This window comes from Muntiacus reevesi, chromosome 2, assembly GCF_963930625.1.
Source record: "Muntiacus reevesi chromosome 2, mMunRee1.1, whole genome shotgun sequence".
Lineage (NCBI taxonomy): Eukaryota > Metazoa > Chordata > Mammalia > Artiodactyla > Cervidae > Muntiacus > Muntiacus reevesi.
Window position 1 is genome coordinate 42,794,072 of NC_089250.1, and position 71,696 is coordinate 42,865,767.

Here is a 71,696-nt window from a genome sequence, read left to right on the forward strand (position 1 = left end):
CAGGGTCTACTGGGCAACTGTCTTAGCTTTTACTTCCCCCAAAAGTAAAACATTTGGTTCTACCTTACTAAAATTTTTCATGTTCAAGTTTGAATATATCCTAGATATCATCCACTTATAGGTAAGCACCAAAATCTTTAGATGGAAAAAGTAATTCTCTCATGTCATGGAGTCTCCCTTTCTTAGTGGGAAACTAACTCCAATAATTTACTTGTGGACTACAGTTTGCATAACTTTCAGTCTTTTAAAAAAATAACTTTCAGACATAACTTCCAGTCTTTTAAAAAAATTTTATTGGTGTATCTGCTCTTCAGTTGTTCAGTCATGTCTGACTCTTTTTGACCCCACAAACTCTAGCTCACAAGGCACCTCTATTCATGGAATTGGGGTATAGTTGATTTAAAATGTGTTAGTTTCAGGTGATCTAGTGATCTTTTCAAGAAAATTCGAGATATCAAGAGAACATTTCACACAAAGATGAGCTCAATAAAGGACAGAAATGGTATAGACCTAACAGAAACAGGAGATATTAAGAAGAGGTGGCAAGAATACACAGAAGAACTGTACAAAAAAGATCTTCATGACCCAGGTAACCATGATGGTGTGATCACTCACCTAGAGCCAGACATCCTGGAATGTGAAGTCAAGTGGGCCTTAGGAAGCATCACTGAGAACAAAGCTAGTGGAGGTGATGGAATTCCAGTTGAGCTATTTCAAATGCTAAAAGATGATGCTGTGAAAGTGCTGCACTCAATATGCCAGCAAATTTGGAAAACTCAAATCTTGCTGTTTCTAAAACAGCAAAGTAGCCACAGGACTGGAAAAGGTCAGTTCTCATTCCAATCCCAAAGAAAGGCAATGCCAAAGAATGTTCACACTACCGTACAATTGCACTCATCTCACATGCTAGCAAAGTAATGCTCAAAATTCTCCAAGCCAGGCTTTAGCAGTACATGAACCACAAACTTCCAGATGTTCAAGCTGGATTTAGAAAAGGCAGAGTAACCAGAGATCAAATTGCCAACATCCATTGGATCATTAAAAAAGCAAGAGAGTTCCAGAAAAATATCTACTTCTGCTTTATTGACTATGCCAGAATTGGTCCAAACCTGCCTGGAAAACTCGCTGAGAAAACTTCAACTGAGCTGCGTGGATCTTTATCTTATTCATTCCCCAACAGCTCTGAAGGTTAGTGAGATTTCTTTTACTTTGGTTATTAATGTCATTAGGAGTGAAATAAAAAGACATAGCTTGTGAAAGTGGGACGAATCATACGTAATACTTGACATTCTCTTTGCTTTTTCTTTTTTCTGCACCTATCCCCATTGCAGCTCACTGTTCCAGTCCCAGACTGAAGGGTTAGTTGTTGTTCAGTTGCTGAGTCATGTCCAACTCTTTACGACCCCATGGATAGCAGCACGCCAGGCTTCCCTGTCCTTCGCTGTCTCCAAGAGTTTGCTCAAGCTCATGTCCACTGAGTCAGTGATGTCACCCAACTATCTCATCCCCCATCATCCCCTTCTCTTGCCCTCAATCTTTCCCAGGATCAAGGTCTTTTCCAATGAGTCGGCTTTTTGCATCTGGTGCCCGAAGTATTGAATGGGTTTATTGCTTTCAATGTCTCTGCCTCGATCTTGTGGACAAATGTCTAAATTTTCTAGGCCCTGTGCTCTTGAATTTTGACCTTGTGCCCACTAGTGTCTGGGGAACATCCTGATGTGGAAACCAGGGAAGGCACAGAACGTGTAATGAGGATGAGACTCAGCCCTGAGATGCTGACAAATCCCTTTCTCATATGACAACCTCCAGGTGGAGAGCAGGGACGGAAGAGATTTATCCCACAAGGATCGGGACCAAGGAGCCCATTTGGCCATGGCACCACTCTGAGCTCTCATTATGATGGGGTCTTGTGTATCTCAAGTTGTCCTTACACAAGCAATATTTATTAAATCTTCAGGGGTTAAAAGCATTTCTAGAAGTGTACTTTTCAATGTACTACATTTCCCTCTTCCTTTCAAGAACAAGGCTAGATTGTTTCATTAGTCTCAAGGTCTAAAGGCTCCAAACAGCTTGGCTGAAGCCAGACACAGCCTGATATAACCTCCTCTTCTTTCCTGTGTTCCAGCCTGGGGAGGACCCAATCCCAGAGGACACCCATGGAAACATCGCTTTTGACACAGTGGATCTATGTACCACGTGGGAGGTGAGTGCAACTCCAAAGAGGCCATGTTTTTGCACATTGAGGAAGAAAGGACTCACAAGGAACTGGGGAGAGGTGGACGGGGTCCAGTTCTGCCCCTTGTGCAGACGTGGACAAGACCATGAATGTCCCTGTACCTCAGTTTCACATTCCATCTGTGTAGATTCAGTAAGTAGTTACTGAGTGCCTGTGATGTACTTAGCCCTGGGTACTTCCACATACTCAGGCTATACCTGTGGACAAGACTAAGATCTCTGGCCCCATAGTGTGGTAGGTTCTACTGGGCAGGGGAGGGATGCAGTGATATAGGAAAGTGAAGCTGATTCAGAGAACCAAGAATGCCAGGATGGTTTGGGGGCACAGATAGGCAATTAAAAACAGAATGGACATGGGACAGTGCTCCCAATGCAGGGGCCCTAGGTTCAATCTGATCAGGGAACTAGATCCTGTATGCTGCAATTAAGAATTCACAGGAAGTATTAGTTTCTCAGTCATGTCTGACTCTTTGCAACTCCATGGACTATAGCCCTCCAGGCTCCTCTGTCCATGGAATTCTCCAGGCAAGAACACAGGAATGGATAGCCATTCCCTTCTCCAGGGGATTTATCCAACCCAGTCATGGAACCTGGTCTCCCACATTTCAGGCAGATTCATTACCATCTTAGGCAGTAGTGAAGCCCCAAGAATACCAGAGTAGGTTGCCATTCCTTTCTCCAGGGGAATCTTCCTGACCCAGGAATTGAACCTGGGTCTTCTGCATAGCTGGCATATTCTTTATGATCTGAGCCACCAGGGAAGCCAAGAGTTCGCATGTAATTGCCAAAGATCCCACATGCTACAACTAAGAACTGGCACAGCCAATAGATAAATTGAATAATTTGTTTAGAAAAAGAAAAACAGAAGGGACATTGCAGTCCTCTTTGAGAAGGTGGCATTTGACCAAAGACTTTCAGGAGATGAAATTTATTAAGCAATCATCTAGAGGAAGACTGATGTAGGCAGGCATAAAGAAAATCAAAGCAAAGATTTTAAGGTAGGAGAAAGTCTGTGTGTGCGTGCTAAGTCACTTCAGTTGTATCCGACACTGTGACCCTATGGACTGTAGCCTGCCAAGCTCCTCTGTCATGGGATTCTCCAGGCAAGAATCCTGAAGTGGGTTGCTGTGCCCTTTTCCAGGGAATCTTCCTAACCCAGGGATCGAACCCAGTTCTCTTGCATGTCTTGCATTGGCAGGTTTACTACTTTACTTTACTACTAATGCCACCTGGGAAGCCCAGGAGAAAGCTCACCATGCTGAAAAAACATCAAGGAACTGGTGGGGCCAGAGTCCAATGAGTTTGATGTCAATCATAGGAAAGGAGGTCAAAGAGAAAATGGGAAGCCAGTGGTCTGCGAGGCGAGCATGGCAGCTTCCTGTTTCCCAGCCTACGCCTGGCTCAAGCTCCTTTCTCCCAGCACTTGTTCTGCTAGTGTTTTACCAGATTTTTCTAGGTGATCAGCTAAAGATCATACTGGTTCTCTTAACCCTGCCTGGGCTGCTTTCATCCTTTTCTTTTTCTATCCTCTTAGCCAATTAAAAAACTATTTTAAAAAATAGTTCTCATTCTCCTATTTCTCATCCTCCTCCTATTGGCCAACTCCTGTCTTATTTATTGCAGTCTGCATCTTGTATTCTCCCTCACCCAGCGCCACTCATGCTATCATTTAGTATGCTTCTCTAGCCAGTTACCCCTCATCATCCCTCCCACCCCAGACCCCGGAGAAGTGTAAGGACGCAGGGCTGACCAAGTCCATCAGGGTGCCCAACTTTAACCACAAGCAGCTGGAGAAGATCCTGAACAAGCCGGGGCTCAAGTATAAGCCCGTCTTCATCCAGGTAATCCCCTCATCAATCTGCCCCCGATCTCTTCTCCCTCCTCACCAGCTTACTCTTCCCTCATTTGAACAAAGTCACCAAATGGCACTTCCCTCTTTTCCACTGACCTTGTGACATCAGCTGCTCCAAGAGAACAGAGTGTATTTTAAGTTACTGAAGATATTGCTAAAGATGGTGTCCATTTATTTTTATTTTTTTTATTTGTTTCTGTTCCCATGTCATTTTACAAGAAACATCGAGGAGTCAGGTTGAAGTATAATCTACTAGGTGTTACGGTAGTTGGCCCTAGAAATTCAGAGCTAGCAAATGATTGATCTTTCTCATAAAAGGTCAGAAATATTGGGACACTCATGCATCAGAGAGAACGGGTAATTCATCTTTTAATGGCTCTTTTGAGTTCTTTGTCATGAGATAACCACTGGGATTCTTTTTTGAAGTTTTTCTTTTATCTTGGAGAACAGTCAATGAACAATGCTGTTTGTTTCAAGAGTACAGCAAAGTGATTCAGTTACACATATACATGTATCTAGTCCATTTAGGATTATTTTATCAACTGTTGTTGTTTTTCAGTGGCTCAGTCATGCCTGACTCTTTGTGACCCCATGGACTGCAACACACCCAACTTCCTTGTCCTTTGCTATCTCCTGGAGTTTCCTCAAAATCATGCTCATTGAGTCTGTGATGCCATCCAACCATCTCATCCTCTGTCACCCCCTTTTCCTCCTGCTCTCCATCTTTCCCAGCATCAGGGTCTTTTCCAAGGAGTCAGTTCTTCCCATCAGGTGGCCAAAGGATTGGAGCTTCAGCTTCAGCATCAGTCCTTGCTGATGTTTTTCCCAATTAAGTTGCTACATAATGTCGAACAGATTTTCCCTGTGCCACAGAGTAATTACTTGTTGGTTATTCATTTTAAATATAGTAGTGGGTACATGGTATGAAATCACTCCCAAATGATATGAATGTACTTAATGCCTTTGAACTGTAGACTTAAAAATGGGTAAAATGGTAAAAGTATGTAATGAAGCTTTTACTCCCATAAAAAATTAAAAGTTAAAAAAAGTTAGTAGTCTATTTGTTAAGATAAACTCACATTAATGAGCAACACATACACTTCCTTATCTTGGAGAATAGGGAAGGAAATCATGAGTGTAAAAATATTAATAACTGGCATCACTTCTTCCTGGCAGAGGACCTACATTTCTACATGATCTCATCTCCTTCTAGACATCTCATGTCTAAAGGCAATCCATATATTAGATATTAGTAAGGCTTAGTGTTTTCTTCCTTGTAGGTAAAAATAAAAACAGTAGTTCTAAAAATGTTTACTTTTTGTCCTTTGGGAGATTTACCTCCACTTTGGAGATTACCAATTTGAGAAAGGAAAGAAAATTGGCTGCTAAGGGTTCTTTCTTGGGGAGGGAAGGAGGGATGAATAGATAAAGCACAAGGCATTTTTAGGCAGGAAAACTATTGGGTCTTGTGCACCATGGTCACAGCTGTGGATGACAGTCATGTGCTGGCCCTTGTTGCTGGTATTTCTAAATAATTCCGACACTGTGAATATAGCTGTGTGTGTTCCTTGTACATTTGGGGATGGTGATCCTGCTGATCCCACATGCTAGTACTTCTGCTTGGCAATTTACAGGTGGAATGTCACCCTTACCTCAACCAGAGCAAACTGCTAGAGTTCTGTAACTCCAAGGACATTCTCCTCGTTGCCTACCCTCCCTTGGGGTCTGACTTAAGGAAGAAATGGTAATGATTTCTATAAAGGTATTCTGATTCTAGATGCTGTGTCTTCTGGAGCCATCTCTCAACTGTCTGGGGGAAATTAAAGATACTTAGCAGGAATGATCCATCTTTACAAATCCTTTACCTAGCCTACATTTTGAGGACTCAATAAAGTATTATTGAATAAAAAGTAATTATTACATGAGTGCTAAGTCACTTCAGTCGTGTCTGATTTTTTGCGACTCTATGGACTATAGCCCAGCAGGCTCATCTCTCTGTGGGATTCTCCAGGGAAAAATACTGGAGTGGGTTGCTATTTCCTCCTCCAGGGGATCTTGCTGACCCAGGGATCGAACCTGCATCTCTTATGTCTCCTGCATTGCCAGGTGGATTCTTTACCACTAATGCCACCTGGGAAGCACAAATTATTATTACTAATTAAAATGATCATCCAATTCAAAAGTTTTGGCTTTAAAGACTAACAAAGTTTCCAAGTCATTATTCTGACACAGTAGTTGAGTGATATGAGACAAATAGCAATTTCTGTAAGTTTTAATTTCTTAATCTCTTGAAGAGGAATATAGATGTGTACCTTTTAGTACTTGAGTACAAAACAGAGACAGTCAAGTGCATCTTTTGAAATAACAAATTCTTATAAAATTCTTGACTATTTGTTACAATGGTGGTCATTGGGTCTGACTTGGAACAACAGTTTTGCCTTCTTGACTTAGTCCATATTTTGCTAAGTTTCTAAAAAATGTTTAAAAGATGAAAAAAAAAAAAAACCCTGATTTTCCCTTCTCACCTCACTTTCTCTTGTCTTTCTTCTTTGACTTCACCAAAAAAGGCAATGGAGTTATTGAGACAGCCAGAATGTCATGAGAAAGATTCCAGTGGATTAACCACCCCTCGCCTGATTAAACTAACCCAGGTAGAAAGGATGTGCAACCTCAGAAACAGAGCATCTCTGTCTCCTTCCCAGGGTGAAAAAGGAAAATCCGGTTCTCCTGCAGGATCTGGTACTCAATGCCATTGCTGAAAAGCACCAGTGAACTCCAGCCCAGGTAGCCCTGTGCTACCAGCTGCAGCGGGGTGTGGTGGCTCTGGCCAAGAGCTTCAATGAGAAGAGGATCAAGGAGAACTTCTAGGTACCTGTAGGATTGTGGGCAGCAAGAGGCTGACAGAGACACATTGTCTGTCCCCAGGGATGGGTTGTTTGGGAGGTTCCCAATGTGTATTTGGGTAGAGTTTATCTCCCTATGTTCTCTATGGGTATATTTTCTGTATTTAACTCTCCTGTCCTCCAAACCTACAAGACAGGAAGCACAGTGTTTGGAAAGAACAGTCTACAGAGGGTTTGAGTCAAGTTTAAGTCTCAACGCTCATTTTTACTCCACAGTATGGCCCTGAATAAATCATCTCTTGATTTCTTCAGCTGAAAAAAATGAAGGAGTTTGTGGACATGAGATCTGAGCTCAGAAATCTCTATGATTCCTTGGCTATAACCACAGTCACCCAAAGTCTCTGAGGGTGAACTGAATCACCAATCTCAACTCTCTGAATGGACAAATTTCTGTGACTTTCGCCAGGGATGAACCCCAAGTTCATGAAAACTACACAAGTTCCTACATAAATGTGTGTGTCTGTATCTGCATGCAGGGGACGTGTAGGGGTGGGTGGCAGTGCTTGCCTTTGGGAAACTGAATTGGTGGTCTCATATTTCTGATAGGTTTTTGAATTCCAGTTGACCCCAGAGGACATGGGATGTCTGGATGGCCTAAGTAGAAACATACGCTATTTTGACCATGGCGAGTAAGTAGCTGGTTCCACTGTAGATGCTATAGGAGTAGGGTAAGGAGGGAATTCCATTTATTCTAGTCCACAAAGGACAGAGTCCTCTGTTGCCTCTTCTTTTAGGGAAGCGGATGGAAAACCTCTCTTTACTTCAAGCCCTCATTACCCTTGTTGCTCCACGCACCTCAGTCCGTATTCTTCCTGAATTCCAGAATCGATCAACACATTGACATCCTTTGCACGTACTTTCAGGTCTCCTCACTCTTCTTTATCTTAGTCCTTGGTCTAAAACCTGGCTTCTGTGAAGTATTTTATTATGTCAGATATGTGATTTTTACTGGAATAAAATTAAAGCATTTAAATTTGAATGGCAGAGATAAAGGAGAAGAAACTGGACCAACTTTTGTATAGATAATATTTTTCTAGTGGAAATAAAATAGCATGCAGATTTTCAAAAAAATAAAAATAAACAATAAAACCTGGCTACATCCTGCTGTCTGCCTGCGCCATCAGTTTCCTCCTTCCCAGGAGAATATATATACATGTATAACTGACTCACTTTGCTATACACCTGAAACTAACACAGCATTGTTAATCAACTATACTCCAATATAATATAAAACTTAAATTGAATAAAATAAAGATACTGCTAATATCTAGGAAAAAAACAAAGGTCTGATCAGGAAGCCCTCTTCTTGGCATCTGGTGGCCTGCCTTCTCAATTGGAGCAAAGGCCAAAGTCCTCACAGTGCCTACAGAGGCAGCAGCACCGGCCCCCCATGTCTCTGCCTCCACCTCGGCCCCTCTGACTCAGTGCAGCCCAGCGGCCTCTTGGCTGCCCCACGTGTCAGGCCCATCTCAGGGCCTCTGCCCGAGCTGTTCTCTCTACCCAGAATGCTCTTCCTCCAGATAGCCGGATGTTCCCTCTTTCACCAATGTCAGTCTTAACTCAGATGGCACCGCCGGGACACCTTCTCTGTCATTTCATCTAAAAAGGCGGCCCAGCCCAGCACAACACTTCCTCCCTCTGATCCTGCTCTGTCTCTCTCTTGGCACATCTCCCTCGTTAACATAGCACATGGTTTGCTAACCTATGCTGTGTACTTTCTGCTTCTCATAGAACAGTAGAGTCTTAGGGAAGGAATTTTAAGAAACTATTCTCTCCCTGAGTAATTAGTGAATATTGGTTGAATGAATAACAAAATAGTAGGGTAGAATAACAGACAATGAAGAAGCAGGCAGTAATTTTTAGCAATTAATACGTCATTTTAATCAATAATAATTATCCAGTGATTTAGCACCACCTATTTTGTTTTTAGTTTACTTTTTATTTATTTTTTTCCCATTTGTTTTTATTAGTTGGAGGCTAATTACTTTACAATATTGTAGTGGTTTTTGCCATACATTGACATGAATCAGTCATGGAGTTACATGTATTCCCCATCCCGATCCCCCCCCCCCCCCACCTCCCTCTCCACCCCATCCCTCTGGGTCTTCCCAGTGCACCAGGCCTGAGCACTTGTCTCATGCATCCAACCTGGGCTGATGATCTGTTTCACACTTGATAATATACATGTTTCAATGCTGTTCTCTCAGATCATCCCACCCTCGCCTTCTCCCACAGAGTCCAAAAGTCTGTTCTGTACATCTGTGTCTCTTTTTCTGTTTTGCATATAGGGTTATAATTACCATCTTTCTAAATTCCATATATATGTGTTAGTATACTGTATTGGTCTTTATCTTTCTGGCTTACTTCACTCTGTATAATGGGCTCCAGTTTCATCCATCTCACTAGAACTGATTCAAATGAATTCTTTTTAATGGCTGAGTAATATTCCATGCTATATATGTACCACAGCTTCCTTATTCATTCATCTGCTGATGGGCATCTAGGTTGCTTCCATGTCCTGGCTATTATAAACAGTAGCACCACCTATCTCAAAAATGATGACTTTATATTTACAAAGAGAGTTCACCTTCTTTGCCAAAATGGAAACCCTTGTTAAAGTGGCTTATATTATAATCACCCTATCTATTTCTAGATCTAATATATAATTTTTCACCCAGTGAAGTCACAGGTAAAATATTTCTTAGTGCTTGGAAGAAACTGAACAACAGTACTGTTCTTGTCACCTTCCTCACCATCGCCTTGAAATATTTGTTAACTTCAGGTATTAAGCCATAATAGCACTGGTTTAAAAGAGGAAGAACTCATGTCTGCCCTCTTGGGAGTTTATAATATCGACACAAATTGTTTATCTCCTTACGCTGTAGAATAACAAACTTACAAAAATGTAATATATTAGTTTATTTTTGTGCATGTGCCCAAGTGCATGTAAGCATATTTATTTTCTACAATGTGTTGATTACACTGCAATGCAATTGTACATAGTGGTTATAAAACTGGCTGGGCTTGTACTTGTCCAAAAGGAAAATTACATCAATTCTCTTGCTTCAGTTTAGTTCAGTTCATTTGCTCAGTCATGTCTGACTCTTTGTGATCCCATGGACTGCAGCATGCCAGGCCTCCCTGTGCATCACCAACTCCCAGAGCTTACTCAAATTCATGTCCATTGAGTCAGTGATGCCATCCAACCATCTCATCCTCTGTCGGCCCCTTCTTCTCCCGCCTTCAATCTTTCCCAACATCAGGGTCTTTCCAAATGTCAGTTCTTCGCATCAGATGGCCAAAATATTGGCGTTTCAACTTCAGCATCAGTCCTTCCAATGAATATTCAGGACTGATTTCCTTTAGGATTGACTGGTTGGATCTCCTTGCAGTCCAAGGGACTCTCAAGAGTCTTCTCCAATGCCACAGTTCAAAAGCATCAATTCTTCAGCACTCAGCTTTCTTTATAGTCCAACTCACACATCCATACATGACTACTGGAAAAACCATAGCTTCGACTAGACAGACCTTTGTTGGCAAAGTAATGTCTCGGGTTTTTAATGTGCTATCTAGGTTGGTCATAACTTTCATTCCAATGAGTAAGCATCTTCTAATGTCATGGCTGCAGTCACCACCTTCAGTGATTCTAGAGCCCCCAAAAATAAAGTCTGTCATTGTTTCCACTGTTTCCCCATCTATTTGCCATTAAGTGATGAGACCAGATGCCATGATCTGTTTTTGAATGTTGAGCTTTAAGCCAACATTTTCACTCTCCTCTTTCATTTTCATCAAGAGGTTGTTTAGTTCTTCTTCTCTTTCTGCCATAAGAGGGGTGTCATCTGCATATCTGAGGTTATCAATATTTCTCCCAGCAATCTTTATTCCAGCTTGTGCTTCATCCAGCCCAGCATTTCTCATGACGTATTCTGCATATAAGTTAAATAAGCAGGGTGACAATATACAGCCTTAATGTACTCCTTTCCCAATGTGGAACCAGTCTGTTGTTCCATGTCCAGTTCTAACCTTTGCTTCCTGACCTGCATACAGATTTCTCAAGAGGCAGGTCAGGTTTTCTGGTATACCCATCTCTTTCAGAATTTTCCACAGTTTATTGTGATCCACACAGTCAAAGGCTTTTGCCTAGTCAATAAAAGCAGAAATAGATGTTTTTCTGGAACTCTCTTGCTTTTTCAATGATCCAGCAGATGTTGCCAATTTGATCTCTGGTTCTTCTGCCTTTTCTAAATCCACCTTGAACATCTGGAATTTCATCGTTCACGTACTGCTGAAGCCTGGCTTGGAGAATTTTGAACACTAATTTGCCAGCGTGTGAGATGAGGTGCAATTTTGCGGTAATTTGAGCATTCTTTGGCATTGCCTTTCTTTGGGTTTAGAATGAAATCTGACCTTTTCCAGTCCTGTGGCCACTACTGAGTTTTCCAAATTTGCTGGTTTATTGAGTGCAGCACTTTCACAGCATCATCTTTTAGGATTTGAAACAGCTCAACTGGAATCCCATCACCTCCACTAGCTTTGTTTGCAGTGATGCTTCCTAAGGTTCACTTGACTTTGCATTCCAGGATGTCTGGCTCTAGGTGAGTGATCACACCATAGTGATTATCTGGGTCGTGAAGATCTTTTCTGTATATTCTTCTGTGTATTCTTGCCACCTCTTCTTAATATCTTCTGTTTCTCTTAGGTCCATACCATTTCTGTCCTTTATTGTGCCCATCTTTGCATTAAATATTTCCTTGGTATCTCTAATTTTCTTGAAGAGATCTCTAGTCTTTCCCATTCTATTGCTTTCCTCTGTCTTTGCACTGATCATTGAAGATGCCTTTCTTCTCTCTCCTTGCTATTCTTTGGAACTCTGCCTTCAAATCGGTGTATCTTTCCTTTTCTCCTTTGCTTTTTGCTTCTCTTCTTTTCACAGATATTTGTAAGGCCTCCTCAGACAGCCATTTTGCTTTTTCACATTCCTTTTTCTTGGAGATGACCTTGATTTGTGTCTCCTGTACAATATCATGAACCTCCATCCATAGTTCTTCAGGCACTCTATCAGATCCAACCCCTTACACCTATTTGTCACTTCCACTGTATAATCATAAGGGATTTGATTTAGGTCACACCTGAATGGTCTAGTGGTTTTTCCCTACTTTCTTCAATTTAAATCTGAATTTGGCAATAAGGAGTTCATGATCTCTTGCTTAAGCCAGTTTAAAAGAAACCTCTCTACCCAGACCAGAAACAGGTACTTGACTAAAACTTTCTCTTTAGCTCTTAGATTTGCTCATCATCCAGATTACCCATTTCATGAGGAATATTAACAACTGTGTCTGTGGTTGCTCCAGAGTTCTTGCATTGGGGTTGATGATCAAAGCACATCTCAAGGGTGAGAAGGTGCCTACTTTATTAGATATCACTTAGCATGGTCAGTCATGATACTAGAGTAGGAAATAAAAATCTCTAAACCCAGTCTTTTCCCCCCAAAGTAAATAAAGACACAATTCAAACAATCCAACATACCACTTGTTTAGCATTTTCATCTTTTCCCCCCTGTGTAACTGAGATTGAAATGCTGATATCCCTGGAAGTGATCATAGAGGATGGAGCCCTCAGAAAAAGCTTACCATAGTATATTTTCCAAATTTTCCAGGTGTGGCTTTTCACCTGTCTATAGTTCTTATGTGTTTTTTCCTCTTCCATTCAGTGAATTTCCCACAGTATGCAATTTTATGAGACCTTTTAAAGGGATCTAAAGCTTAATGAACACACAATACCACCATTGTCTAGATTTCCGTTAAAAATTACTCATTATTCCCAAAACAAGGAAGGCATCAAATTGAATTTAAAAAGACAAGCTACTGATGCCTACACCAAGACAACTGAGATATTAGAATGATTTTAGAGTATCCATCATGAAAACGTTTCAATAAGCCATTACAAATGTACTCGGGACAAATGAAAAAGTAGAAAGTTTCAACCAGGAAACAGAGTGTCCTAGCAAAGAAACAGAAGACATAAAGAAAAACCAAATGAAAACTTTAGAAGTGAAAAATATAGTAGTGAGAATTAAAAACTTGTGGATGAACTCAATAGACCTGAAGGAACAGAATAAATAGTGTTCTGGAAGATAAAGCAATATAAATTACTCAAAGGGAATCAGAAAAAGTAGCTTAAAAAAAAAAAGGAACAGTGCCTTGGGGACCAGAGGAGCAATAACAAAAGATGTAACATTCATGTGATTAGAGTGGGGGAAACAGGGAGATGTTCGTCAAAAGGGTATCAGCGTTTAGTCATGAGATGAGTAAGTTCTGATGATCTATTGTACCCCAAGGTGACTGTAGTTAATAATACTGTATGCGTAATTGAATTTGCTTATGGATCCAAGGGTTCCCAACAAAACAAAAACAAACAAGCAAGTAATGCAGATTTGATGGATGTTAATTAGCTTGATTGTATGTGGGGACCATTTCACAATGTATATGCATAGCAGACCATCATTATATGTAAAATTTCAATTGTCAATTAAACATCAATAAATCTGAAAAAAAAAGTGATGAATCTCATTAAATGTCCTTTCATGGAATCAAGCAATAGAATTGACAATGAGGAGAATACTTTGAGTTTATAACTATTCTAATTTTAAAAATTGAGTTTTATATTTATTGTGCTAGTGTCTACTATCTACTAGAGTAAATCTCAAGCCTTCTCAGCACTCAGAAGGGAACTATGTTAGGCAATGGGAGTTAACTCATGTAATTTCACAGTGTGCCTGGATAGCAGATCAGAATCCGTCTGCAATGTAGGAGACCAGGGTTCCATCCTTGGGTCAGGAAGATCCCCTGGAGAAGGGAATGGCTATTGCTTCAGTATTTTTGCCTGGAGAATTCCATGGCATGTAGCCTGGCGGGCTACAGTCCATGTGGTTGCAAAGAATCGGACACAACTGAACGACTAACACTTTCACTTCATAGCAGATCACCATGCCATGCACTTAAAATACACCGTTTGTTGATTATACCTCAAGAAAGCTGGAGAACCAGAGGAGGGACTGGGGCAGAAGTGGGGAGGACAGTTATAAAAGGGATGCCCGTGATGATGGCAAAGTCCTGTGTCCTGACTGTGGTCATGACTCATGAAATAAATGTGTGAAAAAATTGCACAGAACTAAATGCACATGCGTTGCTAAGTTACTTCAGTCATATCTGACTTTTTATGACCCCATGGACTGTAGCCTGTCAGGCTCCTCTGTCCATGGGGACTCTCCAGCAAGACTACTGGAGCGAGTTGCCATGCCCTTCCTCCAGGGGATTTTCCTCACCCAGGGATCGAATCTGAGTCTTCTGCATTGCAGGTGGAGTCTTTACCCCTGAGTCACAGGTCAAGCCCAACTAAATGCACACCCAGCACAAATCTAGGAAAATATGAACATGGTCAGTAGGTTGCATGGATGTTGATATTCTGGTTGTGACACACAGCTGTTGGTTTTGCAAGACAGTAGTGTTGGAGGAATAGAGCGGACACAAGCTTGCTCTGTATTCTTTTTGAACCGCAAGTGAATCCATGATCATCTCAAACTAAAAGTTTACTTTAAGGACTGCACCGGTGGGCCAGTGATTAAGACTGTGTTCTCCTACTGCAGGGGGGACAGGTTTGATCCCCAGTCAGGGAACCAAGATCTCACATGCCAAAAAAGAAAAAAAAAAAAAAGAAAACGTTTACTTTAAAAAGAGCCACTGAAAACTTGGCATCAGCTCCACATGTTCTCCTTTTTGCAATCCTTTCTAGTCAGAAGAATTTTAATGTGGCTCTAGCTTTGGGCCCTCCCTACTTACTGTGGAATCCAAAAATAAAATTCTGCCCAGAGCATAGGCTGGAGGAAATGGGAATAAAAACAGTCTGGGCCATGAAAACCAGGAGGTGAATGAATACACACCCTCTTCTATGGAAATGAACTTTGGAAACTGGATGCCAGTCCTGAGAGTTGGCACTGCTATCACCAAAACCATCACCAACTCAGTGGACATGGGTTTGGGTGGACTCCGGGAGTTGGTGATGCACAGGGAGGCCTGGTGCGCTGCGGCTCATGAGGTCGCAAAGTCTCGGACATGACTGAGCGACTGAACTGAACTGAACTGAACACCAAACCAGGGGGCTTCCCTGGTGGCTCAGTTGGTAAAGAATCCACCTGCAATGCGGGAGACCTGGGTTTGCTTCCTGGGTCAGGAATATCCGCTGGAAAAGGGATCGGCTACCTACTCCAGTATTCTTGGGCTTCCCTGGTGCCTCCAACAGTAAAGAATCCGCCTGCAATGCAGGAGACCTGTGTTCAATCACCAGGTTGGGAAGATCCCCTGGAGAAGGGAAAGGCTAACCACTCCAGTATGCTGGCCTGGGAAATTCCATGGACAGTATAGTCCATGGGGTCACAAAGAGTCAGACATGACTGAGCAACTTTCACTTTCACTTTGTCACCAAAACAAGATTACTGAGGGGGTTGGGAGGCGGAGTTAAAAAAGAGGGAATGAGACCAGGAGAAAAACAGTCCTTCCTTTCTGGGAAGTGTGTTTAAATTCAAATTTTAATTTTTTCCCACAATCGCAAATGATTAAGCATAAATATAAATCTTCTATAGCAACATACTCTAACTTGAGAATTTGGAGGGGAACCCCTCTTTTTTCCTAAAGTTCAATGCTTAAAGGCTCAAATGCTACCAATTAATATGCACCTTTTTAATGATTTTAAAATATAAGACCAAATTGCTTCCAGGAGCATCTACATAAATTTATAATCCTACCCAAAGTTACTGAAAGTGCTATTTTTTTCAAAATACTTCAAGTGTTTTGGAGGTTGATTTTTTTTTTTGGGGGGGAGGGGGGACAAACTGGAAAATCACTGTCAATTCAGTTTTTATTTCTATTATAATTAATTTGCTCCCTGGTTTCTGGACATTCAAATCCTAGCTTCAACCTTCACAACCACGTAATCTTTGGGAATTATTCAGCCACCTTGTGCCTGTCTTCTTAAGAGGATTCAGCATGTTCTGCAAATTAAATGCCTAGTGGGCTTCCCAGGTGGCTCTAGTGGTAAAGAATCTGCCTACAGTGCAGGAGAGGCAGGAGACCGGGGTTCGATCCCCGTGTTGAGAAGATCTGGAGGAGGGCATGCAACCCACTCCAGTATTCTTGCCTGGAGAATCCCATGGACAGAGGAGCCTGGCGAGCTCGTCCATAGGGTCACAAAGAGTCAGACACATCCACACAGCACAACGTGGTGAGTAATCAATAACTGTCACTGTGCTCCTCCAATATCACCCTTTTAAACTGGGAATTTATCATTTCCTTACTTATAAGAACTGCAGTTCGGTTTTATTACTTTTGTCTTATGTTTTAGACAGGTTGGAAATCATTTTTCCCAGGCTGTGGAAACCTGTCCCCTATGGCAGCACGTTAGCATCAGTGAGGGATGGGACAGTGGCAGGCTGCTGAGCACACCATTTTGTTGTGTGTTGTGTAAGGATTTTGTTTTAAAACCATTTGTGGGTATTGGCAGGGAACAGAGGATCAGAGACAAAGCAAGAAGAGCCAGGGACTGACAATGGCTGAAGCTGAGTGATGGGGGTGGAGGTTCCTTATACTGTAGACATTCCAACATTTCCATGACATAATTTTTTCTTTTAATGGGAAGGCAAATTATTCATGAGTCATTGAATATCCTTGTTTGAGGGTGTAGACCGCCCAGCGCTCTTGTGAGAACCCAGCACACTGTGGGCTCCTCGGATTCTAAAACCTGAATGGGTCTTGGTGGAAAGCGATCAACGCTCTCATGAAGCCTCCACCTTCAGGCACAGACCATATTCGGTTCTTGGGACTTCTCAGGGAACCCACCCAGATCAAGCTGAGTCCCCTGCCCTATCCAGGGCTGCCCTGCGTCAGCAAGGATTCATCTGGGCTGAGCAGGGTCGTTAGAACTCTGTTCTGAAGGGATAGTCCTTGTGATTTTCAGTACTGAAAAAGAGAAAAACAGATCAAAGATAGAAGCAGAGAACGGTTATTATTTTTAAGAGAAACGTTGAAAAAATACACTTAACATATTGTTTAAACTCCTGAGTGTACGGACACAGTCTTATAATTTACCTCCAAAGTGGCCTGTCCTTAGACAGGAGAGAATTATGAGGTTAACTTAACCCCAAAGGTGGTAAAGCCCTGTGCAGGGAGCAGTCACACAATCTGGACCTTGTTCCCCCTCCTTGAGAAGGAGGGTAAAGGAGCCATATTTACATGGGGAACGTGGCCAAACGGAGATTCCTGTCCAGGCCGAGGAGGTCAGTCATATCCTCTTCTGATAATTCAAAATCAAACACCTGGAAACCAGAAGGAAACAGTCACTGGGAACTTAGTCTGGTAGATCTTCAGCTGAGCTACCTCAGCTGCAAAGCACAGATGGGGATCCACGGGTGGGGATCAGACTTCCTGTGACACTGGACCAAAACCAGGCGGACTCAGCCTCTGCTGCTTAGGAATCCCTGGGAAGACAGGTATGCCCTGCGTGCAGCCCACAGGGTAAGGAATGTCCCAGAATAGAAATTTTCCCAACATGCAAACCAAAACAACAACACAAGATGAAAAAAAACAAGACACCATTACAATAACAAAACCAATAAAACCCCCCAAGAAACACAGACCAAAAACATTTCTTCCATACACCCACTTGGTGAGGGAGACCTGGTTCCTGGAGGCATTGATGCTCACTGTGTAGTTTTTCTTTCTGGTCCTGCGAAAGCAGTATTCTAAGCAGCTCTCCCTTCTTCCTATCCCTAACACACGTGCGAACTATGACCCCTGCCTGCATTAAGAGCCCACTCAGGGACAGCCAACCCTGAGCCCACAGCTGAGGACTGGGGCCGGGGGAGGGGCAGAGACTGGCCTAGCCTCTACCTGCGTAGAAATCAGAGACTTAGTGGCAACCAAAGCAGAAATCAGAGACTCAGTGGCAACCAAAGCAGAAATCAGAGACTCAGTGGCAACCAAAGTTCTGCCTGGAGAGAAAGCTGGAGCCCCGACACATCAGGGCCAGGGCAGTCTGGGTGCAGTGGCTGGCACTGGAGTGAGGGTCAGCCTCGAAAGAACTCTGGCTGCAGCCCTGCCTGCCCACCCCCACCGCCTGTTCCATCCAGTCCAGTTCCAATAGCTCCAGGCTGGGAAGGGTCTGTCTCTACTCCAGAGGCCTCACCCTGACACCCCTGGGTGTTAAAGCCACAGGGGGTGCAGCTGCTGGCTCTCAACATCAGCACATCCCTTCCCCAAGCTAAGAGGTGACCCCAAAGCCTCCGATACCATGTGATTCAAAAGGAGGAAGCACTTTCCTGGAAGTTCTCGAGAATCCGCTTTGGGTTGACAGATTTGGGAATCACTCTTACGTTCCTCTGGATCTGAAATCGGATCAAAATCTGCAGAGAAAGAAAAGTCCAACATAAGACACAGGGCATTACCGGGGTCAGAGCTCAGCACTTTCCCCGACGGTCGTGCTTTATCATGCAGTGAAAGTCCAGAAGCCCGCAGTGGGAGCATTTGCTTTCATTCTGAGTTATTCAGAAAATCAACTGGGATTCTCTGAGCAGTTCTAGCGGGAGAAGCTCAGAGGACCTGTATGCACCTTAAGGAGAAATCACTGTCATGCCCCATCCCCAAATGATGAGACAGTGGAGCCAGGACGTGGTGACCCCCGCCTACCTGGGCTGTGGACTTCCTGTGCTTCTGAGCGATCGTCTGGATCGTAGGGTCCTCCATCAGGTGCATTCCCCCACTGGAGAGCAGAGTACAGGGAAGAGGCCATGAGGGCAAATGAACATGCTTCCTTCTTTAGGAAAACCTCACGCTTCCTCCAAACACATAATCTAGACATATTTTTGTCATAATACTTGCTCATCATAGGAAACTTAAATGATGCAGAGAAGCTGCCACTCAAATCCTCCCACTCAGACAAACCACTGCTAATGTTTCAGGGGAGGCAACTAGACACACAGCTTTTCCCATACACTTGGTGCTTTTTCTCAAGAACCAGGTGATAGTGTTGGAGGCCACGGGGCAGTGGGTCTCCGTGCTTTGGCCCCTCTGACCTCTTAGCTTGGGTACAGCCATTCCCTGCTTGGGCCTCAACTCAGGGCCCCTGGAGCATCCCTACCTGCAGCCACCGAGGGGCAGGTAAGCCGTCACAGACACGTTTCTTGATTGGCAGAAACTGATCAAGTTCTTCTGAGTGAGATATGGGTGGCACTCGATCTACAAGATGACAGCTCATCAGGAAAACGGTCCACCCGAAAGGGGCCCACATTCCTTCTCGGATCCTGTCACTGCTGAGCTAGGACCCACTTCTAGTGTCTCCACTGGGAAGTGGAAAAGCCTGGACTGTGGTCCCCGACACACCAGCCCACTGGGAAGACCTACATCAGGAGCACTTAAACCTTGCCTGCTCTCCCAGGCCATCCTCATCACTTTAGGTAAAAACCTTGGCCTTCCATCTGCTCTGTGCACACAGAGAAGAATGGCAACCCATGGTCACAGCCGGGTGTGGAGCCCACAAGGCACAAGGCTGAGTGAAGGACCAGGACACAGACACCACGTGCGGGAAGCAGCACGGTGTCCATACCAAGTGCTAACACTCCACAGTGCTGCTGGAAACCAGAAGAGCGGCTGCCCTTCCTGGGGAGAGGGCACTGAAAGGAGCATCTGGGGGCTTCCGGCAGGCCATGGGGCTGGTCATGTTGGTTTACTGGTCCGCATGCTGGCCAGAGCCAGGCTCAGCTTATGAGATGGTCTCAAGCTCTGTTCTTACATGAGCACTTTTTTTGTATGGACTTAACACTTTAACAAAAAGTTTAAAATAAAGTACTGCATCTTTTCATGTGTTTGTTAGCCATCTGTATGTCTTCTTTGGAGAAATGTCTGTTCAGTTCTTTGGCCCATTTTTTGATTGGGTCATTTATTTTTCTGGAATTGAGCTTCAGGAGTTGCTTGTATATTTTTGAGATTAATCCTTTGTCTGTTTCTTCATTTGCCAGAGGAGTCGGGTGGAGGGGGGGGGGTGGGAGGGGGGATCGGGATGGGGAATACGTATAACTCTATGGCTGATTCATGTTAATGTATGACAAAACCCACTGAAATGTTGTGAAGTAATTGGCCTCCAACTAATAAAATAAAAAAAAATAAATAAAAAAATAAAATGTAAAAAAATAAATAAATAAATAAAGTACTGCAAGAATGCACTTTCTACTTGCAGTGCCAGCCTGTCTAGAGAACTCAACACTCCTGCTGGCACTAGTCATTTCTCTGCATTAACCTCTTGGCAGTCTGTGACCTGGGCTGAAGGTCGTCCATTCGTCCCCGGCTTTCAGACTGCAACATGCCAGGCTGGAGAGCAGGGGGGTTCCTGTGCTTTCCCGTGAAGCCCACTCACCTTGGAGCATCACCACCAAAGGGTGGGGGCCGCTGGGACCGCTCCATTTTTTAACGCACCTGGTGACGCACCCACAGCTACACACAGGAGCCAAGCTCAGCTCAGGCCCTCGCTCTGGGGGCACCACCTCACCAGACCAGACTTTCAGGGATCTTCTGCCCCCTCACCCACCGCCTGCCTGAGTGCTCCCAGTTTGCGATGCTGACAGCCCTGGGGAAGACACCTACACCTCTCGATCCACCCTTTCTTCCCTGGCCCCTGCAGCCTCCTGGAAGTAATGGTTGAAAAGCTGATCCACAGCCTCTGAGCTGACCCCACGCTCACCTGGTTGGTCACCGGCTTGAACCTCAGGTTGGGTTTATTCAGAATTCTCTCGAGCTGCTCATGGTTGAAGTTTGACACCCCAATGGCTCTCACCAGGCCTGCAGCCACCAGGTTCTCCATGGCCTAGAGGGTAGAAAGAACCATGGGGCGTCCGGGCTGGGCCGGCCCCATGGGTGACCCGCACAGGGTCCGAATAATGGCCCCACCTGCTGTTCGACAGTATGACCCTCAAGGCTTCTCCAGCGCTTCCGTGCTCTAGGTCTGCTCCCTGTTGCACCACTAGGAGCTGGGGGCCGTGGGCACACCACGGAACCTCAGGGAGCCTCAGTTTCCTCACCCGCACACTGGGGACCACCCCGTCCAGGTCACGGCGCTGGTTAAGGGCCGTGTGAGCAGATGCATACAGAGATCTTCACTGAGGGCTGGTGTCGAGCAAACGCAGCAGGACGGGCCGCTGTTACCCTGAGTCCCTGTCACCTGGTGTCGTCTGCAGGGCGTCCACGCCGGCCTCACCTGCTCGCCCCTCCACCTGGATCATAAGCTGCTTCTGCACCGCAGCCTGTGCTCAGCTCCTGCCTCAGTGCCAGTTAACATCTTCAGGGGCAAGGGCAGAACAGCTTTGCTGTTCACTGACCAGGAGCCGAGCCGCCCTTGGCTTCAAAGTAATGCGGCGGCCTGCTGCCAGGCATGGGCGGCCGTGAGTCTGAGCGGCCACAGCCGGTGACCAGGGTCCCTGTGTCCTTGTGACTCCCTGAAGCAGCAACAGCTGCCCAGACACTCACTTGGGCCACACAAACAGCTCAGGGTTCGAGCCGGATCCTTGAGAACAGGCCACGCAGTGGACAGACGGGCCAGGTGAGCTCGGTTTCACTGATTTGGTTGTTTGATGAACGGGGAGGGGAGGCTGGCCTGGCTTGTCATGCCTCCTCATCTGTGCCCCCTCCCCGCTCTGCCCGGATGACCCCACACCCCACGCCTGCACCCCTCACCCCACACGAAGAGCTCGCACTTTGTCTCCCTGAAATCTGCAAGTTACGGTGTGAACCTCCTCTTCTGGTCTCCACCCCCCCTGCCCGTGTAGGGGTCACAGGCACCTGCCAGCCTGGCTGGACACCCTGCAGGCAGGAGCCCTCCGCAGGCAGGAGCCCTCCTCCCAGGCCGGCCGCCCACTGCCCAGTGCCCCACACCCACCGCCCCGACTGGCACGCTCCCGCCTTGCTTCCGCCTCGGCACTTTTCATCTGGACTCTGGTTTGAAATAAGCTACCCCTTCCTCCACTTCTTCCTGCCTGCCCTGAGATGTTCCCTGCCGCCAAAGTTATGGTTCCGAAATGTTGACAAAGCACTAACGGGAACTATAGGATGGCAGTGTGGTCGCCGCCAGGACACAGAGAAGCAGGTTTTCAAATTTTCCTTCTTTCTGTATGTTTTACACTTTCTATATTTTCTGAAAAGACCATGCGATCTTTTTTTTTTACTCAAAACATTCTGAATTAGTCTGAATTAGTTATCCCTAAAGTAAGTGCTTCAGAAAGATGATCGACCCGCGCTGAGGTCCTCAGTCAGGTGCTCGTCCTCAGTTCATGCTGCGAACCAGGGGCCTCTGAACAGGCAGCTGCAGGCCTCACGGTTCCCTCCAGAGACAGTTGGCAGAGCTGGCTTACCTCCCACGTGTCCAGGAAGTCCGTGTTACTAGGGATGATCATGCCGTTGTGGTCCATGGGCAAGTCTGCCTCTCCGGACTGCGAGAGCCAGAAGGAAAGGTGCTCACTGGGGGCTCATGGTGACCCCCGGGGAGGGCAGGGAGGAAGGGAGGGAAGAACACTGGACCAGATTGCAGGAAGCCTGGGCTCCGCTCCAACACACAGCTAACCTCCAGTACTCTGAACGTCACTGCCCACCGCTCACCCAACGGGGAAGTAAGACCTGGAATCCATGACAGCAGACAGAAAACTGTTTGGCAATTTCAGGCAAAAAAAAAGTGGAGTCTTTCATGTCATAAGGGCCCCATCTCCCAAGTCCACTGGTAGGATCGTCCCTCTTTTCTTAGAATCCCCATCATGGTGAGAGATAATGAATCGAGAACTAGTACAAGGGTGCCGGGAGGTGCAGAGCAGAGAAAGATGGCTACAATACTGAAGTGGGTTGCCACCTCCTCCTCCAGGGGATCTTCCTGATCCAGGGATGGAACCGACATGTCCTGTGTCTCCTGCACTGGGAGGTGGATTCTTTACCACTAGTGTCACCTGGGAAGTGCCAGAGGATGGCAGGAAATTTTTAAAAACCTAAAGCCAGCCATCAGCACAGCCTCAGGGGTTGGTCTGCAAGCTCTCCACCCAACCGGGTTTTGCCACCTGAGGCAGGTCAAAAGGGAGCCTGTGTATGAAACGAAATGACTGGCTGAGAGGTGGATTTGTAGGGCACTAGAGCCTAGGTGCTCTGAGGTCCTCCAGCCTATGCCTCCCCAGAGCTGAGTCCTGGGGGAACCATGTGCTCACTCCACTGCCTGCTGAATAATGTCAGGGCACCGCTGGGAAGGGAGGTGTGGCCTACGGGGGTCTCGCCGTCTTGTACCTTGAAGCCCATGGGCCAGTGCATGAGGTAGAGGTCCAAGTAGTCCAGGTTCAAGGCCTTCAGACTCCGGGTGCAGGCTGCTTTCACCAGGGGCTTCTTATGGCAGGTGCACCAGAGCTGCAGGGGGAGGGAGGAAGCACAGACACGATGGCCACAGAGCCCGTGGGAGCTGTGAGCACACACCTGCCCGCTGACCCAGGATCTTCAAGATGCATGACGTCCAGGACCCCTTGGCAGTAAATACAACGGGGCAGGGACACGTCCTTCGGGCACCCCAGGATCCTCCATGGCTGCCCTTGTTCAGGCTGTCAACGTCTCCCGTCTCCTGTAACACAGCGGCTACAATCTCCTCGACACCACACCAGCCTCGTTTCTATACAACACAGTTCCCTATGTGACAACTTTCAACCGTGCTCCTTTCTAAGTGGAAAAGAGTGAACTTCTAAGATGAAATCCTGACTTCTTCCACAGTCCGGCCTGTCCACTTCCCCAACCTGGCAGCTCTCTGCTGCCCAACAGTTTTCCATCTGGGAATCTCAGCCAAGATTCTTAGGGGGTCCCTGCACCTGTGGTGTCCTGTGCCCCGTGCCTTTGCTCATGTCACTCTGTCCCTGATCCCCCTGACCTGCAATGCTCCCAGCCTGTGCACGGAGCTCCATAAGTCCTGTCCCGTGGGTTCAAGTACAGATGGAGTTATCAGCTCCTACAAAGGAGACTGGAAAACCCTACCCATGCTGTGCCCACTGTCAGTGGCCCTCTCTCTCTACACGGGAAGTCCTACCTTGCTGACAATAAACAGGTTCTCCCGTCTCACCACGCCCTCCTTGATCTTGGACTGGACTCCCACTCCGACCTCATTCTCGTTGTGGTACACGTACGCACAGTCCACGTGGCGGTAGCCCACGTCTATCGCCACTTTTACAGCCTCTGTTACCTCCCCTGGAACCGCCTGCAAGACAAGAAGTCAGCCACCTGGACTCAGGACAGCCCGGCCCCAACAACCCCTGTTCACTCTAGAACACAGAGTCACCAAGCCATAAAAAGTGAATTTACTGGGTTGGTACTCGTATTCATCCATCCTAAAATGAGGAACGTCAGCGTCAGAAAGGATTTACAGATAATCTAATTTCCTTTACTTATTTGGGGAAAATGGTTTAGGTATGTTCAGTGCCTGCAAATGACTGAGATAGAGGCTGTGCTACTGGAATGAAGGTGCGCGTAAATAAATTTAGGATGAATAATGGTGACAGGTGTGATGCAAGGAGGTGCAGACTCACCCACTACCCACAAAGGCCATCAGCCCAAGTGTAAAGGCAGACAGGTGGATGCAAAGACAATCCACCACACACAGCATTGCCAGAAGCCAAAGGAATGCAATGGATGCTATCAGCAATGTGCAAGTTCAGAAAAGAAATGCTCTCTCTAAAGGGGGCTGCTTGAGCAGGCAAGGGGCCTGGGGCGGGGAAGAGGCTCACATGACCACTAAACCCCACATCCCCAAGGGGTCTCGGCTCACAAGGGGCTTTCTGCCTTGAACATCACATCACCCTGTGAGATGCATCTGTCATAATGATCTTCATTGAATGAGAACACATTCAGAGCGGATGAGAGCTAATGAACCAAGCATCCACTTCAGAGTTGGGAGGACCACCAAGAAATCAGAAAGAAGAGAAAATGAATATAATAATGAACATCAAATACTAACTGATAGAGAAGACCAACAATGCCTGTGGTTGGTTTTTTGAAAAATCTTAATAGACTATTTTTTTTCTCCTGTTGGTTCTTTTTCTATTTTTTGGCCACACAGCGCAGCATATGGGATCTCAGTGCTCCAACCAGGGACTGAGCCAGGACTCCCAGCAGTAGGAGTGTGGAGACCTAACCACTGGACCTCAAGGGGATTCCCTAAAGTAGACAAACTTTGGACAAGACTGGGGAGACCAAGTTTTTTTTTTAATGACATGAAAGAAAAGCAGTACATACAGATAAAAAATACATATTTAAAAACCTAAGGAACTATTATCAATGACTAGAAGCCAACAATTTGGAAAAGTGAAATGAAATGGAAAAATTCCTAGAAAAACTTAAGAATAAATAAAGCTCAAGTGTTCTATTTTTTTAAATAAAGCAATTAAACACAATACACAGAGTTTTACAAAATTTTCCAGTTAGAATTCATACCAATTAAAAACAAAGTTCTGACAAGAGGAAACACTTTCAACCTATTTTATTCGACCACAATAAATTGAACTATTAATACATCCCTGACCTCTACCAGTTGGTAAGTGGATAGAAGAAATAATTTAAATAATATTTGGATGAGTAAGAATCATAAGTAATGATTCTAATTCCTGTGTGTGCCCACTGGTGTCTGACTCTTTTGCGACCCCCATAGACCGTAACCTGCCAGTCTCCTCTGTCCATGGGATACCCTAGGCAAAAATACTGGAGTGTGTTGCCATTTCCTATTCCAGGTGATCTTCCTGACCCGAGGATAGAACCCCTGTCTCATGTCTCCTGCATTGGCAGGCAGATTCTTTACCACCAGCACCAGCAACCAATAACTTTCTATGTGAATTCTTAAACAAATATCTCTTTATTAAAGACTGTTTTAAAAAGAGAGCAAATTTGAAAGGCTTTATGATTAGTGCTATCTAAATCACTGACAGGGATTATAAAAAACAAGTAAAGGAAGGTCCAAAATACTTCCACTAAAGATTGAAGGCAGGAGGGGAAGGGGACAACAGAGGATGAGATGGTTTGATGGCATCACTAACTCTACGGACACGAGTTTGAGCAAGCTCTGGGACGTTGATGATGGACAGGGAAGCCTGGAGGGCTGCAGTCCATGGGGTCGCAAAGAGTTGGACATGACTGAGCTACTGAACTGAACGTCCACTATCAGGTTTTTACACTGGGAAAAAAAAGTTTGAAAGTTTCTTTTTAAAACCAAATTGGCAATGACAGCATTTTCCTGTCTCTTTGGTACAGACACTTCCCCATCCTCCTGATGGCTGCTGCTCTGATCTGTCAGGCGACCGTTTCCTACTCTTATCCAAGCCTGACAATCTTTTCTTCCGGGCTTTCTCATTTTTTTTCCCCTGAACAATTATAATGAGGCGGGGTGGAGGGGGGTGTGGCTTCTGTGGTGGTTCAGTGGCAAAAAATCCTCCTGCCAATGCAGGAGACACCGGCTTGACCCCAGATCGGGAAAGATCCCATATGCCTGGGGGCAACCAAGCCTGTGCTCTAGAGCCCGGGGAGCTGCAACTGCCGAAGATCACGCACCCTAGAGCTCTGAAAGCCACCACAATGAGAAGCTCAGCTAGAGCAACTAGAGAAAGCCCGGGGAGCAAGAAGACCCATCGTAGCCAAAAATAAACAAACAAACAAACAAATAAACAGTGATTGGGAAGGACAATCCCCAATTCTAGAAAACCTAATGTCTAAACACTCCATCTTCCAAAAGCCGGAGGCGGGCCCCTGCCAAGTGCCAGCGACCAGCTGGACCTGCGGAGGCTGTGGCAGGTGTCCCCAGGGAGGTGGCTCTCCACGCAGGGGCGTGTCGAAGGAAGGCACCGCCCCTCCTCGACCAAGAGGCCGCCTCACCTTCCAGGTGCCCAGGCCCAGGATAGGTATCTCCTCCATGGCTCGGAGCGCGTCCCCGCCTGCCCGCGCGGCTCCCCAGGGCCGCTACCCAAGTGGAAGCCGGACAGGTTGCCGGCAGCAGCAGAGGCCACCTGGGTTTGCTGGCGGCGCGAAGGCGGCGGAAAAAGCCAACGCGGCCTCGGCCGTGGACACGCCCAGCTGTTGGGACCAAGGGTGGTTCTTCGGCTAACTGACGTGCGCCGGCGCAGGGCGAGACAGCCCAGGAGGGGCCTGGCTCGGCCCTCGGTCTCCTAGCAACGCCTCCCCCCAATTCCAGGGGCTCTCAGCATCCGGATCTAGGCGGGGATCCCAAGGTTCGCAGGGGCGGCTGGGCCAGGCCACCCCCAAGGCAACGGGGAGAGGCTTCGTGTCCCCGTCTCTGAGCGCCTGGGAGGAGGATAGGCCCCCGAGACTCCTCCCTTGGCGTGGGGGGGGGGGGGGGGCGCGCGGCTTTAGGGTGCCAGAGGGAATTTCTTTTTGCTCCTCTACAAGTTGCTGTGCTTGGACGGGACCCTGAGAGTCTACGGTGCCATACTAGAGTTGGTGGTCTTAGCTCCCCGTTGGTGACCCAGTGCTCCGAGGCCTTGGGAATGTTTTCTAACTCCCTGAGTCTGTGGGAGCAGAGCGCAGCCTGGAGACCCGGGGAGTCTGGGACGCGGTGGGCACCGGGCCGCATCTCCGGGGACCAGGGATGAGACCCTCCCTGCAGAGCTTCCAGTCCGCAGATGGGAGTGGGCGGAGCCATTGCGGGAGTCCCGATCTGCGGTGGCCCCACCTTGCTCCTGCACCCAAGACGGACTCCTCTCCAAGGCTGGGCGCGGTGGCCACCTCTTGGGCGTGGCCTCTGGGGTCAGTCACAGGCAAGCTTCGATGTGACGTCTTAGTTTGGCTGGACTTGGTCACTTAGAGCTAAGCCGTGGCTCATCAATAAATTGGGGTGAACTAAGTGCCAGGGAGCGCTCCCTAACAGTAATTACTCCCAACACTCGGGCCTCATTGTGGGGCTGCCTGCTCTCAGGGCACCCTCCAGCCCCTTGCATCAGCCAGGAACAGGCTGGACCTGGTGCGGGGAGAGGTTGGAGGAGAGTTGGAGAGGGAAGGGGCAGCCTGACCTTCCCCTGCCCAGGCCCGTGTCTACACCACCTCCAGGCCTCCTGACCTAGCGGTGCAGGGAGCTGGCCGCTGGTGGAGGGGGTGGGGGTAGAGTGGGACCAGGACAGTAGGATGTGTGGGAGGTTATTCTGTGACTTCATGTTCCCAGGTCTTCAGCCAGGCTGATTGGTGTGGGGTGGTCCGTGGGTCCCTGGGGTTGTGGCGTAGCAGCACAGCGGCCGTTGGCACCGTGTGGTAACCGCCGGGATGGGAGCCGTTAGTACACTGGACACGAGTTCGCCCAGGCGGGGTCTCTTTCGCGTGCTGCTAGATGCATGCATGCACGGCCGCTGGACAAGCTAGGAGACTAGGCTGCCCCACCACCCCTCGCTGAGTCTGCATGTGGGAGCGAGGCCCTTTGTCCTGGAGCTTATCCTGCTGCATCCACCCACGGACCTGGGGGCCAGGAGCCTGGGCTGTGTCCACACCAAGTGGGGCTCACGCAGTTGAGTGATCATCCCTTCCTGGGGCAATCTGGGAAGTGAGACCAGGATTAGAGCCAGAAGAGGTGGGCGGAGTCCAGAAAAGGGAGGGTTCAATACCCATAGGTCAAAGGCCAAACCCTGCCTTTGGCTGTACTTTGGTAATGAGAAACCCCTAAGCCCTTGCGCGCCCCTCCCGCGGGCGGCCCTTTCCTCTGAGCATCCCCATGTGGTGGGTGAGTGCATGTGACTTCCGGTCTCCTCCCTATGCATCTATATGCGTGGTGTGCAGAGACCGTTTTTTGCAGTATGTGAGAAGCTTGGCAGTATTACCTGTGCAATGGAGCAATGAGATAGACGATGGCGCTATTAAAAACTGGATGTTGTGAGATTATTTTTACAATGACATGTTTTAAATTTTCAAAAGGTTTATACTTTGAAGCAATGTGAGAGAAGAGATTTTTCATATTTATTTCAACAGGTGAAAAACGGAGGATTAATTTTTTAATAGACAGCATTTCAAAAGGAATTATTGTTTATTATCTGTAGATGCAGAGAAAATCCACAAATTGTAAATCAAGTAGATTCTATTTATAATGTGCTTCACCTGAGCTTGGGAAATATTTTCTGAATCTGCAGAGATGGGTTTATTTAGGAAATACAACTGAGGTAAAACAACTGCATGATAAAAAATAGTTACCTATTTAGTTGGAAATACTCCTAAAACAGAGAACTTCATTCTTGAGCTGTATGTAAACTTCGTTTGCGTCTCCTGCCCTCTAGTGGTCATTTCTCAAACTGCAGACAAAGCTGTATGCGGTGAACTCTGAAATGAACACAACCCATGAGTTTGAGCAAGCTGAGAGTTGGTGATGAACAGGGAAGCCTGGCCTGCTGCAGACCATTGGGCCTCAAAGAGTCGGACACTACTCAGCGACGGAACCAAACTGAAGTGTAGGAATCAAGTTCCAAATTTTAAGACATTTGAGGAAGCTGAGAAGTTTTCTAACTTGGTTTCCTCACTTTCACAACATAATTGCCATGTCTCTATTACATACTCCCTTGAGATTACAGATAGAAAATTTAATTTGGGCATCTCTTGACCATTTGACTTAATTTTCTGTAAAATTGGTACCTATCTAATATAGTCTTATCACTATTGCATAAAGGTTGTTTTGAATAATAAATACTTTAAAATGTACTACAGTTTGCTATTATTAGGTAAGTCCATTACATGCTGTATCTTTTATTCATTACTACCCCATACACCTTGTGAAGTACACATTGTATTATTCCAATTTCATGAGAAAATAAAGTGATAAGTATCACTTTATTTATACTTATCAGCGGGGGCTGATAACACTTGGGAAGTGACACACCCTGGGCCTGAAAGACTGAATTCTGTGCCATGATTTTCGTTCTTCTAACAATTCGTAATTAATTTTGAGTTGATTTTTAAATTGTCAATATTTAACCATAAGTGTTACCCTCCAGCTGAGCTATTTAAAATCCTAAAAGATGATGCTGTTAAAGTGCTGCACTCACTATGTCAGCAAATTTGGAAAACTCAGCAATGGCCACAGGATGTGAAAAGGTCAGTTTTCATTCACCTCATTTCACCTGCTAGCAAAGTAATACTCAAAATCCTTCAAGCTAGGCTTCAGAAGCACGTGAAGATATTAAGAAGAGGTGGCAAGAATACACAGAAGTATACAAAAAACATCTTCACGACCCAGATAATCACGATGGTACGGTCACTCACCTGGAGCCAGAGGTCCTGGAATGCATCACTACAAACAAAGGTAGTGGAGGTGATGGAATTCCAGTTGAGCTATTTCATATCCTAATAGATGATGCTGTGAAAATGCTGTACTCAATATGCCAGAAAATTTGGAAAAATCAGCAGTGGCCACAGAACTGGAAACTGTTTTCATTCCAATCCCAAAGAAAGGCAATGCCAAAGAATGTTCAAACTACCGCACAATAGACGGCAAAAGCGTCTGCCTACAATGTGGGAGACCCAGGTTTGATCACGGGATTGGGAAGATTCCCTGGAGAAGGAAATGGCAACCCACTCCAGTACTCTTGCCTGGAAAAATCCCATGGACGGAGGAGCCTGTTGGGCTACAGCCCATGGGGTCACAAAGAGTCGGACACAACTAGTGTCCGCTAGTAAAGTAATGCTCAAAATTCTCCAAGCCAGGCTTTAACAATCTGTGAACCATGAATTTCCAGATGTTCAAGCTGGTTTTAGAAAAGGCAGAGGAACCAGAGATCAAATTGCCATCTGTTGGATCATCAAAAAAGTAAGACAGTTCCAGAAAAACATTTATTTCTGTTTTACTGAAATGCCAAAGCCTCTGACTGTGTGGATCACAATGAACTGTGGAAAATTCTGAAAGAGATGGGAATACCAGTGAAGGAAAGTTACCCAGCTCAAAATAGCCTGGAGTTAAAAAGCCCCCTGCAGGTCCTCCCCATCATTCTATGCAAAACAAAGAACTCTCACCCAAAGGAAAAAAATGGACATTAAGGTTGATTAACCCCAACTGCGAGCTGGTCCCAGCCTCTGGCTAACCTCCAGAATTCCTTGCCCCAGCCATTTAAGAGATAACTACTCCGAACAACCTTGGAGAAGAACAGGGCCCCTTAAGACAGTAGATTTCCACATATATGCCTATATATACTTTTTTCCTGGGTTACTGCAGCAGCTCACTAATCTGACTTCTGCCCCTTCTCGCCTCAGTAAAGGTGATCTGTTCCTGTAAAGGGCTGGTCTTGTTCTCTTTCTGAACCTCACCTTCTCTAACTCCCTTACCCTACATTTTTTGGTGCCGAAACCTGGGAGCTCAGTTGAGGTTCCTTCTCGTTCTCCATGGCCAGTTCTTCGGATCGTGGAAGCCTGATGAGCTCAATTTCCTGCCTGGACTTTCAACACCTCCTGGAGAGGGCACCCTGTGCCTTAGTGAGTGGTACGAAGCCCAATGAAAGGGCTTTATTGGTTTTCCACATAACCCGAGGAATACTGGTTTCTCTCTTTCTCTTTTCTCTACACTTTCTTTTCCACAAGACCGACCAACTCCAGGACAGAAGTCTTTTGCCATTCGACCTCCCTCCATCCACCATGAATTCTCCCCTGACCCAGTAGCCCAGGTAAGCTTGGACGGTACTAACAGGGTGCCATAGACTATCATCCTTTCCGGGTTCCCGGTGAACTGTCCAGCCTAAAGGCCTTCTGGGGAGGTATGTGAGGGATGCCCCTACCTCCGTCAGAGTCTCTCTTTCTCTCTTTGCCTGGTCAAAAGATTAGGTGATGACCTTTCCTCTCGACCAGACAGTCACTGGCCATTTGCTATGGGGGTCAAGGCAATCCGTCCCACAGGACTCTCCCTTGGCCTGTGTAAAACGAAACCTCAAACCTCTACTCTTGACCGATCTCAAGATTCATAAACTAAACCTCTGGCCTAGTTCAGGACTTTCGATTTCAATATTTTATCAGATCTCACAAACTTCCTCAAATGGAATGGCAAATGGTTGGAGGCTCCCTGTATTCAAGTCTTCTGGCACCTTAGAAGCCATCCTTCTCTCTGCAAGGACTGTTCTACCTATCAAATCCTCCTCTGCTCTCTCTCCCCCTCCATTACAAAAGAATCCAAATCTAAAGCCCCTAAAAAGGCCCCCTAAACCCCCAGCCCCTGATTTTGACCCGGCAAATAAGCCTCCTCCCTACCGCCCTGGAAAGAAAGCTTCCAGAGACAAGACCCCATCCTCTAGTCCTTCCTCCTTCAAAACAGGAAGCGATGACTCTGAAACCCCAAAAGAGATTTCCACCCCCCACCCCCACATCGGCCAGGACCTGAAGCAAACACATGCTTCTTCTAAGAGAGGTAGCAGGACCAGAGGGCCCTACCCGGGTTCATGTGCCTTTCTTAATTTCTGATATGAGTCAAACTGAAGAAAAATTGGGATCTTTTTCAGAAAATCCTACTAGGTATAGAAAAGAATTCCTCTGCCTTACACAAGCATATCATTTAACCTGGAATGATCTTTATTACATCCTAAATGCCACATTAACCCCTGATGAAGAACGGATATGGCAGGCAGCCTGGACTCATGCTCATCAGCTCCATAAACAAGATAGAACTAATCCGGTGGCTGATGATGCAGTCCCTTTAACTAAGCCACGGTGGACATATAAAGGTGATGCTGGCATCTGGTACCTACATCACATGATCACCTGTTTACTAGAAGGAATGCTAAAAAGCTCTCACATCCATGTTAACGAAGGTAAAATTAGGGAAGTGACTCAAAAAGATGAAAGTCCTGTCCTTTTTCTTTCACGGCTTACTGAGGCAGTCCAAAATTACACTAATCTAGATATTTCCACCCCCACCGGACTTCTGTACCTACCTGTCCAGTTCATAAGCCAGTCAGCCCCCGAAACTCACCGAAAACTACGCGCATTATAGAAGGGCCCGGAAACCCCTCAGCGAGATCTCCTAGAAACACCCTTTAAAGTTTTCAACAGTAGGGAGGAAGAAGCGAAAAAAGAAAAAGAAAAGGAAAGAAAAGCCAAATATGCTTTATTCTCTGCAGCTATCCAAGAAAAAAACTCAACCCCTTTGGCTCATCAACCTCGGCCCATCTGTATGGGACCTAACCCTCCAGGCCCCCACTTTAGATATAACCAAACAGGACACTTGGCTAAGTCCTGCCCAAATCCCCGGCCACCCACCAAACCCTGCCCCAGCTGCAAACAATGGGGCCACTGGAAAAAGGATCATCCTCAGACATTCCCCACCATATCTCGGGGTCCACCCCAGGCCCAACAACAATGGGCTGGGAACCAGACTCAGGAGGACCCTGGCACCCCAGACCATGGTTCCTCAGATGAAGTGAGAGATGATCCAGTTGTGCCTGAGTTACTCCAGTGATGGAGCCCAAGCTCCAGACCCCAAGTTCGTCCCATACAAATGGACTCAGAGCTTTGGGTAATTGGCACGGTGGCCGGACACAAAGTCTCATTCCTAATAAGACACTGGAGCGGCCTTTTCACTTTTAACCTCCTTTAAGGGCCCTCTCCAACTTTCAGAAGTGGCCATCGAAGGGGGTCTGGGCATCCTTTTTTATCCCCAAATAACCTCTCTTCTCCTTTGTTCCTTTGGTAAGGCAACACTAGCACATTCTTTTATAGTAGTTCCTCAATGCCCAATAGCATTGATGGGACGTGATCTTCTGGCTAAGCCACAAACTTCTATAAACATTCCATTCTTAGATCCCATATCAATTATTTGCATCTGAACCCTTGGGCAGCCCTCACTCCCAAAACCTGCCCCCTGACCTTCCCCCGATAGACCCTCAGGTCTGGGACACGGAAACCCCATTGGTAGCCCGACACCATTGCCCTGTACAGGTCTTTCTTAAAAAAACCCCTCTTGGATAATAATCCAAACTCAGTACACCCTGACCACAGAATCCTGACAAGGACTTAAACCAATAATCTACTGACTGCTCAAAGTCAGCCTTTTGGGGTCTATCGTTCTCCTCAAAATACTCCTATACTGGCAGTCAAAGAGAGACCCACTCCTGGTGTCTAGTTCAAATTCTTAGCAAGATCAATAAGGCTATAATACCCTTACACCCCTTGGTCACTAATTCCTACACCCTTCCCTCACATATTCCCCCGACACACTCTACTTCACGGTATTGGACCTCAAAGATGTTTTCTTTACTATTGTCTACACCACTCCTTACAGCCCCTATCTGCCTTCACCTGGACGGATCCAGACACATATCAATCTCAACAATTAAATTAGACCGTCTTACCACAAGGGTTTAGAGATAGCCCTCATTTTTTCGGTCAAGCCCTCCAAAGAAGCCTACAAACTTCAGATGTAGGCTCTACTAACCTTACTCCAATATGTAGATGATTTATTGTTATGCAGTTCCTCTCACCACAACTGCCCAGTCCACACTGCAAAGGTATTGCCCTAGGCAACTGGGGCTACGGAGTCTCACTCTCCAAAGCACAAATTGCTCTCACCACTGTCAATTACATGGGATTGCTTCTCACTCCCACATCCAAAATAATTCCAGCTCAGAGATTTCAAGCCTTGACACAGATCTCCAGGCCTCAAACCAAGAGGGAACTTCTTTCTCTATTAGTTCTATTAAACTTCTTCCGAATATGGGTCCCAAATTTTGCCCTCCACCCAAAACCTCTCTACCAACCTACTTGAGGAAACTTAGATGAATCCTTATTGGTCCCCACCTCTCTCCACACCCAAAATGAGTCTCTTACCAAAAATTTACTACAGGTCCCTTCTCTTTACTTACCTGATTACACCAAGGCTTTTTTCCTTTTTGTACATTCTTGACAAGGACATGCCTTAAGGATTCTGTGCCAAAAATGGGACATATGGGGGCCTCTAGCTTACTTATCTAAACAACTCGATCTCATCATGCTCAGATGGCCACCTTGTCTCCAGGCCTTAGCTACAACCACCCTCTTAATACCTGAAGCCCAAAAACTAACCTGAAACGCTCCTCTAAATGTATGCTCACCTCATTCCTTCAAACATTTATTCTCTCATCAGGGTTTCCTTTCTCTGACCTGTTTGACTACGGGTGATCCTCCACACACACCTCCTTGACCCATTCCTTTCTTTTATGCCTTGTAAACCTCTTAATCCTGCTAGCTTACTCCCTACACCAGATCCAGAAGCAGAACACCTATCTCATGACTGTTCAGACATTAGATATGACACTTAATCCCTTTGAACATATAACTGATCAGCCCCTTACTAACCCCACAGTCCCATCCTGGTTCATAGATGGCAGTGCCCAGAAACAAGACTCATTTGGGGCTCGATACACTATAATCCAGGTACAGCCCGACGATCTTTCCTTGCCTCATCCAGTCAGTTACACTCCCAGCTCACACATCTTCACAACAGGCTGAACTGATAGCTCTTACACAAGCTTTGACCCTAGCCAAAGACCAAAAGATAAACATTTACAGTGACTCCAAGTATGTCTATAACATATCACATTCTAACATTATAATCTGGAGGGAGAGGGGATTCCTGACTCAGAAGGGCACACCTATTCTCAATGCTTCTCTGAACTCCTCCATGCAGCTCAGCTCCTAAAACAAACTGTTGTAATACATTGCCGGGGACATCAGCGACATGGCCCTCTCTCCTTTTATAACAATATAGCAGATCACGAAGCAATGCAGCAGGCTGCCTCTGTTAGTTCTGTCTTTGAAAGTGAAATCGCTCACTTGTGTCCAACTCTTTGCAACCCCGTGGACTGTAGCCTACCAGGCTCCTCCATCCATGGGAATCTCCAGGCAAGAACACTGGAGTGGGTTGCCACTTCCTTCTCCAGGGGATCTTCCCGACCCAGGGATTGAACCCAGGTCTCCTGCATTGCAGGCCGACACTTTAACCTCTGAGCCACCAGGGAAGTGCTAGTTACGTCTTTACTACAGCCCAAATTGATGAACCTAACACCCGCACATTACTTGCATATTTACATTCCCTTTTCCACCCTTCTGCAAAAGTACTTAAGCCTTTCCTTCAGAACTTTATTGAACCAAGGACGACATTACTTATTTAAATAATCTGACCCAAACTTGTGCCATTTGTCAGTGGACAAATCCTAATTCTAACATTCACCCCACTCCTTTCCCCACCCACCAAATCGCAGACATCTTCCTGCACAAGACTGGCCAGGTAGATTTCACCCACATGCCACCCATAAAAAGGGTCAAATTTCTCCTAGTCTTCGTATATACATTTTCTGGATGGATCGGAGCTTTCCCATCTACTAACAAACGAGCCCCTACTGTGGCTCAGCTTATTCTTACTGAAATCCTCCCCAGGTCTGGAAAGCCTTCCTCCCTCCAGTCTGACTACAGGCCTGAGTTCACATCCCAAATCACCTGAAATATTGCACGAACCCTTCAAATTCATTGGAGGTTTCACATTCCTTATCATCCCTGGTCTTCCGGTAAGGTTGAGAGAGCCAACTGAGTCCTAAAAAAAACTCTGACCAAATTAACTATTGAACTTCAAAACTGGACTAAACTCCTCCCTTTAGCCCTCTTAAAGGTCCGGGCCTCACCAAAAAACCCTTAAATATCAGTCTATTTGAGGTCATGTACGGGAGGCCCATAATACCTTTGGGTCCTCCCCCTCCCAGGATGGGCCCAAACTGCCATCCCACCTTCCTTTTCCTTTACATGCCCAGATACGAGATGCCCTTTGGCAACATACGGATGACTTACTCCCTCGACCATATCCCAATCTTCTACACCCATCCCTTCAAATAGGAGACAAAGTTTGTATGACAGCTCAGTCCCACTCAGATATAACCCCCAATAGCAAGGTCCCTACATGCTAATTCTGCTGACCCTTACCGCTACAAAATTAAAAGAAATAACCCCTTGGGTACACATCACCTGGTTTAAAAAGGTTATGCAGCCCGATGATGAAAATGTTCGCCAGACTAATACTTATCAAGTTTCTCACACAGATCCTACAACTCTATAACGTTCTCACGGCTTCCACCGGCCCCAGTTGGTGATGGATGAGCCTGTCGGTTTCACGGCTTCAATTATTCCTGGAACAACTTCTGGCAGATATCTGGGTCTCGAGTCCTCAAGGATCCACGCTCAAACACATTGAAGATTACATCTACACCCTGTGGTTACTGGGAACCTTTTAAACTTTTACCCCTTTGAAATCCAGTTCTCTTCCATAGTAATCTATCTTATACTCACTTCCCCAAATGTTGTTTAACATCTTGTTATCCTCCCTTCTTCCTCTGTCCCATGAACTCCTTCAAAATCCTAACCTCAACTATCTATTCTGGACCCTTAATTTAACCGATAACACTTCTCAATGCTTCTAACCCACAACTGGCTAAAGACTGCTGGATACGTTTATCTGTAACTCCTCTGGGAGATTCAGCCCTCCCCATATCCATCCTCGACTGGACCACAGGTAACAAGTCCCTACACCACTCATACCGTGGGGAGCATTTATTCATCTCATATCTTAAATAGCTTCACACAAGTGACCAAATCTGAAATTCAGACATACTCTTAGAATCTTTACTCACTGAACTTCCCTCCTTCAATGCAAAACCTCCAAGAGGAGGCCCTATTGCCTAGAGAGTAACACTGTTACAACCAGCTCCTTTTTGCATATCCAGACATTCCGCAAACAGTTCATATGACCAACCTGTGGGCACAATCCCTAACTCCATGTGTAACCATACCTCCACCTCTTTGCCACTGGAAAGGCTATATATAATGTTTCTGGTCCTACAGGACACGCTTTAACCTTTCCAGGGCCTTTTCCCTCAGCATATCCCTCCACTTCTCCCATTGTTGGGGCCACCTTAGTGGGGTCTGTGAGCATCCTTGAACGAACGACCAAAACCCCCCCTTGACTCCTCTTCGCCATCAACTTCAGCTGTTATATTACGACACGTGCCCTATTTTTCCTGTGTGGGATATCTACATACTTCTGTCTACCTACTAATTGGACCAGGACCTGCACCCTGGTATACTGCAGTCCAAACATTTTAACAGCCCCCAATGATCAACCCTTGCCTATTTCTCTCATCCACAAGTGAATAAAACGAGCCATTCATTTCATTCCCCTGTTAGGGCTAGGAATACCGGCTGGAATTGGAAAAGGAACTGCTGGCTTAACCACCTCCATCCAAAACTACCAGACACTCTCTAGAGACCTATCAGACAGCCTCCAGGAAATAGCTCAAGGCCTAATAACTATCCAAAGTCAACTAGATTCCTTAGTGGCTGTTGTATTCTACAGAACAGAAGGAGATTAGACCTACTCAACGCAGAGGAGGGAGGTCTGTGCCTTCTTCTAGACGAATCCTGCTGTTTCTATGCCAACCAGTTGGGTATTGTCCAAGGAGCTGCAAAAAACCTCACAGATCGAGCCTCAAGAATCCACCAGAGATTAAACAACTTCTAGCAGTCATGGTTAACAGATTGGAACTGGAAGCTTTAGGCTTTACGCCTTCTCGGACCATTCATTTTTATCATCCTCCTACTCACCTTTGAACCTTGTTTGTTTAATCTTTTCCAGGGATTCCTCCAAGAACAAATCCAAGCCATTTCCCGAGACCAAGTCAAGACTGTTCTTTTGCTTGAGACCCTGATGGCTAGAAAAGAAAATCAACACTATGGGCCTTAGACTTCCTTCCTCCCAGACCACAAACCCCTGAGCCTCATTTATCACCACGAAGAAACCAGGAACATTAGCGATGCCCACCTCTCTTTCTCTTTTTATATATATTCCTTAGGGTCTGGAATGAAGGAAGGTTACAGGGCTCAAAATGGCCTGGAGTTAAAACTCCCCTCCAGGTCTTCCCCACCATTCTATGCAAAACAGAGAACTCTCTCACTTGAAGAAAAAAAATGGACATTAAGGTTGATTATGCCCAGCTCACAGCCTCTGGCCAATCTCCAGAATTTCTTGCCCCAGCCATTCAAGAGATAACTACTCCGAACAACCTTAGAGAAGAACAGGTCTCCTTAAGACAGTAGCTTCCACATATATGCCTATATATACTTACTCTTTTCTTGGGTTACTGCAGCAGCTCACTAATCTTGACTGCTGCCCCTTCTCGCCTCATTAAAGGTGATCTGTTCCTGTAAAGTGCCGTATCATTCTTTTTCCCAACCTCCCCTTCTCTAACTCCCTTACCCTACAACCAGACCACCTGCCCTGCCTCTTGAGAAATCTGTATGCAGGCAGGAAGCAACAGTTAGAACTGGACATGGAACAAAGGACTGGTTCCAAATAGGAAAAGTAGTACGTCAAGGCTGTATATTGTTGCCCTGCTTATTTAACTTATATGCAGAGTACATCATGAGAAATAATGGACTGGATGAAGCACATGCTGGAATAAAGATTGCCGGGAGGAACATCAATAACTTTAGAAATGCAGATGACACCACTCTTATGGCAGAAACTGAAGAACTAAACAGCCCCTTGATGAAAGTGAAAGAGGAGAGTGAAAGAGTTGGCTTAAAGTTCAACATTCAGAAAACTAAGATCATGGCACCCGGTCCCATCACTTCACGGCAAATAGATGGGGAAACAGTGGCTGACTTTAGTTTTGGGGCTCCAGTATCAGTGCAGATGGTGACTATAGCCATGAAATTAAAAGATGCTTACTCCTTGGAAGGAAAGTTATGACCGACCTAGACAGCATATTAAAAAGCAGAGGCATTAAAAAAAAAAAAAAAGCAGAGGCATTATTTTGCCAACAAAGGTCCATCTTGTCAAAGCTATGGTTTTTCCAGTAGTCATGTATGTATGTGAGCATTGGACTATAAAGAAAGCTGAGCACTGAATTATTGATGCTTTTGAACTGTAGTGTTGGAGAAGACTCTTGAGAGTCCCTTGGACTGCAAGGAGATCCAACCAGTCCATCCTAAAGGAGATCAGTCCTGAATGTTCATTGGAAGGACTGATGTTGAAGCTGAAACTCCAATACTTTGGCCACCTGATGCGAAGAGCTGACTCATTTGAAAAGACCCTGATGCGGGGAAAGATTGAAGGCGGGAGGAGAAGGGGACAACAGAGGATGAGATGTCTGGATGGCATTACTGACTCAATGGACATGAGTTTGGGTAAACTCCGGGAGTTGGTGATGGACAGTGGGACTGGCGTGCTGAGGTCCACGGGGCCGCAGAGTTGGACACGACTGAGCAAATGAACTGAACTGGAGCATAAAAGTCATGTTTTAACATATTAGTAAGTTTAAAGCAAATTTGTTTATCATATTTTATAATATGATCATGTATGCCAGCCTCAAAGACTGAGATTATTCTATAAAGAACCAGGCCCTGTGATTTCAATGGTGAGGTTTTTGAAAGTCTAAAAAGAAGTTTTTCATTTTAACTGAATTTAGAAGCAAAATCTAGCCCTTTGTGGACCTTATCGTGGCAGACAGCTAATAGATGCTTGCAGGCTAAGAAAAAGTGCACCCTGGGGAAGAATTAAACGGTATGGATTTAAGAGTACAATTTCAGATAAGAATGATAAATTAACTTCAAAAAGACTTTTTATTGCTATGAAACTCCAAACTAGACATTATTTTTAAGAGTCCTTTGCCTAAAACAGCTTCACTATAAAATCCATTGGGAGTTCCTCTGATAGCTGGGTCCAGGTCGAATCATTTCTGATTAAGCTATTTCGCATCTACAGACAGTCACCCTGGTCATTCTGGCCAGTAATGACTTTCCCTCCTCTGAATTTCAATATCTGGTTTCTGCTGCTCAGACACAGGACTTCACACTTGGTAACATGGGACAATCAAGAACGAAAAAAAGACAACTGTCCTCTTAAAAGAATTAGATCCTCTAAGAACTCCTCAGCCTCCATAATTGTGTGAGACAATTTCTTATAATTACACACACACACGCACACAGAAAGAGACATAAAACCTCATGTGATATAAGCTCTCAAGAATGAGGATACGTTACTTCCACTATATACGTAGTACCTGTTACAATTCTGCCAAGGTGCAGGCTTCCCAAATAAAGCATGTGTTTACCAGAGAGAAGTGCCCACAGAGCCAGGATTTGCTCTTAGTCTCTTCACAAAGCTCTGTCTGGGAAACAAAGGGACCAAATCTTAGGGGAGGAGAGAGATTCTTTCATTTATTCATCCGCCAATTACTGCATATGTAGCCTGTAGCATGAATCAGATCTTGGGCTGGATGAAAACATACAGAGATTAAAATACATAATTTCTGCCCTCATGGGCCTTATACTTCCTAGGATAAGCAGAACCTAAGTGGATAAAATCCTAATTAACAGGGTTACTTCCACTTTAATCTGAAATGGGGTACGGACCTAATGGTAGAGCCTCAGGATCTATGAATCCAAATCTGACAGAACTGAAAAGGGAAAGCGGTCCACAAATGCAGATTTCAACATTCTGCTCAGAAATCGACAAAAGAAGTAGACAGAAAATCAGTAAGAATAGAGACTCAATGGACCCAAAAAAGGAGGCGGCCTATCCTTTTCAGAAGCACCGTTACATTCACCAAAGAGACAGTATTCCGAGCCGGAAGACGAGCTTGGATTTGTTTAAAATAAGCTATGGTTTTTCCAGTAGTCATGTACAGATGTGAGAGCTAGACTACAAAGAAGGCTGAGCGCCGAAAAATTGATGCTTTTGAACTGTGATGTTCGAAAGACTCTTGTGAGTCTCTTCGACTGCAAGGAGATCCAACCTGTCCATCCTAAAGGAAATCAGTTCTGAGTGTCCATTGGAAGGACTGATGTTGAAGCTGAAACTCCAATACTTTAGCCACCTGATGTGAAGAACTGACTCATTTGAAAAGGCTCTGATGTTGGGAAAGATTGAAAGCAGGAGAAGGGGACGACAGAGGAGGAGATGGCTGGATAGCATCACCAAATCAATGAACATGAGTTTGAGTAAACTCCGGGAGTTGGTGATGGACAGGGAGGCCTGGCGTGCTGCAGTCCATGGGGTCGCAAAGAGTCGGACACGACTTAGCGACTGAACTGAAGTGAACTGAAAAAGGATCGAAATCCTGACTGTAACATTCGCATTCCCTCTGGGCGCAGAGCCCCTTCTCTCCAAGTGCAGATGGAAAGAACGGGGAAGGTGACGAACAGCAAGCAACTGTATACAAGTATTCGGGCCTGCGCTAGACGACATCGGAGAGCGTGAGAAACCGCGAAGAGGAGTAACCGCCAGGGCGCGACTCCTCGGCCAGACCGGGAAGAGTGGGAGGGCTTACCGCTCCGGGTTCCTCCGGTTTCCGGCTGCGTAACTGGACGGAAATAGTTTCAGGAAAAGAACACAGCCCACGCCGCCCTACGCCGCCCACTCCCCCACTCTTCTCTTTTAGCAGCAAGAATAACCGCTCTTCCTCCGCTCCCTCCTTAAGTCCCGTCCTTTCACCCGCCCGGCTCCGGAGAAAAACCCCAGAATGCCGGCCCCGAGCGCGCCGCCGAGCGCGCCGTCTTCTACCGGGCGGCGGAAGTAAACGTGCCGGAAAGTCGTAAAGCGCGCACCTCTTCCGGTTTACGACAGCCGTGCCGAGCGTCCCCTCCGACAGCCGTGCCGAGCCGTCCCCTCCGGCAGCCGCCCCCCGGTAAGCGTCTCCGCCGGACTCTTGGTAGTTCAGGTTTCTCCCCGGTTCCCGGCCCGGATTTTCAGTGATCGCCCTCTTTACCCCTGCATCATGTTTAAGAAATTTGATGAAAAAGAAAACGTGTCGAACTGTATCCAGTTGAAAACTTCCGTTATTAAGGGCATTAAGAACCAGTTGATGGAGCAGTTTCCCGGCATCGAACCGTGGCTGAACCAAATCATGCCAAAGAAGGATCCAGTCAAAATAGTGCGATGCCACGAGCACATAGAAATCCTCACGGTGAACGGGGAGCTGCTTTTCTTCAGGCAAAGAGAAGGGCCCTTCTACCCAACGCTGAGGCTGCTGCACAAGTATCCGTTCATCCTGCCCCGCCAGCAGGTGGACAAGGGAGCCATCAAGTTCGTGCTCAGCGGAGCCAACATTATGTGCCCAGGCCTGACCTCGCCGGGGGCCCGCCTCTTCCCCGCCGCAGTGGACACGGTGGTGGCGATCATGGCGGAGGGAAAGCAGCACGCCCTGTGCGTGGGCGTCATGAAGATGTCCGCGGACGAGATCGAGAAAGTCAACAAAGGAATCGGCATCGAGAACATCCATTACCTCAATGACGGACTGTGGCACATGAAGACGTACAAGTGAGCCTGGGAGGACGCGCGCCTGGCGCCCCGCAGACCTCGTGCCCACTCTGTCCGAGTGACTCCAGGGAGACGGCTCCTCAGTGCTTAAGTCATTCAGCGGACACTAGAAAAGGAGAAAGGCCAAGTAAAAGTTTTGGAACGAACCCCTCTGTCTGTGTGTGTGTCATTTGTGTGTGTGCCTGTGAGTGTTTTTGTGTCCCCGGGGGTGGTCAGTTTAGATTTCCTGTCTTGTTGGTCTAAGCAGGTATCCGTTGGAACAGGCTTATTATCTCTCTAAGAAAAGTAGATTTCAAAGTCAAGAGCGTGCACTTGGCAGACAGACCCTAGTGAGTGAAAAGGTAGGGGAAGAAAATGGCGAGGGACTTCCTTGGTGGTCCAGGGGTTAAGACTGCCGCTTCCACCTCCGAGGGCTCAGATTCCATCCCTGGTGGGGGAAGCTAAGAACATGCCCTGAGGCCAAAAAAACTGACTGGAGAGAGGCCCGAAACAACTCTACTCATACGACTGCTTTAAGGGGTGAGTACTATAAACAAAATCCGATACAAAGTAAACTTCAGACTTTGTTGGTTGTCCACCCAACAAACATTATTCCTGCTTTTTCCTTCTTGGTGCTGGAAATGTGGGCCCATCCCTTGGCTACAGGAGTCTGGAAGATGGTCATTAGTCCAGGCTTATCATGGTGGGTGGTCTATTTCCTTATGAGATGGACTCATTTGTGGGTGGGCAATGGGCCTAAGGCAAAGCAGGACCTTATGTTTAGGAAAATGAGGTCCTTCCTCCCCTGGTTTTTGAGTCATTTATAGCTGGGTGTGTGACCTGCTTTAGGAGGAGCCACTAAAAAAAAATGCTTGGGGAGAAACTCTCCCTACCTTGGATGGGAAATGATTTTGTTCTTGCTATACACACACACACACCCCCTTGATAATAGTCTGAAGGTGGTAATGTTGGAAATAGAAAATAATAGTGCCCTCGTTGATTTATGAACTGATGATTAATTAACTATGCAGACTCCTTATGTTGAGACTTCTTGAGGAATGTGACTAAATTCTGTGAAATGAAAAAATTTTTCTTGTAGATTGCTTCATTCTTAGTTAAGTTTTCTGAAATTTAAACCTAAAAGTGAGCTCAATTTTTGTAGAGAGGCATCATAGACCCCCCCCCCCCCAACTGAAAAATATTTTAAGTGGGGATAAAATAAGTCAGCTGACAAATTCATTGGTGTCCTTCATATGAGCAGTTTCAGTGAAATTCACATGAATGCTAGATAAATTGCAGTAGATTTAGGGGTGAAAGGGGAAGAGAAGGATGTGGGAGTCCACACTTAACGTCATTACTTAGAGAATTTGGGGAATTGAAAGGTGGGTGAAAGAAGGTTGTAGTCAAGATACTCTGTTTTGGAGCTTATTTGCTGTTGTTATTTTAATTGTGTGGTTTTTTCTTTTTCTTGTGGCATGTTTGTTAGTGGGCTGAGTATATTTGTGTGCTGAGGGGAGAGATTCACTAAGAGTGGACTGCTTGGTGGGGATGTAGTCAGTGGAATAGGAGAGCAGGAAGGAGTGGCCCCAGAAGCAGGGGTGGAGGATGGCCTCTGTCCTCAGAGATCGGCACATTTGGGTTGTCTCCTTTCACCCCAGGCTTGTCATGGAACAGCTCTTAAACACTCTTCTTCAAAACACTGTTTTTCTCCTCAAAGGAGTAGGGCTTTTGCCCCTGCTAATTCTCCACCTCTGTCAGCAACATTAACTCTGGTCACTGATGGACCACTGTGGAGGGTCTGTAAACTCATGATCCTCTGGAGCACTCACGCCTCCGATGAACACCGATGGAGACAGTCAAGCCAGCAACCGCACTTTTTTTTTTTAACATACTCTGACGATCTCCACCAAATGCTGAACACGGACTTTCTGGATCTGCTCTAAGCTGCCTTCTTTCAGGTCTCTTCAATTCTTTTTCTTCCATTCCCTCCTGGCTCATCTGATCCTGTTGGATGCTGTTGATATCCTTTTGAACAACTCAGGATGGAAAGCCTGTGTACACATTGGAAATCAGATGGAGGTCAAGAATTCTACGAACTTCATGCAATTTCATGAAAAATTGGTGTGTGTGTGCGCGTAGATAACTGTGCTTGGGAAATTATTGTCTACATTGGTCATGTGTTTAAGGTGATCTGTGAGCCTAAAGGGTATTGTGAGTGATTAGAAGAGGATCCCCTCTACTTCCTTTCCGCTACTGCCAGGGCTTCGTTAATGATAGGGATGCTAGATAATGATATATAAATTATAATCACATCTTAACACCAGAATCTACCCACCCCAGTGCTCTGTAACCCAGAATAGTTCAACAAATATTACTGCGTATTACTTTAGGGTCAGACACTGGGCTAGGAGTAAGGGACTGAAATAGAAATATAGTATTACTTTAACTGTTTTCCAGAAGCTTGGCCTTATTAGGGAGGCAAATAGATAATTTCACTCTCCTATGTTTGTATATATATTTAACCTTCCCTGGTGGCTAGAGGTAAAGAATCTGCCTGCCATGCAGGAGACACAGGTTCAGTCCCTGGGTTGCGAAGATCCCCTGGAGAAGGAAATGGCAACCCACTTCAGTATTCTTGCCTAAGAAATCCCATGGGCAGAGGAGCCTGGCAGGCTAAGAGTCCACAGGGTCACAAGAGTCAGACATGACTTAGAGACTAAACCATCACCACCACCACCACCACCACCACCTAAACTAACATGGTAAATACCTGAATTACCTATGACGAAACAGCATGAGTGAATGAGGGAAAACTGTCTCTCCCTAGAGAATCGAAGGTTTCTGAATGAGAGGATATGTGTGAGTGGGGATGGAGAAAAGGCTTAAGACTGTCTTCATAGTGAGTATGGTGAAAAGTTACAGTAAAAGCTATAGTGTGAGCGATGCAGTTGAGTCACAGAAGCACAAGCAGTCTGGCCTCTGTAGGCCATGATTTTCACCTTAGGAAAAGGTGAGAGGAGATGATGCTGGAGGCTTTTGGTAGAGACCCATTTTTAATGTGCTGGGAAGAATTTATATACTCAGCAATTTGAACGGGTCTTTAAAAGACTGCTAAGAAAGAGTGAGACGTGAACAATATTACATTTCGGGTAGGTGATAAAGGTGAAAATAGTTCCATGGGGGCTAAGATTAGAAAAACTAATATTGCAGTGTAGCAGATACTTCAGGCAAAAAATGATTTGGCACTGGTGAAAAGGATTTGAGCTATTAAAATATTTGCAGAGGAAAGTTTCCTAGGACATTAAAGGCCAATCACTTGAGAAGAAATGGATAATAGTGTTATATCTCTTAAAGTACATAATTGTTTGCAGTTAAGTTTTTTCAAGTAGGATCTTCACTAGTGGTCCAGTGGTTAAGACTCTAGGCTTCCTCTGCAGAGGATGCTGGTTCCATCCTTGGTAGGGAGGGAAGATCCCCCATGCCCCACAGCATGGCCAAAAAAAAAAAAAAAAAAAAATCTTCCAGATCCAGAAAGTTTCACTAGTGAGTTCTACCAAACATTTCAGGAAGGAATAACTAAAAATTTACATAACTTCTTCTACAATAAAAAGGTTTGGGAGACAACTTCCAACTCATTTTATGAGGCCAGCAGTACTGAAAAATCCACACAGCAAACCTTCCCGTGAAACTGTGGACCAACATCCTTCTGTATATAAATGCAAATACTGTTTACAAAATGAGCAAACTGTACCCAGAAATATGTAAAAATTTCAAAACATGACGTTTATTCAGGAAATGGAAGGCTGGTTATATATTTGAAATCAATGTAATGTATCAAATTAATAGATTAAAGAAAGAAAACAAGGTCTTTCCACTAGATGCAGAAAAAAAAAATTTGACATAGTTCACCATTCATTCACTAAAAGAAATCTTCCTTAATCTGATGAAATGGATTGATAAAATACCTGTAGCTCACATGTATTTATTGGTGAAAGACTGAATGCTCTTTTCCTAAAATCAGGAACAGGACAGAAATCTGTATCAGTCATCTTAGATATGAAATAAAGGAAGACAAAGAAATAAAAGGCTTATATCCTGTGTAGATATTACACAGATATATATATATATATGTCTAGTCACAAACAATTGAGTAGAAAATCCAAAGGAATGAACAAAATAAGCTGCTAGGACAGATTCATGAGGTTAGCAAATCAGTATTTTAAAATCAGTTGCATGTCTACAGGCTAGCAACGAACAATTGTTGAAGTTTAAAAATAAGCCATTTTCACTAACACAAAATAACTCGAGATCCTTCAGTATTAATCTAACAGTATGTGCTTGATGTGTATGCCCGAACCACAAAACACGAATGAAACGCTGAAAGGGCGCTTTCGTAAACACAGTGGTTCGATCTTTTCAGGAACAGGAAGACTGAAAAAGGTGATAACTCAATTTTACCCAAGTTAATAAAGAGATTTAATACAATTTGAGTCAAAATCACACCAGTTTTTCACAAGAATTGGCAAACGATTTCTAAAATTTTAATGGCAACTCAAAGGGACAGGACTGTTAGTCCAAACCATTTTAAAAAAGGAGAAAAAAGTTGGAGAGCTCACATGTCCAGATGTTAAGGCTTCCTATGAAGCTGCTGTAGATGGTGCGGTCTTAGCAAAAGGATAGGCTCATGAATCCGGGGACCTGAGAAGCATCCAGAAATGCACCTGCTAAATATTGTTAGTTGATTTTTTACAAAGTTTCAGAAGTAAATCCATTGAGGAAGAATATCTTCTCAACAAATGCTGCTAGGGTCATGCATATGCAAAAAGATTGAACTTTGGCTCTTACTTTGCAATGTAAACAAAAGTTAACTGAGAATGCATTGTAGACCTAAATGTTAAAGCATATCAAATTTCTGGAAATAAACTGAGGAGAAAACCTTTGTGACCTTCTGAAAGTTTCTCAGTCTTGTCCGACTCTTTGCATGGGCTATAATCCTGCAAGGCTCCTCTGTCCATAGAATATTCCAGGCAAAGATACTGGAGTGGGTAGCCATTCCCTTGGTCAAGGGATCTTCCAGACACAGGGATTCAACCCAGGTCTCCTGGGTTGCAGGAGTTTCTTTGCAGGAAACTACCAGGAAATTGCAGGCAGTTTCTTTACCATCTGAGTCACCAGGGAAGCCCTTGTGACCTCAAGTTTAGCAAAGATTTCTTAGATATAAAACCAAAAATACTTCGCCTAAATGAAGAAATAGAATTAACCAAAATTAAGAACTGAGTTTGTAAAAACACTGTTAAGGAAAAGGCAAATCATATTCTATGTATGTGTTCCTTATCAAAGCATATATTTAATAAGCTGTGAGCATTCAGTATTCAGTGCTGAAAAAGCAGAAGCAATAAAAAACCAGGCAAAAAAGGTTCGAACATACACTTCACCAAATTAGATACATGGATAGCAAATAAGCACATGAAAAGATGCTCACCATCTTTAATCATTAGAGAAATTCAAATTAAACCACAGTGAGATCCACTGCATTTGAACAACAACAGAAAAGGCTGGCTGTGTAAGTGTTGACAGAAATACTGAGCAAACGAAACTCATCCATTGCTGCTGGGAACGCAAGTGGTGCAGCCAGCCGTGGAAAGATACGTTAACAGTGTCTGTAGTTGTAATCCCCCCAAAACTTGAAACACATAAAGGAACGTTCTTACCATCGTCATACACTTACCCATTCTCAATCTTCATTTGACTAGGAATTTTTTTTAACAACAAACATTACAAATAGTGATCAATACAGATTTTGAATATTACCTTTCAGATCCTAAAGACTAATGATAATAAGCACGTTGGCACATTTTTTCACCTCTGTGCACTTTCTCATTCTTTTGAAGATCGAGTCTGCGTTAATTCCGGGACCACAGTTCTTCAGTTCATGATATCCTCACATGATAAACTCCAGGAAAACTTTAAAACACTTATAAAAAGTATGATTGCAGTTTTGTGTGCTCTTTCAACAGAGCCAAATTCAGGGTATAATTATTTTCTTTGAAAATTCAGTTGACTCAACGTATTTTCAAAGGAGGAAATTCCAAGGCTTTGAAAAGCACATCTGTGTTACAGAAGAAACATTTTCTAAGCAGGAAAAATCTTTCTGACTCTGCAAAGCATCACAATTTCAATCACATGTTTTGGGGTTATCTCTGTTGAAAGACTTTTCTCCTTCAGTCCAAATGATGTAAGAAGGGAGGCAAACAAGTCATGGTCACGTCAGAGGCTCAGCCAAACAAACATGGAAATTAGATGTGACATTAAATGGCTTTCCTCGGGCAAAATAATGCTTTTTAAAGTAAGCCCTGCATTTCTGGTGTGTTGAAGATTTGTGCTGATGATGACCAAGGCTTTTAGAACCGTGAAGTAAGCAGATCCTCCACAGACAAACCGACTATTGGTAATTATGTCTATATTCTTTTGAGGTCAAATGACAGTTGATCCTTTTAAATTTGTATTTATCTGTACATCTCAGTAAAAAGTCTATGATGATGAAAAAAGAATAACAACATGAGTGACTGTCAAGAGCATTATGCTAAGTGAGACACAGTCTTAAAACTGTTGCAGATTCTCAGGCCAAAGAGAACTGTGATCTGTTTGCTGTGATTATCAATTATGCTGTCTTTTTTTTTTTTTTTCCTTTCTGATGAACCTTCCAAGTTGTATTGGGTGTCAACGAAATAATAGTCACAACCTCAAAGTAGAGAGTTATTTTATTTGGTGCGAATGTTTAGGACCCCAAGCCGGGGAGGCAGCATCTCAGTAGCTCTGAGAAAACTGCTTCAAGCAGGCAGGAGGGGGAGTCAGGCTGTATACAAGTTTGCAACAAAGGGAGCAGTCATTCTGAACATCAAAGATCAGATATGAAGTTAAGGAACTTAGTGTTCTAGGTATGGGAAAATGCCAGCCTTTGGACTCACTGAATCCCTTCCTTTCATTGCACTTCGGCTGTCTGGGGCCAAATTGTGTTTCCTTGTTCACCTTAAGAAGTGGCAGCTGTGGCAGATGGCTGATTCGTGTATTCCCCAGCTTCTCAGCAGTCACTGTGCAGGGTGGAGGCAACTGCTGGATCCCACTTTGGTGAGCCCTCCTTCACATTTGAAGGCCAGAAATCCCTGTTGGCTGTGACATTTTTTGTTTATTGATATGTCAGGAGATATTTTCGTTCCACATAGGACACTTTTGAGAAGCTGCAGGAAGGTTTTCAGTATCACTCTTAATTACAGGTCAGGCACCACTTCAGGAATGTGGTTTGAAAATGAGCCCTTAACCAAGTGATGCCATCATTCTGGTGATGCACCAAAGAGGCTTTGGTTTATTGCTTTGGTAACAGTTCAGTTAATGTACTCTTACTTGCAATTAAAGGATGCTGTTTCAGACTAGCTATTTGTAGATGGACGCAGAGAAATTCCCTGAGCTGTGGGTACTTCCCCACAGGATCAGGTGGGGACTCACTCTCTGTAGCTGCTAATAACTTTTATTCCATCCATCTTTTCCTGGTGCTATTAACACAAATTCGTGTCCCCAAGGCACAGTGAGGCCAAATACATGGAAACATCACAGTCTGGAACAAAAAAGGGGTTACTGCAGGACCTTGCAAGGAGATGAGTGGCTCCTGCCCTAAAAAGCCCTGCGCTCCCTGAAGGGTTTCCACAAAGTGCTCTTAAAAGCCAAGTGAGGGAGAGGGTGTCTCAGGGTTTGAGATCAGCTCTGTGCACAGTTCTCTGATTGACTGATGGTGAGATAGCAGGGTGGTGTCACCAGGGTTAATATTGTCAGTCCTTAGGCTCCAGGAGGCCTGGGGCTGTGTGCTCATGGTCATCAAGCAGTTGTTCAGTCGCTCAGTCGTATCCAACTCTTTGTGACCCCATGGACTGCAGGTTTCCCTGTCCATCACTTTCTCCCAGAGCTTGCTCAAACACATGTCCATTGAGTCGGTGATGCGATCCAACCATCTCATCCTCTGTCACCGCCTTCTCCTCCTGCCCTCAATCTTTCCCAGCTTCAGGGTCTTTTCCAGTGAGTTGGCTCTTCACATCAGTTGGCCAAAGTATTGGAGCATCAGCTTCAGCATCAGTCCTTCCATTGAAAATTCAGGGTTGATATCCTTTAGGATTGACTAGTTTGATCTCCTTGCAGTCCAAGGAACTCTCGAGTGTCTTCTCCAGCACCACAATTTGAAAGCATCAATTCTTCAGTGTTCAACTTTCTTTATTGTCCAACTCTCACATCTGTACACGACTACAGCAAAAACCATAGCTTTGACTAGACAGACCTTTGTCAGCAAGCAGTTAACATTTTTCATTTGGTGGAGGGTTTTCACATCTGTAAAACAGCTCAGGAAATGTGCATCAGATACCATTATCTATTCATTAGGTACTTTTCAGAGAGGAGCTAAAGCAGAGGATATGGGGAAGGCCTGTTCCGGGAAGGTCCATGGAGTCCTGCTCAGTTTCAGTTCCCCTTTTCCCAAACGTTCACAGCCCTTCCTCTGCAACCTCCCCCTCTCTCCATATAACCTTTAACATATCCATAATTTACGAGACCAACTGAGGTAGGATTATAACTTCCCTTTTGGTGCTGACAACTTGAGGCACAGAGAGGCCAGGCTAATTACCCAAAGTCACAGAGCCCATGAATGATGGAGCTGGGGTGGATTTGAAATATCTGACTCCAGAATCTGGGCACTTGTCTGTAGAAGACATGACGGTATTTCCCCACCTGATCTTACCTGCCTTTTCACTTGTTACCTCACCCCCGGGGACATGCAAGAACTTCTGTTAGTTTCCCCTTACTGAGAAAAAAAAAGTCACAGGGTCTCAATTTTTGTCTCCAAAAGCTGACCAGCCCACCTCTGCAGTCCAGCCAACCTGGTTTTCTCACTCTTTCTCACACTTTTTGTGGACATTTTGGAGTCTAGCTTAGGCTCGAATTATTCCCTTATCTTGAGTTTTCTCTTCCCTGTTGGCTTAATTACATTATCACTTTTCTTCAGAATTTAATGAAGGCTCTGCATTTCCTCTATTAGATTCTCTTTTATTCTTCTCTGCACCTAAAGCCGTATCTTCTGAAATCTTAAGAGAACATCATGTCTGTACATCTCATTTTGCCATTTTATCACTAAGACCTCAGGGAATCAAATAAGAGCCTTATCGGTTGTCATCTACTAGCAAAAACATAATGCTCTGTGTGTTAGGATGACAAAGCTGCATAAAACAGGGTTTTTTTTTTTGTTTTTTTTTTACAAATTATTGAGTTGGCCCCAAAGTTTATCTGAATTTTCCATAACATCTTAGGGAAACGTCTTAAAAAACACTTTATTATAGAAACTTCCCTGGTAGTCCAGTGGTTAAGACTCTGCACTTCCATTGCAGAGGGCATGGGTTCAAACCCTGGTTGGGGAACTAAGATTCCATATGTTGTGTCGTGTGGCCCCCCCAAAATGGGTGTTGTAATTCAGGTAAGATAAAATTAGTGCAGAAATTTAGCTTTAAAAGAAACCTACCCCCCACCAAAAAAAGAAAAGAAAAAGAAACACCAAAAAAGAATAAAATGTGAGGTATAGGATTTTTCACATCAAGCTGTAGTTCAGGGATAGATTATATATGTTCATGTATACCTAAAAGTTCAGGTATTAGTTTGAATACCTAAAAGTTAAGAAATATATGATATACAATATGCAAAAAACCTAAAGTGTGAACTTATAGTAAAATAGGTCTTTAGTATAAATAAACTTTATGAAGTTTATATAAATAAACTTTAGAATAGTTTATTCTATTAGAATATTATAATGTAATAATAAACTATTAACAAAAAACACTTTTATGAAACTCATTCCTCAATTTTAATACACAATCCAATTATCGGTAATAATGGAGAAAACCTTGATATTTATTTCTCGTAGCTTAAAAAAAAAAATAGTCCTTCCTTTCAGCCCTACAGCCTGAACTCTAAATAAGAGTTAGCTATTTTTAACACTATAAAATGCTGTTTTAATTAAGGGATGCACACTGGATATTTCTTGTCCAGAGAGTTTACACAGGAAAGGACCCCTCCCCACGCCTCCAGTCCTCCAGCACGCTACACACATCATGTCTTTTCATTTAAAACAAATATTTCAAGCAAGGTAATAATATTAGAACAGAAGAGAGTCTATTTTGACTCCATACTGGATCTGTTTCTTTGAGTTTAAAACTTATTCTTCTGTCACTTTTGTTAGTATAATCATACACAACGTTGTTGTTGTTCAGTCATTAAGTCATTTCTGATTCTTTGCAAACCCATGGACTGCAACAAGCCAGGCTTCCCTGTCTTACACTATCTCCCAGAGTTTGCTCAAACTCATGTCCATTGAGCTGATGATGCCATCCAACCATCTCATCCTGTCACCCCTTTCTCCTGCCCTCAATCTTTCTCAGCATCACGGTCTTTTCCAGTGAGTTGCCTCTTCACATCAGGTGGCCAAAGAATTGGAGCTTCAGCTTCAGCATCAGTCCTTCCATTGAAAATTCAGGGTTGATTTCCTTTAGAGTCTCCTGGTTTGATCTCCTTGTAGTCCAAGGGACTCTCAAGAATCTTCTCCAATACTGCAGTTCAAAAGCATCACTTCTTCAGTGCTCAGCCTTCTTTATGGTCCAACTCTCACATTCATACGACTATTGGGAAAACCATAGCTTTGACCATATAGACCTTTGTTATAGATAATAAGACATAATAGTTAACTATAAGAGGCTTACATGTAGTTAAGGAGTCAGACTGTATGTACTTACATCCAACAATAATACTGAAATGTTATGAAAATGCTAAGTGCATGGCACAGACTAGTTAACCGAGAGTAACTGGGGCTGTCTATAATTAAACATTCAGGAAGCTTGTGGAATTCTTGGCATATGATAAACTCTCAGTAGTAATCATTAAAGTTACTAATATAGTTAAAGCTACGGTTTTTGCAGTAGTCATGTATGGATGTGAGAGTTGGACCATAAAGAAGGCTGAGCGCCAGAGAATTGATGCTTTCAAATTGTATTGGAGAAGACTCTTGAGAGTTCCTTGGACAGCAAGGAAAACAAACCAGTTAATCCTAAAGGAAACCAACCCTAAAATATTTATTGAAAGGACTGATGCCGAAGCTGAAGCTCCAATACTTTGGCCACCTGATGTGAAGAGGCAACTCACTGGAAAAGACCCTGATGCTGGGAAAGACTGAGGGCAAGAGGAGAAAGGGGAGACAGAGGATGAGATGGTTAGATAGCATCACTGGCTCAATAGACATAAGTTTGAGCAAACTCCAGAAGATAATGAAGGACGGGGGGCCTGGTGTGCTGCCGTTCATGGGGTTGCAGAGAGTCATATATGACTCAGTGACTGAACAAGTAAAAAAAGATTATGAAGTGTAATTTTCTCTGTAGACTTACACTGAGAGAAAGAAACAATAGTTAGAAACATCAGAAAGAAGATTTTTCTGGTGCTATTGTTGCTGCAATTAAGACAAGAGAATAGGACAACTTCCCATTAGTAAAATGGAAACAAAAGCAGAGGATTCAAGGATTTTGTTTACAATGGCTGTGGATTATGTGTATTTGGCCAAAAAAAAAAAAAAAAAAAAGAAAGGAACAGGAGAAGAGGAAGGAGGATATGGAAAGGACACGGACTGGGGCTCCTGTGCTAGCTGAGGTCTCTGTGGCTGCGTCACCACTAGCAACAGTAACCATAGTGCCGCAGTGTGGGTCAGAGGTCAGGTTGAGGATGGAGGCTTTGAGCAGCACCTTGTGGTCCCGGAGGCCTCCTGGTTTCAGCCGGGTGGGTTAAACCTCATAGCACACCCGTCTTGATGGGGTGCTGTGCAATGGCGCCCCACGTGTGCAGCTCTTCCTGTTTCCATGGTTCCTGCGGGTTTATTTCCTCTCTGAACACGCCTCGCTCGTTATGAATGTGGAGATCACGTTCCTGACATGAATGTGAATTCTTGGAAGTAAAGGTAAGCCACTTTAAAGTCAAGGTGAACCAGTCTGACATTGGCCCGAGGCCCGAAGCCAAGGTACCCGCACTGGTGCTGGGAGAGGGACTTGAAACTGTGCTTGACATTCACATAATGAGCTAGAAATGTCAATTGCTGCTCGAGGTAAACATTTATTTTCCAGAGTAAATGTTACAGCCCCTGCTTTTTATGACCCCGTGTCATTTGAGCACTTGTCTAAAAGGGTTGAAATACAGCTTGAAGTAGCTTTCATTCCTAAACACAATCCACACACACAAATTTGTGTTTAACTACGAAACTATTTACTCCACCAGCTCATTGTAATCATCAAAACAGAGAACAGCACACATTTCCTTCATTATTAAAATAAAAACTGGCACTTCTCTCTGCCTTAGGTTCCTTTTGAATACTAATGTATAAAAGCCCCAATTAAATTAATCTTGGCTGTCACAGTCACACTTGGCAAATGAATCATAAAATAGTCTCCTCTTCATATGACAAGTTGTCCTTGATAGCAAATTAAAATCTTAATAAGGGTTTCTGAAATGCACATGCATATATACATGACTAATCTCTTTTATTGGAGGGCAGTGTCAGAATACAGAGTGTTTTTCTTTTTTTTTTTTTTTTCTTTTCAAATGGTGAATTTTAAAGAACATCTTCCAGATCTCTTTGTCTGGTGGTTTCAATGTATATATACCCTTGAATGCTTTTAACTTGCCTACAAAATAAATGTTTTGGAAATTTTGCCAGAGCTGCTGGATAATGATCTTTTTAATCACATAAAATTATTTATTAACTATTTAGTTAAATGATAAAAATATCAATGATATGAGTCTTTCTACCTCTTAACTTTCCTCAACAGCAGTGTTCTCTCAGGGCTGTGATTTCACATATCAACTGAAAAAAAAATGCACAACTTGAAAGTTGTTAGTTGTTTTATTTGGGGCAAAATGAGGACTGCAGCCTGGGAGACAGTACCTCAGATGGCTCAGAGAGACTGATCGGAAGAAGCAGTGGAGGGACGTCGATATGTAAGATTTTGGTGAAGAGGGAGCTCAATGCAAGCAAGGCCTTACTTTACAAGAGGTTTTCTGCTAGTCACAAGGAGCTGATGTCACCATTAAGGGATTTAGTGATTTTCTAGATATGAATAGATACAAAGATTAGGATCGTGAAAGCAGTCCCTCAAAATATCTAACTAAAGACCTGTTCCACCGGTTTCCCTGGAGCACAAAGTACCTCACTCTCCACCCTGAAATCCCTTCTGGGGGTGTTAAAGGTTGGCAGCTGCAGCAACACAGGGTTCAATCTCCAGAGATGGATAAAAAACGCCCTTGTTGTTATTCACTCAGTGGCAGATGCTCTTGGCAAGTGCCAATTTGTAGCTGACACACATGAAGAAATCAGAGACCAATTACAGGGGCAGATTCCCGCTAGCTGTCCAAATCTGGAGATGCAAGATGGGGAGACGTTGGTAGAAAGACACTGGGAATCAGGCAGAGACATATAGCTTCAACTCTGACATGTGAAGAGCTTGAGAGTTGTCATTAGCATTCCCAGATCAGGAAAGAAGATGAACTGACTGAAAAGAAAAAAAAAAAAAGATGAAGTCTCAGGTGTAGGTACCACTCCAAACTCTGGAGAAAAAGGTGAACTTGGAGAATGAGAGCCCAGACCTGCTTATCTGGAATAGAACTCTCTGGAACCGTAAACTGGTAGCAGTACTTAAATTTTATTTTTGTTGAATTTCTGGAAGCAGAGGGTGGACTAGCTTGAGAATGAGAAGTTGATGGAGATCACGGAAAAGGGCTTTTCCTCCAGGAGCTGCTCTATGAAGAGCCAAGAAAGAACCCCTTGTGGCTCTGGTGGGGAGAAGGATGTTTGAGAAAGACACTCAAGTTTTCCCAAGAACAGAAGCCTGTTCTGTGGGGAGCAGATTGTTCCAGGGCCTTTTCCCCCTTGGGGGAAGCCAGCTGCCCTGACTCCAGCCCCCTCTAGACTTCCAGAAGCTGAGCAGCACGTGTAAAGGTCACAGCCCATGGACACAAGCCCAGCAAGAGACTAGGGTTTAACCAGAATGTAACAGAGCACGTCCCTGGCCCCATACTCCCATAAGGGGGTTCCCAAATGGTAGCAGTAGATTGTAGGGAGCTCAGACTCTATCTAAGGAAGAATTCTAGGGGAGCCACAAAGACAGCAGGGGAGACGAAACTGACAGAAGTAGAGGACTTTGAAGTCTCCGGCACGTACAGCTACTGTTGTAGCCACGCAAACTCACTCAGAAGGACAATGCAGATAGTGGAGTGCAGCTTATTACACCGGCGGGCCCAAGGCAGAGTTTCCTCTTAGCCAAGGACCCCAACCGGCATTTGTGAAAATCTTTTATACCCCATGTGCACGTGTCCGAACCCACCACCCCAAATCCCTTGAGACTTACATAAACTAAGGAAGGGTAAATACAATCCCATTAACCCCATCACTCATGTGCTGTGTGCTCAGACAGTTAAACAATTAGCCAATAATCAATAAGCATGAGGTTACACTCCGACAGGTACAGAAAAATTTACGGCCTGTCTGGAGGAAAGGGTGATTAGTGTATGTATTCTTTTAGGCGAGGAGTAACCTGGATATGATCTTCAAGGTTCCCTGTCCAGAGGGGGTCTTATCCTTCTGTTGTCGTTTCCATAGACACTAAACATAGAGTTCAGAGTCCATTGGAGAGGTGGTCGAGCATGATCAGCATGAACAGGCCTAAGGTGGAGTCCAGGCCCTATGAATTCTTCTTCACTACAACAAACGACCCGCACCCCATGGGGAAGATCTCTTTAGCTTGGTTCCTATTACCCAGCACATCATGTCTGGCTTTCAATTAAAAAAAAAAAAAAAATCACACGGTGTGCTAAAAGGAAGGAAAATTACAGTCTGGAAAGACAAAATGAGCATCAGAGATATATTTAGCTATGGGACAGATTCTGGAATGCTTTGAAATCACTATGATTAAGCTCTAATGGAAAAGGTAGACAGCACACAAGAAGGAATGAATGATGCAAGCAGAGAAGTGGGAACTATCTGATGGGCTCGTGATTAGATTAGACACAAACAGGGAAAGAATCACTGAGCTTGCAGGTATGTCAGCTGAAATGTTCCGAACTAAAATGCAAAGAAGAAAAAAGAAAAAAATAAGGATGGGCGGGAAGGAGGAAGTGAAGGAGGAAACAAGACAGGCTCTGTCTTGAAAGCAGGAGTCCATCCTGGGCTGGACTGTGGACTTTGAGCTACATGCCCAGTATCTATGGAAACGACCTACCAACTGGAAAACCAGCCCGGAAGGAAGAGCCCCAGGGCTCCATCGCCTAAAGGAATACCCTAATTATCTGTGGGACCGAATAGAATCATACATGCTGTTATGCTTACTGGGGTATGAGCACAGGCCTATTGATAATTGTCTACTGTTAACTACCTAGGCTTAAGGCATATGAATCACGGGGTTAACTTTGATTGTATCGTTCTTTTTCCTTTGTTTAGATTAGTTTCAGGGAATTTGGGGAGGTGGGTTTGGTCACGTACACTTAGGGTTTATAAGGATTTCACGAAAAGCTGGTCAGAGTCCTTGGCTAAGAGGAAACTCTGCCTAGGGCCTGTCCGTATAGTAAACTGCGCTCCACTATCTGCATTGTCCTTCTGAGTGAGTTTGTTTCCTGGAAAGCGTGGCTACAACAAAAGGACCACAGAAGCTAGGATCCGGGTAATTTAAGTCCAGCTCAGAGAGGCATTTTTAAAATGTTTTTTTAAAAAAATTTTATTGATTTTAAATTAGAGGATAACTTCTTTACAATGTTGTACTGGTTTCTCCTTTACAGTGATGTGAGTCAGCCGTAAATATATATAAATCTATACGTGTATATCTCCTTTACAGTGGTGTGAGTCAGCCGTAAATATACATCAATATATCTGTGTGTATATCTCCTTTACAGTGATGTGAGTCAGCCGTAAATATATATAAATCTATACGTGTATATCTCCTTTACAGTGATGTGAGTCAGCCGTAAATATATATAAGTATATACATGTATATCTCCTTTACAGTGATGTGAGTCAGCCGTAAATATATATAAGTATATACATGTATATCTCCTTTACAGTGATGTGAGTCAGCCGTAAATATATATAAGTATATACATGTATATCTCCTTTACAGTGATGTGAGTCAGCCGTAAATATATGCAAGTATATACGTGTGTATATCTCCTTTACAGTGGTGTGAGTCAGCCGTAAACATATATAAATATATATATATACGTATATCTCCTTTACAGTGATGTGAATCAGCCGGGCCTCCCTCCTCTCCATCCCACCTCTCTAGGTCTTCACAGAGCGCTGGGCTGGCCTCCTTGGTATACAGCATCTCCAAAGAGGCATATTTTAACTGAAGTTTCCATCAGACATTGCGTTCTCCCAATGCCACATCTTCCCCGCGCGTTCAGTCTCAATCCTGTCCTGCGGGCCTTGGTGGGAACATGAGGTACTAGCAAACATGAGGTGCAGTGTAACTTGGGCTTCTCTGCTTCCTGGCACTGGCATCCCAACTTTGAATCCATACATGCGAGATGGCCAAGCAGTGCTCCAGTAATTATAATGGCCACATTACTGCCTGTGCATCTGACACAACTAGAAGCAGACTGAAAATTGTTCTCAGACCCATTTTTCTACATTTCAGTATTCCATTGTCTTTATAGATTTTTAGATAAAGCATCATTCAACTATGGACTTTATATATGGGAAATGTACAATGCTTTCAAAGTTGCCTGTGTTTCTAAAAATAAATATGATAGTTTTCAAGCTCATGTTTTGATTTACATAAATTAATGCCTTATATTTTTCCATAATACTTCCTGATGAAATTGCATTTGGTACTTGATGACGAAGCTTACTTGAAGAGTCATGAATCCAGTTCCACGATTATTGAATTTCTAAATGGAACAGTTGGCTGCTCTTTCTTAGCGTTGATGCTATTTGGGTGATCCTAAATCAATCAGGGTATAAATACAAATCTATAAAAAATAGGTGTGTGACTATCATTTTATATCAAAGAATGTTTGGTTTAGTTGAAACCCTGAAATATTAGATGGCCTTTGCTGAGGGGCAAAATATACTGTAGGGTTTGTGGTCATCAGTTCTGGAATAAATTTCCTAGGTTGAGATCCTGTCTCTATGTTGTAGAGGCTCTGTGACTTTGGGGATGTAACAGCCTCTATATTCCTCAGTATTTAAATATGCAAAATTGAGATTAAAACACCTCCCTTGTTTAGGTCTCATGTGAGTAAAGGTATTACTATACACAAGTCACTCCCAAAGTGAATAAATAAGTGGTTAATGAGTATTTGCTGTTATTTTATTTTATTTTTATTTGCTGTTATTTTAAAACTTTCTTTGGTCCTAAAAATTAAACTGCTCAGAGACTCCCTACGAATGTCCAAGCCAACTGAAGATAAACTATTTGTAGTCCTGAAAAAACAGGTTAATGTTTGACTAAATGGTAATTTACTTGCCACCTGATGATACAGAATTTGATCCATATGGTCAATGTGTCCTTCCATAATTGAAGACAGAACATCAAAAGGAACCATATTTTCCTAAGCCTGGTGTAAGGATGGATACTTCTTGCTTTGAATGGGCTCTACCTGAGGTTCTTTTCGTTTTAAAAGATAATATATTTAAGAGTAGTTTCAGTTTTGCAACTAAATTGAGGAGAAGATAGAGATTTCCCATATACCCTCAGCCCCACAAATGCACAGACCCCACCATCAACATCGCTGCTGCAGAATGGTCCTTTTCATTTTACTTCTTTTAAAACCAAGGATGAACTTACTTTTCTTTTTTTAATGTACTAAGGAAAGGCAAAACAAAATTAAAGTCCACTCTGGCGTCACCAACTCCATGAACATGAGTTTGGTGATGGACAGGGGGGTCCCTGGGGTCTCGAAGAGTCAGACAGGACTGAGCTACTGAACTGAACTCAAAGTCCATTCAATGCCCCTGTAACGCACGTAGCTCCTCGTCTCACTTTCTTTTGCGCTCTTGAACGTTCTCAGTGGAAAAACATCCTTTATCAGAAGCAAAAATCTTAATATTTGGGTGCGGGCAGCGAGAACTTTGTTTACAAGGAATTTGTTTTACTTCCCGCTTCCTGTAGATGGAGCTAAATCCTCAAGTATGTGTTCTGCGTTTGCACATCTAAATTCCTGGGAAGTCTTTGGAAGACAATGTTGTCTGAAGATTCTTCATTGCTTTTACTGGAAGTAGTGCTACAATGTGCAAATTCAGTGCTAAAAAAAATAAAAAAACAACCCAACGCATTTTTGAAACACAAGCCCTGTGCCTCCTTCCTCTTTGCAGGGAGCCTGTCTTAAATAGCAATGGCCAGACCTTTCCCTCCAAGGAGCAAGTGTCTTTTAATTTTATAGCTGCAGTCACCGTCAGCAGTGATTTTGGAGCCTCCCAAAATAAAATCTGTCACAGTTTTCATTTTTCCCCCCATCATTATAGTAGCTTGTTGCTACTGTTTTATATTTCTGTGTTTTGTGAAAAATTAAACTGCCCATTATGCATTGTCCTTTCCTACGGGTGTTTCCTGTGTCCTGGTCGCCTCACTTGCTCTGTATGGTTGAATGACCATATATAACAAGTTATGGTGACCTCTTAGTATTTCAATCAGTTAATAAACATTGCATATCTGGGGACAGAGAGATGCACTTGATTACTTTCTCACATGGTTTCAAAAGGATGTGAGAATACAATGTGTCAGACCAACAGGAAACTTAAAAAAGGAAACAGAAAAAAATGTTTTAAAGGATCTGATTGTGTCCATACCAAGTTCACAGCCCTGTATTTGTTCACTGATTCCAAAACCAGGAAGAGAAACTTTATACCTTAAAAGGAAAAGAAAAAGCTGCATAATATTTAAAGGATTTTAAATATCATTATTAAGATAGAAAACATTTTGATTAAATGCATTTTCCCATGTCTTGGATGTTTTTTAATTTACCCAACAGGTCATTGAGTACAGTTTATTTCTTGAAATAAGAAAAAAGAACCCTTCAAAAAGTTTGAGAGATGTTTTAGTATTTTTTTCCTTTTAGTGCCCAGATTTGTAGCTAGGCTAAGTCAAAGGGAGAATAAAAAATGAACCAATGCTTTTAATTGTAACCTAAAATGCTATCTTGAACTTAAGACATTGTAATTATTTTGAATTTCAGGAAAATGCTGACAGAAAATTAAAAACTACACAAGATTGGTTAAGTTTTTAACATGTAGCAAGGTAAATTTTATGCTCCACATTTTAAAGCTACCTGTTAAAGACTTTACCACTCTTGTATACCTTTTACTTCTCTGAAGCTAGGACATTTTCAATAATGAAACACATTTTTTTTAGGAGATTAATATGTGAATTTGCAGGTTGGATTAATTTCACTAATATCTGAGTTTAAAATTTATGTCTCAAATAATTCTCAAAATATTGCCTTACTCTATTTCATATATTTGTTAGCATTCAGAAGTATCATTTACTATAGTTTTCAGGGTTTTAGAGGACTACAGAAAAGAAATGATGCTAAAGAGGTAAATTACAAAATTAGTGGTTCTTAAAACAATATCCAGGTTTATTCCTTTAAAAAATGATATAACTTTTCTCAAAGTTACATTTACTATTATACAAGCTATCTCTTGTTTTGATTTATTAGGAAGATATTAAAGGCATTTTCTTTTTTATGCAGTTTTCTTAAGACTCCATTAAAACAAATGGCTTTCCGGTCTGTGCCACTTTCCAAGTCAGATACTTTTTTAATATTGATTTGCAGAAGGGACTTCATTACAAAAACCTTTTGTAATTGTCCAAATTCCCTGTGTTTAGGAAGCTTTTGAGACATCCAGGAATAAGCAGTTTCTGTAATGGTGAGAGAGAATTGTATGGTGCAGAAAATAAAGGCTTGTCTGTTGACTCAGGCTTGTGTATGAGTTAGTATATAATTTACTAATTAAAAAAGATGTTAACTTTGAGTTGTATTATTGCTTTCTAGATTAAAAAGAAAACAAACTGCCAGCAAATCTAGTTCTATTTTTCCCTGTGAGAACACTGTCAGCCCACTGTGGAACTGAATTCCATAGGATAAGGAAATTTAAGTTGATTTTATGTGCCATAAAGTTTATGGAAAGATTCTTCACAGGTAAACATTATACTAGATTCTGAAACATTGAAAGCATGCCAACTGACAGAGATTTGTAAAGATAATTGAACATGTTATCTTTGCATAGGTAGCAATAGTATATTTACATTTTAAAATGGGTGCCAGAAACTAGGGGTGGAGGGTGGTGGAAGAAATGGGGAGATACTGGTCAAAGGGTAAAAAAATTCCAGTTAAAAGCTGGGTGTGTTCTGGATCCAGTATACAGCATGGTGATTGTAGTTACTTATACTGTGTGGTGTACTTGAAAGTTGCTAAGAGAGTAAATTTTAAATGTTCTCCTCTCACACATACACAGTGGTAACTATGTGATGTGATGGAGGTGTTCCTTGTTGATAAGGTGGTCATTTTGCGACAACATTCAAGTGTATCAAGTCATCACATTGTACACCTTAGACTTGTACAGTGTTATAGCTCAATTATATCTCCATAAAGCTGGAAAAAGAGAAGAAGAATTTGAAAATAACTTTCTCACAGGTTAGGTGTTTTCCAGTTGGTCATGTTCAAGTCTCTTGTTTCCGGTTCTCCCCTGGCCTAAGGCCCTCTGTAAGCAAAGGATAATAACTGAGTTAGGGTAATGGGTTTCCAGGGTCGTCTTGCCTGTTACCTTATTTAATAAGGTTTGGCTTGTGCAGTCACTAGTTGGATTCAATTATGTCTCTTCCTGACATTTTCATTCATTTGATTGCCCAGACCTAATATGTCAGGGAAGACAAGGTCTGGGGCCAGGACTATTTTCCTTTGAAAGAATCAGCGCTGATCAGATTTAAATGTTTGCTTCCCCCTTCTCCCGCTACCAATCCTACCACCTTGGCCATATCTAAGTCAACAAAATGTTCTCCCATAAAAATTTTTAAAAGGTTTTTTGATATGGGCCGTTTTAAAAGTCTTAATTGAATTTGCTATGATATTGTTTGTTTTGTTTTGTTTTGTTTTAATGTTTTGGGTTTTTGGCTATGAGGCATGCGAGAGCTTAGCTTCCTGACTGGGGATATAACCAGCACCTCTTGCCCTGGAAGGCCAAGTCCCAACCACTGGGCCACCAGGGAAGTCCCTCTTTCCCGTATAATTTGTGAAAGCCCCCAAATAATTAAGAAAGGCACACGTTCAAACCTACTGACTCATCTGTAAACTGTTCAGGTAGAAAAGCGTCTCTTATTCATTCAGGAAGCATGGAAGGCAGTTCTAGCAAGGAAGCCACCTTGATCCTAAGGGGCCCCTCGATGCATTTCTCTCTTCTCTTCATCTAGGTTCTATAGCTGTCAACAGAAAACTGTCACCTGCTACAGTAAACAATGGATGTTACAGCCATCAAGTCACTGCAGACACTCCAGCAGGGCACCCTGAGGGGACTCAGGAGGAGAAAGCACCAGACACCTGCCCCAGATGGCTGAGGGGTGCATCAAAGGAATGACTTCTGTGAGCCCAGACTCTTGCATCTTTCTGTACACAGAAAAGCGCAAAATTCCTTATCTTGGAATTTCCGGTTTTCTTCACTTAACAGTAATCCCTTGATGTTCTAACTACCTGAAATTTGTTGCAAAAACTCCTATGTGTCCTGGCTCCTCCCTTACGTCTTTGGGGCTGTTCCTTAGGGTAGTTGTCCTCAGCTTTTTTGGCCCCAGCGACTGGTTGTATGGAAGACAATTTTTCCATGGCCTGGGAGCTAGGGGGGTGGTCTCAGGATGATTCAAGTGCATTATATTTGTTATGTGTGTGAGCGTGCTACGTCGATTTAGTCGTGTCCAACTCTTTGCAACCCCATGGACTGTAGCCCACCAGGCTCCTCTGTCCATGGGATTCTAAGGCAAGGCTCCTGGAGTGAGTTGTCATGCCCTCCTCCAGGGGATTTTCCCGACCCAGGGATTGAACCCGCATCTCCTTCACTCTAGGCAATTCTTTACCACTAGCGCCACCTGGAAAGCCCACATGTATCATGCACTTCATTTCTGTTATCACATCAGCTCCATCTCAGATCATCAGGCATTAGATCCCAGAGGTTGAGGACCCCTGCCTTAGAGCTATCTGAAAGGCTGCTTCTGGGGCTTATGTCCTCAGCTTTGCTTGCTAAATAAAACAGGTATCTCAACTTTTAGGCCGTGTATTTTTTTTTTTTTTCAGTTGACATAGACTTCCTGCAGTGTGCCCTCTGTGCCCAGGCAGCGGGTAGTGGGAGAATGAAGAAAAAAATAAAGCGGATCACAGGGCCCAATCGTGCAGCCAATCCAAATTGCATAACCCGACAGATACTCACTGTTTTACAGGCACATGAAACATTAAGCCTGCATTTCCTGAGTAGGTCCTACCTCACCTGTGTTGTGACTGTCATAGATCTGAGAGTTCAGGGCAGTGAGGCTGGTGTTCAGTGGAAGCCCCTGAGTCTTTCAGCAGAACTCTGCCATGGATGTCGGTTATGGCACCAGCTCCTTATGAACTAAACTAAATGTGGACTTCATTTTAAAACAGTCTTAAAAAATAATAATAATAATAAAATAAAATAGAACAGTCTTGTTTTGCACATCATGCTCTTTTAATCCCATCTTATCTATCAGTGGTTCCAGTAATTAGCTGCCTGCTCACTTCCAAACATTGCAATATGATTATACAACATTTATAAAATTTGGAACCCATCCTGTCCTCCACTCAAAGTGAGACTTCAGGATTTAAAGACGCCTTCTTGTGTATCATATCATCTTTGGTGTGTGTAATGGACAGATCCTTGTGTGGTTTCTATAAATTCACCTAAAAGGGGGACTTTTCTAGAAAAGGTTCCTTCACCCTGCCTTCCATGAAGACTGATGGAAAAATACAGTTAATTTTGTGAGTACAAGAACCATAAAAATGTCACTGACATGAAATCGCCTTTTTGTTTACATTAAAAGGGACAAATATTCTGCACTCTCTAGAAACATAATTAGAACGTCTTCAAAGACCCTGAAAGAGACACAATTTTAGGAACTTTCAAGTAGTGAATAATAGAGGTTTCCTTTATTTATTCCTTTGATTAATTCTACCCAAAGTGCATTTCCCACCCCCCCAGGAGACATTTTCTTTGTTCTTTGTTCATTGACTAATCTTTATTCATCATGACTTGGAATCCAGTCACTCCTTTTGCAGAGCTGTCCGTGTTCCCTCAGTTTCCTTGGCCCAGTGGAGGCACACACATGCGTAACACAGTGTCATTATAGGAGTGGCCTCTTACTCTGTACGTGGCAAGAAGCAGAGTTAGGTTGTGTAGCCACGGAACCCACTTTATTTTATAGCCTTTAGCTTCCTGAACAGAGTTCGGAAATGAGGAAGGGACTTCATTTGGAACCCTAGGTAAGTAGAGTTCAAATGGTCCACTTATTTATATCAACAAATTCAATCCAGGCATCTCAAAAAATCTTCAAACAATAAATGCTCGAGAGGATGTGGATAAAAGGGAACCCTCTTGCACTACTGGTGGGAATGTCAATTGATACGATGACTTTGGAGAACAATGTGATGGTTCTTTAACAGACTGAAAACAGAACTACCATATGACCCAGCACCCCACTCCTGGGTGTGAAAGTGAAAGTCGCTCAGTTGTGTCTGACTCTCTGCGACCCTATGGGTTATACAGTCTATGGAATTCTCCCAGGCCAGAATATTGGAGTGGGTAGCCTTTCCCTTCTCCAAGGGGTCTTCCCAACCCAGGATCGAACCCAGGTCTCCCGCATTGCGGGAGGATTCTTTACCAGCTGAGCCACAAGAGAAGCCCAAGAATACTGGAGTGGGTAGCTTATCCCTTCTCCAGTGAATCTTCCCCACCCAGGGATCAAACCAGGGTCTCCTGCATTGCAGGTGGGTTCTTTAGCAACTGAACTATGAGGGAAGCCCTATACCTGGAGAAATCCATAATTTAAAAAATACATGCACCCCAGTGTTCACTGCAGCACAATAGCCTTGTTGGAGAAACATGTGAAAATGTACCATTAAATGCTCATAACTTTACTTTTAGACCAGCATAGCTATCTTGGCATTTCTAGTTACTGTATATAGAGATCAGAAAACAATTTTGAAAGCTATTGGGAGCAACGGGGGAAAAAGCACAGATATCCTTAAAACGGGAAAATTACTGCAGTCACCTGATAGGCAAACCTCAGAAATACCAGCAGAGGGCGCAACAGGCTGTTCTATAGTGAGGGAGAAGCAAAGCTCAGAAAACAACCTAAAATGGCATTTTCTCTCCTTGCCTATTAGTCCTTAATACACTAAAAAATGTAATGACTTTATTGACAGCAACATTTGAAACTAAAATCTCAGAAGTTGTAATAATTGTATTCGAGTCATGATAGGATTATTGTACATAATATCTGACTTTTGCAACTAAAAGGGACTCGATCTTTCTGGTCCAATTTCTCTGTTTAAGGACAGGGAGACTGAGATTCTTAAACTTAAAGTTAAGATTCAAGGCAAGAGTTTTGATGGGAATTCTGGTCATATTATAGGGTCCAGGACTGTGATTTAACAACTCTGCTACTCAGCCATTTGTGGTTTTAGCTTAATAACCGCAGTTCGCCTGGGTAGGGAATTGGATGGGTGGGTGGAATATGGGATCACTGAAGTCAAGAATATTTTTCAGCTGATGTTTATCTGTAGAGTCTCCTCAGTTCTCTTGTAAGAACATTCATGTTTTCAGAGAAGTGGCTTTTTCAGGGAGACCCTGCCATCCTCCTCTAACCTCTTCACCATTTTCTAGAGCATCTCTGTTTCTAGCTGTGACTGAGCAAAGTTGTTTTATCAAATGCTGTTTTTCCAGCCTCTGGTTATTTCTGCAGTAGTGGGGGAGGGATTTTTCACACATTTAATTTATACTAAGAAGGTACTTCCTACAGCATCAACAAATATCCTATAACAGGAATGAGCAAGGAGACCAGGCTTTGGTTCTGTAGCCAGAATTCTCATGGAAGTTATGCTGCTATTCACGAAGTGGAGGCTGACATAAAGCTACATTATTAGCTCACAGAAGTAATAAAAGCTTGCATTCAAAAAGAACACGATGATTTGGAGATCATCTCCGAATCATCACTTGACCCCAAAACAAAAAGGACAGAAAACTGACATGACAGTCATGGACATTAAAATATTGAAATTTTATTTTGTAATTTACATTGTGTCTTCTTGCTCATATTGCCAAGTGGCTTGAAAACTGTTTAAAGGATCATAAATGGTTTACTCTGGGAATTATAGATTAGAAATTTTTGTTGAGAAGGTGAGAAGAGATAGGATTTCTGGAAACCTGCCTATACTACAAGATCTGTCCATATTTGTTTCTTTTTATCAGCAGGTACTACTTTCTATCAACCATTTAAAATGAGGATAGTAGTTAAACGATAAAATGACTTTCAATGTTTTACAGATAATACAAGGTAAATAAAACTTCATCAAATATCTGATTGGAAAATTTTACAGAAACTCTTCAAAATATGATTTAAAAATATGATTTCCTTTTGAAAGTATCTGAAAATCAAATTACCCAGATCATTACACATTTCACATTTAACTTTAAGTTTCAGTTTGACAAAATTTCTCTATTGGAATACATATTTTAGAAGATGAAATCAGTAAACCCAGATTAAATGAGTAAGCAATTTCCCCTTTGCCTGGCTCAGACAGGTTGTTGCTATTATTTTTAAAATTTCCATTACAATGCAGCAACATGAGCATCCAATTTTCAGCATGTGCAACATTTGAGCAGAAGGTTTTTTAGGTAATAACTGAATGTCCTTTTTCTCATAAAAAGTAAGTGGCTTAATCACATGTTCTTTTGGAGACATCCAAGGTTTAGCATTTCACGATTTTATCATCTTTGTCCAAATAAAGGAAATAAGGAAACCTCTCTGATTTCTCTATGAGAACTCTGTGTGAACAGCTATGTATAACAACTTGACAACATCATGGGAAATTTCCGGAATTTTATTTTAATACCTATTTGAATTGGTGATGACCCCTGAGGACAGGACTGTCCCCATGCTTATTCATTAGAAACTTTTCTGGATTAAATGCTGGCAAAAGTCCTCTTGGGAGCAGGGTCTGCATTATTTAAAAAGTCTCACAATCTATTCTCATGTCCAAATTTACACCATTTTGCGAATCACATGTTTTCCTTTGGGTCAAGTTTAACTAGCCTTTTTTCTTTTTAAATGAATAGAAACCTAACAGAAAATCTGATGATGATTTTCATTGTATGAACCAAGAAAGTAATTTGAACCAAGTAGTATTAATAACTACAACAATTTATTGCTCACTAATTATTATCTTTTTTCTTTTAGTGTAGACCCTTACTCAAAAGTTGCCAGATTTTCTAATGTATGGATTGAGATACATAAAAATGTGTCACAGCTAGTGTGAGAAGCACCCTGGGTCATAGCGTCCCCATTCAGGACAGGAGTTGGGCTGAATGAAAGGTGGGTTCTTTTCCCAGGTTGGATGGAGTAGACTGTCTAGAATGGTCCTGCTGGAGTCCGAAGGGGTGGTGAGCAAGTCCAGGGCCCCAGTGTCCAGCAGGTAAGTTCCCAAGGCCCCACCCCAAACACACAGGGTCTGATGTGAATTTTGATCTGAATTCAAAATTCAGATTTGGGTTATCCTCTTGGATTTTAGAAAGGAAATACATGGCGGATACAATAGATCATATGGTGTCTTGACCAGCTTCCTACAGTCAGGCACATTAAGGATTCTGGAGCTAAATAAGGACAGTATATAGTTTATCCTCCCTCAGGCAACCTGATGAGACTAGAGGAATTATGAAGGTTGGTTTTTTTTTTTTGTTGTTGTTGTTATTGTTGTTTGGTTGGTTGGTTGGTTGGTTTTGGCTGCACAAAGTATAGGTGGGATCTTAGATCCCTGACCAGGGGTGGAATTCATGCCCCCTTCAGTGGAAGCTGGAATTCTTGTGTTTTTTTTTTTTTTTTTTTTTAATCTTTATTCAATTTTTTACAATATTGCTTTGTTTTATGTTTTGATTTTTTTGAGATACGTGGGATCTCAGCTCCTAGACCAAGGATCAAACTCACATCTCCTGCATTGGAAGGCAAAGTCTTAACCATTAGACTGCCAGTCTCTGTTTGTTTGTTTGTTTTTAATATTATGGATTTTGAATTGTGGATAAGAGATCTTGGACCTGGATCCATGTGAAGCCTACTGATTAAATACAAACACTGAGAAAGTAAAACTTGTGATAACTTTTCCTGCAGCGGGGGGTGTGGGTATCAGGTAGGACCTGACAAACACGCATCTCCACTCTTGGGAGGGTGTGTGCTTTGGGTAATGATGGGGCATTGTCGTCAGTAGTTATTTCCTTCAGTTCAGTTCAGTCGCTCAGTCGTGTCCGATTCTTTGTGACCCCATGAATAGCAGCACGGCAGGCCTCCCTGTCCATCACCAACTCCCGGGGTCCACCCAAACCTATGTCCATCGAGTCGGTGATGCCATCCAACCATCTCATCCTCTGTTGTCCAATTCTCCTCCTGCCCTCAGTCTTTCCCAGCATCTTGGTCTTTTCCAATGAGTCAGCTTTTCACATCAGGTAGCCAAAGGATTGGAGTTTCAGCTTCAACATCAGTCCTTCCAATGAACACCCAGGACTGATATCCTTTAAGATGGACTGGTTGGATCTCCTTGCTGTCCAAGAGACTCTCAAGAGTCTTCTCCAACACCACAGTTCAAAAGCATCAATTCTTCGGCGCTCAGCTTTCTTTATGGTCCAACTCTCACATCCCTACATGATCACTGGAAAAACCATAGCCTTGACAAGACAGACCTTTGCTGGCAAAGTAATATCTCTGCTTTTTAATATGCTATCTAGGTTGGTCATAACTTTCCTTCCAAGGAGTAAGTGTCTTTTAATTTCATGGCTGCAATCACCATCTGAAGTGATTTTGGAGCCCAGAAAAATAAAGTCAACCACTGTTTCCACTGTTTCCCCATCTATTTGCCATGATTCCATATAATTTTCACTATCTTTTTTTTTTTGTTTGTTTGTTTTTTTTTTTTTTTTTGGTGGCAATACAAACATAGAAACGAACTGAAAAGAAAAGCTA

The 71,696-nt window shown here is 43.7% G+C and overlaps 2 protein-coding genes, 1 non-coding gene and 1 pseudogene across 10 annotated transcripts; 3 read left to right on the top strand and 1 right to left on the bottom strand.

Moving 5' to 3' along the window:
* The first annotated feature begins 1,089 nt into the window (after positions 1-1,089).
* LOC136157145 (prostaglandin F synthase 1-like) lies at positions 1,090-8,079 on the top strand (annotated as a pseudogene).
* Positions 8,080-15,862: 7,783 nt separating this feature from the next.
* Positions 15,863-42,529, bottom strand: AKR1E2 (aldo-keto reductase family 1 member E2). Of its 8 annotated transcripts, XM_065921402.1 has the most exons (12): positions 42,395-42,511; positions 39,188-39,263; positions 38,667-38,773; positions 24,127-24,294; positions 23,346-23,462; positions 22,436-22,513; positions 20,773-20,895; positions 19,177-19,274; positions 18,726-18,798; positions 18,358-18,442; positions 17,274-17,355; positions 15,863-17,000 (listed from the first exon to the last, which is right to left on the bottom strand). In XM_065921402.1, the coding sequence occupies exons 3-12, from the start codon at positions 38,724-38,726 to the stop codon at positions 16,958-16,960; spliced, it is 927 nt and encodes a 308-aa protein (XP_065777474.1). In that variant the 5' UTR covers positions 38,727-38,773; positions 39,188-39,263; positions 42,395-42,511; the 3' UTR covers positions 15,863-16,957. The 8 variants fall into 8 exon arrangements, 5 of the variants coding, with proteins under 5 accessions (XP_065777474.1, XP_065777476.1, XP_065777473.1 ...); XR_010661448.1 differs by lacking the exon at positions 39,188-39,263 and having other exon boundaries at positions 17,130-17,355; positions 42,395-42,529; XR_010661449.1 differs by lacking the exon at positions 39,188-39,263 and having other exon boundaries at positions 17,130-17,356; positions 18,330-18,442; positions 42,395-42,529.
* A 142-nt stretch (positions 42,530-42,671) lies between these two features.
* On the top strand, positions 42,672-43,529 carry LOC136159326 (malignant T-cell-amplified sequence 1-like). The gene has a single exon (XM_065921406.1). The coding sequence runs from the start codon at positions 42,842-42,844 to the stop codon at positions 43,385-43,387; it is 546 nt and encodes a 181-aa protein (XP_065777478.1). The 5' UTR covers positions 42,672-42,841; the 3' UTR covers positions 43,388-43,529.
* A 9,212-nt stretch (positions 43,530-52,741) lies between these two features.
* On the top strand, positions 52,742-52,814 carry TRNAG-UCC (transfer RNA glycine (anticodon UCC)). The gene has a single exon. It is a non-coding gene; the product is annotated as a tRNA-Gly (tRNA).
* The last annotated feature ends 18,882 nt before the right edge of the window (positions 52,815-71,696 follow it).

Bases quoted from the DNA above. Each gene is read 5' to 3' on its own strand.
- AKR1E2 (XM_065921401.1), bottom strand. From the start codon at position 38,726: ATGGCTTGGATTTGTTCTTGGAGGAATCCCTGGAAAAGATTAAACAAA. The intron at 23,463-24,126 runs GTAGGACTTCCC...CTCCCCCTGCAG, and splicing joins ACCTGTTTATTGTCAGCAAG to CTCTGGTGCACCTGCCATAA. The intron at 18,443-18,725 runs GTAGGCGGGGGT...CTTTCTCTGCAG, and splicing joins ACAGGAAGTCCACAGCCCAG to ATTTTGATCCGATTTCAGAT.
- LOC136159326 (XM_065921406.1), top strand. From the start codon at position 42,842: ATGTTTAAGAAATTTGATGAAAAAGAAAACGTGTCGAACTGTATCCAG.